The sequence below is a fragment of the Arachis stenosperma genome, chromosome 6, assembly GCF_014773155.1.
Source record: "Arachis stenosperma cultivar V10309 chromosome 6, arast.V10309.gnm1.PFL2, whole genome shotgun sequence".
NCBI lineage: Eukaryota > Viridiplantae > Streptophyta > Magnoliopsida > Fabales > Fabaceae > Arachis > Arachis stenosperma.
This window is the reverse complement of record NC_080382.1, coordinates 9,362,798-9,433,577: the sequence shown is the minus strand read 5'-3', so window position 1 is coordinate 9,433,577 and position 70,780 is coordinate 9,362,798. Positions and strand designations below refer to the sequence as shown.

At 33.9% G+C, this 70,780-nt stretch overlaps 10 protein-coding genes across 13 annotated transcripts in view; 2 read left to right on the top strand and 8 right to left on the bottom strand.

Moving 5' to 3' along the window:
• Nucleotides 1–1,794, bottom strand: part of LOC130935865 (DELLA protein RGL1-like) — a 1,943-nt gene extending 149 nt beyond the window's left edge. Inside the window, exon 1 of the mRNA XM_057865771.1 lies at nucleotides 1–1,794. This exon is cut by the window's left edge and continues 149 nt beyond it. Coding sequence (XP_057721754.1) covers nucleotides 1–1,684 — 1,684 coding nt within the window. The 5' untranslated portion in view covers nucleotides 1,685–1,794.
• Nucleotides 1,795–9,481: 7,687 nt separating this feature from the next.
• LOC130933617 (oxygen-dependent coproporphyrinogen-III oxidase, chloroplastic-like) lies at nucleotides 9,482–10,024 on the bottom strand. The gene is made up of 2 exons (XM_057863240.1): nucleotides 9,704–10,024; nucleotides 9,482–9,634 (listed from the first exon to the last, which is right to left on the bottom strand). Exons 1-2 carry the CDS (start codon nucleotides 10,022–10,024, stop codon nucleotides 9,482–9,484), a joined length of 474 nt encoding a protein of 157 aa, XP_057719223.1.
• Nucleotides 10,025–11,055: 1,031 nt separating this feature from the next.
• LOC130933616 (serine/threonine-protein phosphatase 7 long form homolog) lies at nucleotides 11,056–12,222 on the top strand. The gene is made up of 3 exons (XM_057863238.1): nucleotides 11,056–11,549; nucleotides 11,756–11,918; nucleotides 12,157–12,222. The coding sequence occupies exons 1-3, from the start codon at nucleotides 11,056–11,058 to the stop codon at nucleotides 12,220–12,222; spliced, it is 723 nt and encodes a 240-aa protein (XP_057719221.1).
• Nucleotides 12,223–15,104: 2,882 nt separating this feature from the next.
• On the bottom strand, nucleotides 15,105–16,214 carry LOC130936451 (uncharacterized). Its single transcript, XM_057866518.1, has one exon. It carries the CDS (start codon nucleotides 16,177–16,179, stop codon nucleotides 15,319–15,321), a length of 861 nt encoding a protein of 286 aa, XP_057722501.1. The 5' UTR covers nucleotides 16,180–16,214; the 3' UTR covers nucleotides 15,105–15,318.
• Nucleotides 16,215–20,038: 3,824 nt separating this feature from the next.
• LOC130934980 (probable WRKY transcription factor 27) lies at nucleotides 20,039–22,317 on the top strand. Of its 2 annotated transcripts, XM_057864507.1 has the most exons (4): nucleotides 20,039–20,322; nucleotides 20,432–20,575; nucleotides 21,027–21,668; nucleotides 21,953–22,317. In XM_057864507.1, the coding sequence occupies exons 1-3, from the start codon at nucleotides 20,237–20,239 to the stop codon at nucleotides 21,661–21,663; spliced, it is 867 nt and encodes a 288-aa protein (XP_057720490.1). In that variant the 5' UTR covers nucleotides 20,039–20,236; the 3' UTR covers nucleotides 21,664–21,668; nucleotides 21,953–22,317. The 2 variants fall into 2 exon arrangements, with proteins under 2 accessions (XP_057720490.1, XP_057720489.1); XM_057864506.1 differs by lacking the exon at nucleotides 21,953–22,317 and having other exon boundaries at nucleotides 21,027–21,788.
• A 6,690-nt stretch (nucleotides 22,318–29,007) lies between these two features.
• Nucleotides 29,008–32,900, bottom strand: LOC130934979 (uncharacterized). Of its 3 annotated transcripts, none has more exons than XM_057864503.1 (7): nucleotides 32,585–32,900; nucleotides 31,429–32,193; nucleotides 30,249–30,879; nucleotides 30,046–30,146; nucleotides 29,869–29,958; nucleotides 29,657–29,784; nucleotides 29,008–29,467 (listed from the first exon to the last, which is right to left on the bottom strand). In XM_057864503.1, the coding sequence occupies exons 2-7, from the start codon at nucleotides 32,092–32,094 to the stop codon at nucleotides 29,323–29,325; spliced, it is 1,761 nt and encodes a 586-aa protein (XP_057720486.1). In that variant the 5' UTR covers nucleotides 32,095–32,193; nucleotides 32,585–32,900; the 3' UTR covers nucleotides 29,008–29,322. The 3 variants fall into 3 exon arrangements, with proteins under 3 accessions (XP_057720486.1, XP_057720488.1, XP_057720487.1); XM_057864505.1 differs by having other exon boundaries at nucleotides 30,249–30,843; XM_057864504.1 differs by lacking the exon at nucleotides 32,585–32,900 and adding an exon at nucleotides 32,437–32,515.
• Nucleotides 32,901–38,264: 5,364 nt separating this feature from the next.
• LOC130933615 (uncharacterized) lies at nucleotides 38,265–38,951 on the bottom strand. Its single transcript, XM_057863237.1, has one exon. The coding sequence runs from the start codon at nucleotides 38,949–38,951 to the stop codon at nucleotides 38,265–38,267; it is 687 nt and encodes a 228-aa protein (XP_057719220.1).
• Nucleotides 38,952–44,424: 5,473 nt separating this feature from the next.
• On the bottom strand, nucleotides 44,425–45,135 carry LOC130933614 (putative invertase inhibitor). Its single transcript, XM_057863236.1, has one exon. It carries the CDS (start codon nucleotides 45,133–45,135, stop codon nucleotides 44,425–44,427), a length of 711 nt encoding a protein of 236 aa, XP_057719219.1.
• Nucleotides 45,136–63,368: 18,233 nt separating this feature from the next.
• Nucleotides 63,369–64,061, bottom strand: LOC130933612 (putative pectinesterase/pectinesterase inhibitor 26). Its single transcript, XM_057863235.1, has one exon. It carries the CDS (start codon nucleotides 64,059–64,061, stop codon nucleotides 63,369–63,371), a length of 693 nt encoding a protein of 230 aa, XP_057719218.1.
• Nucleotides 64,062–65,505: 1,444 nt separating this feature from the next.
• On the bottom strand, nucleotides 65,506–70,397 carry LOC130932729 (receptor-like serine/threonine-protein kinase ALE2). The gene is made up of 8 exons (XM_057862136.1): nucleotides 69,925–70,397; nucleotides 68,965–69,357; nucleotides 68,424–68,795; nucleotides 67,978–68,187; nucleotides 67,075–67,446; nucleotides 66,681–66,924; nucleotides 66,447–66,594; nucleotides 65,506–66,277 (listed from the first exon to the last, which is right to left on the bottom strand). Exons 1-8 carry the CDS (start codon nucleotides 69,932–69,934, stop codon nucleotides 65,900–65,902), a joined length of 2,127 nt encoding a protein of 708 aa, XP_057718119.1. The 5' UTR covers nucleotides 69,935–70,397; the 3' UTR covers nucleotides 65,506–65,899.
• Between the last annotated feature and the right edge of the window lie 383 nt (nucleotides 70,398–70,780).

Genomic DNA, 70,780 nt, shown 5'->3' with positions numbered 1-70,780 from the left:
CGACGCTGCAGAACTTACCAAAAGTAAACTCCTTAGCAACCAAGTTAGCTTGGTAAAGCGACGATTCACTGAACCCTGTTTCCACCATTTTATACCTCGCGAAGAACCTTCTCCAAACATCTAACTTCACATTCCTAACTGTCCTTTCTTTGCCTTCAGCAGCAACAATGTTTCTTATCCCCGCGGCACACACTGCTTCCACCGCCATTCTGCACTCGCTATCTTCTTTCAGGCACGTTTCAAGACAATCCATGAATGCTGAAAAGTAGAACAAAGCATCGATGAATCGGTTCACAAAAGAAGGCGAGTTATGATTTGAGTCTATCTCCAGCACTATCATAATTGACGGTTTTATATTCCTTATAACCAGCATCAAATTTTCCAAGCAATTAGGCCTTGAAACCAGAGTCCTAAGAAAATACGCAGAGTACACAGCAACGCCTTCATCGTCGTCGACGTCGAAATCATCCAACTTGATTTCTGCCAAATCTGTCACGATAATCGCCTTATATGAAAACGGCAAGTTCAGTGACTCAGCAAAACTCGTTAACCTTTGTCCTGTACCTTCTATTTTCTTCTTCTCTGCGCAAGTTCCAATGGCGGTTACCTTAAAAGACTCCACACAACACTCTTTCCGCTCCGCCATCGCTTGCATCAGAGCCGTACACTGCACTCCGCTTCTGATTTGAAGATCTATCAGGTGTATCTTGGTCTCGAAAGCAAGATTCTCCACCATAGCTTGTACACCAGGGAATTGCATTACTTGATTGAAAGGCAGTTTCTGATGGCACTTAAGAGACTCATTCACACTCATCTTTCGAATCATTTCAGTTTCTTCATTCTTATTCTGATTCTGATTCTGATTCTGAGTATCATAGTATGATGACATTACAACTTCCATTACCCTTCCGGTTTCTTTGTTGATCCTTTCGCGAAGCGCTTCGGCGAAGTGAAAGATAACTCTCTGAGCAGCGTTTGCGATGACATCTGAATTCCATTGACAATGGAGGAGTAAGCGGCTGGCACGTTCGAATTGCCGGCACCCTACTCTCTCTGCAGCTGCAAGAAGAAACTGAGCAAGCTCCACATCTCTGTTCTCTTCTTCCGACAAGTTTCCAAGATCCAATCCATAAGGGTGCATGGGGATGCAGAAATCATCGTTCCAGTGTGCAGAGTAATGCACATACCTTGCCCCTGCAACTCTCATGATTTCTTCAGTTGACAATCTTTGATTCTCCGAACAAGCACTACTCTCGATGTTGTCGCTGCTGAAGTTGTCGCTTATGTTTTCCCCGGTTAGCTTCTTGAACTTGCTTCCATAGTTTCTCAAGAGCTCCAATGATGCTATTGTCAAAGACGACGGTATCTGATGAATATTCTTGAGTTCTATTGTTTCTTGAAACTCTTGTGAAATTGGTTGGAGACTATCATAAGCAGGGTCAAAATTGATGACACCTTGTAGGATCATGTCACCAACTTTGATATCTTCATCATCATGATCATGCTTGTGTTGATGATGCTGCTGATGTTTGAACAGATTATCTCCTCTATCTAATTCCATTACTGCTGAGAAACCTTGCTTCTTTTGTAACACAAACTTCTCTTCATGGATATTAACAGAATCATAACCGCCTTGGAATCCACTGAAATTGAATGGTGTGGAGGAAAGAGGCTCAATCCCCATGTCACGTCGCAAACGAATACGAAAAGAAGAGAGAGCTGAGCAATTTACAGTCAGGACAATGTTCTTAGGTTGATAAACATCGAGGAGAGTGTTACTATTATGTTTGCTCTATCATGATCCTAAGTAGAAAAAAACTAATATTTAATTTAAGCGAAGCTCATAAATAATGAGCAAAGTTACCATCGAAAAATCCAAGAGAGAACTGATATTTACATATTTTATGTTTTTTATCAATTACTTTTAGAATTTAATTTTGGTGGATACAATAATATGAAAATAGTCACCAAAAAAAAACAATAATATGAAAATTTTATAATTGTCTTTATGTAAAAATATTTTTTTTTTTGGGATAATGAATTGTATTGTTAGATTTTGATATTTATAAAAGTGTTGTCTTTGTTTAAAGTGCGACTAAATAAATAAATCACACTGTATATTCATAAAAAAATGTTTTTGTCATCTTCATTTAAAAAATTGCCATTAATTTTATGTATTTTTAGTATGAAAAAGTTTTGTCCAATCAATCTGTTCGTATGTATAAGTAAGAAAAGAAAATTTAATTTTATTATTTAAAAAATTATATAAACGCTTAAATATAATTTAATTATATAAAAAAATTTTATCTATCTTATCAAAATTAAATTTATATTTTTAATACTAAAAGGAAAAATTATACATAAAAACAAATATACCATTTCTCAAATATATAAATATTGCAAATCACTATGGGGAACATGCATGTAAGGCATGACGCAACTTTGAAGGTGATGTTCTCGATGTTTCTATACATTGCAGTCCGAAGCCAGCAATTTTTTAAAGAAACCAATCATTTATTAATTAAAGAGTGATCTCACCAAAAGATAAAAGATATGTTGTCTGCTCCTATACATTTTAAAAACCTACACAAATAATACAGAGAAAGAAAAATCAATGTGTCAATCCTTTTTTTTCCTACAAATCTACAATGTGTACAAGTTGAATATGGATATGAATGTTTTTCAAAAGATATAGATAATTTATTGACAAAAATAAAACATAATTTTTTATTTATAAGAATTAAAAAAGTAATAACACCTACTCATAAATAAATGATGGTAGCAAATTAATATACCAATAACAGCAGAAAAATGTAACCAAAAAAATTAGAATAGAGATAATAACTTAAATAAAATTTTTAATATAAAATTTTTTTAATGTAAAAAATATATATTATGAGCCACCAAATGATTAAAATAAGATTTCAGAGAGTCATAAATCATTGTACAAAATATGCATACATAAAACCAAACAATTCAAGTATTAAAATTTAGAAAACAACAACTAAGATAAAAATATTACAAAACACAATTGTTATTGTGTGACTAATATTCCTAACTACAGATCTCGCATTGAAGATCTGGACGGTAAAAATGAAGAATTGATGTCTAAAACACACTATCTAAATTTGAGTTCGTTCAAATGATTGATGAATATGCAGTGGCTAATTTACAATGACAACTTTGTGTATTTGCGAAAATGACTTTTTCTCTTCTCTTTTCTAGTGTTTTTCTATTCTATTTTAGATGAGACCTCTCTCAATCAACTCTAACTCAACCTCAATCACTTTACTCTCAACAAAGAGCAACCATAAATTTGGACACTAACATTTGGGTCTTTTCTCCACCTAGAAAAAGATCCCAAAATCCAATAAATCTCTTCTCCTCACGACTATGTGGAGGTAATTGCCAATCTGACAATTAAACAACAAGTTTCAAACTTCCACCTTGGTAATTGCCTTGGTCATTATATCAGAACTATACTCATCAGTGTGAACATTTTCAAGTTCCACCAATTCAATATCCAAAACATCATGCATCCAGTGATATTTCACATCAATATGTTTAGATCGAGAATGAAAAGTATAATTTTTTTCTAGATGTATAGCACTTTGACTATTACAAAACAATACATACCTCTCTTTGTCCAAAATTAAAAGTATTTACAAAATCTTCATTATCAAATCTTTTAATTGAAACCAAATTCAAACAAATATATAGAACATGTTTAACATCTTTGAGTTGCAACCACATTCCTATATTAGTCTCAAAACAAACATCTCCTATATCAATCACCGTAGCCAAACCATCATTACCCTTATTAAGCACTTCAAAATTGTTTGGAGTATAAGAAGTGAAGAACTCATTTTTTAATAAATATGTATTAAAGCACCATCATTAGTTACCCAGTTGAACTCATCCATCATCATAAATAAGATTGATCTTATACTCATAATCCGCAATATCAATAATAAGAAGATCATTTGAAATAGAAGATATATGATCATTACCACCATCATCCTTCTTTTCTTACTTACCTTTGTTCTCTTTTTTTAAAGAAAGAAATATTTTTTGACGTGACCCATTTTATGACAATAATAACACTCAATATTTCTATATCTTGACTTCGATTTACTCCTGCTTTTATCTTTATCTTTTTTACCTCTGCTCAGATTTTTCTTTATGTTTTCAGTTAGTAGCATTTCAAAGTGTGATGGAGAATTCTGTGTCTTCTTTCTCATCTCTTCATTTAAAATAACACATTTAACAAGTTGTATGATCACTTTACTATTCAGAGTAGAATTAATAAGAAATATATGAAATGTCTTTCAAAAATTCGGTAGAGTATTTAGCAATCACAATTTATAAACATCATCTTTAAACTTGATTCTCATGCTTAACAACTAATCAAAAATTCTTTAAAATTCATTTAAGTAATCTAATACTAGCAATTCGTCCTTCTATCTCAAATTCATCAACTTACTCAATAAGTATAATTTATAAGCATATAAGGAGTCAATTTGATTCCACAAAATCCTAACATGAGTTTCATTAGCAATTTGATTATAAACATTATCATCCATTCATTGTCTAATAAAATCACAAACTTGTTAATGTTCAAATTTCAAACTCCCATTCTTCATATGTTTTAGACTCTGGTTTATGTGTAGTAAATATAGGTAAATGTAGATTTTTGACAAACAACAAATATTTTATTCTATCCTTTTATAGATAGTAATTAGTGTCATTCAAATTTATCATCTTATCTAGTAGAATTATTTTTTCTTTATCTTTCAGCTAAGTTATAACCAAATGTTTAAAACTGAGTTCTCATGTCAAATGATAGGAATAAAACACATAATTTTTTTGTAAGAATTAGAGGAGTAATAATATCTACTCATAAATAAATGGCAATAGCAAATCAACACACCAATAGCAGCAAAAAATGCACAGAAAAATCAGAAATAGAAAAAAAACATACCAAAATTTTTAACATGAAAAATCTCCTCAATGTGAAAAGTAAAAATCATGAGTTATCAAAAACAAAAAAAATAACTTCATTATGATCAAAATAAGGTACAAGAAAGTCACAAATTATTGCACAAAACATGCATAGAATAAGCCAAATAACCAAAGCATTAAATTTTACAGAATAAAGACCAAGAAGATAAAAATACCACAAAGTAGAGTTGCTGTTGCTGACTAATATCTCCAACTACAAACCTGGTATTAAATATTGAAACAGTGAAAATGAAAAACTAGGTGTCTGGAACACATTATCTGGATTTAAACTCGATCTAACAGTTAATGAATCTGCAGTGATCAATTTACAAAAACAATTTTGTATATGTGTAAAAATAGCTTTCTCTTTTTTCTTTTTTAATGCTTTTTATATTCTCTTTTAAAAAAAACTTCTCTCAATCAATCTTAACTCAACTTCTCATTTCACTTTTAAGAAAAAGCAACCATAAACTTGAATATTAATATTAGAAGCGGAGCTAGAATAATTCTTAGAAAAGAGTGAACATAAAAATATAATTTAAAAAAAAATTAAAATTGAGAGGATTAATATAAAAATTAATAACTTTCATACATTAAATTTTTTAATTTAAAAGGATCATTGCCTCCCAACTCCAACACTTACCTCCGTCCCTAATTAATATTTAAACATTTTTCCTATACATAAAAGGAGTCTAAAACTTAACAATTATTTTCTATATACTAGTTTTATAATTTATATTCTTATCATCATAAAATGAAATAAAGTGACACTTTTACTTAAGTGAATTACTATACTTTATCCTATAATAATGTGATGATCAATTTTAACGATTACACACGACAAAGCATTTTTAATTGATCGTGGTATGCTATAAATTTGTCTTTATTGTAAAAATGGTCAAGATCCAAACAATGCATAATACCTACACCGGGAGGATCTGTATACATGAAAAAAAAAAAGTTAGTATTTTAAATTCAATACAAGAGAACGATGGAGGGATAAATTAAGGGGTGCATGCTATGGTGTCTATATATATTTGCCTAACTTATTAAAATAAGATAAAATTTAATATTTAAATTAAAAATTATAAAAGTAAACAATTTTTTAATATTTAAAACTTACCATAAAAAGTAACTTCGACAATTTCGACACCAAAATTACATGCACCATAGAATTGACCAAATTAAGGATGACCGTTTGACTGACGACTGCATCCAATGAAACAGGGAAGCAACCAAAATGTCAAAATCAATTAGATCTTATCTACATTTTTTTCTTTTTTTTTTAAACATATTGTTATCAGTATATCAGCAAATAAATTAGGGGAATATTCTATGATTGATGGTTTATTATGAAAATTTAGGTATTTATGAGAATTTTCGGTTTATTTTATTTATGTTTAGGATATTTGTATTGTGGCTCATTTTTATTATTTAAAATTAAATTTAAAAGTTTATATTTTTTAAACAAACTCTTTTTTTCTCTAGTATTATTGATGTATCACAATACGAATAAAACGGAACAAAAACTCTTATTTATTCTTAAAACACCTAAAACATTCTCGCATTATTAATATTGAAACAAGATTGGACACCAAAAAAATATTGAAACAAGATTTTGCCCTGCTGTGCTGGCTTAGGAAACTATACACCGCTTTTTATTTTTGTTATGGGGTGGGATTGGGGTAGGACGGCGTTATAGAGAGCGTGTGAGTTTTACTAGGTTGTGGTGTCAGTTTAGAACAAATTGGACAATCCAAAATTCTTTTACCAAATTGAATGGTCCGTATTGTTAGAACAGATCGGAGGGTCCGAGTCTCCCCGTTATGTGTTGCGTCAACCTTGTTCTCTATAACGGTGGTCCCTAACCCCAGAATAACCCCCTGCATGTATACTCACCCTCCGAACTTCATCCCTTTTCCAGCAATAACCATTCCTTCATCCTCTTCTTCATCTAAGTCTTCTTCTTCTTCTCAAATTAGTTAAAAAAAATTATAATGTCAAAGAAACAAAAATTTAAAAATGTTGATAATCCTGAACTTTATATTATAAGATATCTCAGCCATTTTGATTATGTAAATTTTTTTATTTATTTTTTAGATTTTTAAAAAATGTAATTAATATTGTCAAAAATTTAATTATAATTGTTATTGTTAGTAGCTGAAGTTAAGACATATCAGTGATATTATTATTTTTATTGTTATTATTTTTATTTTTATTATTATCATTATTTGAGAGTTATAATAGTTGTTGTTGCTGTTAGTACTAGCTCAACGTGGAAACTGAGAATATTATTAATGTTATTATTATGAAGATTATTAATACTATTGTTATTATTAATTTAGAATTATTTGATGTTGTTAGAAATTTAGTTATAGAGAAAATGATAAATTAGTCCCTGACCTTTTAACTCATGGATATTTTCGTCCCTGACCATTGAAAAATACTTTTAAATCCCTGACGTCTAGGGCTGCACATGGATCGGATAATATCCGCATATCCGTGGTAATTATCCGCATCCGATCCGAATTTTGCGGATATTATCCGATCCGCACTATGGTAGGATCGGATTGCGGATTTGGCAGTGATATCCGCGGATCCGATCCGCAAATCCATATATCCACACATCACATATAAATAGCATAGTTTAAGAAAATAAACCCTAATGTGATATGGATTTTAGTGTGTTGTTTTATGAATTTTATGATATCTTGTTTTTTATTTTTTATGTTGTACTTCGACTTAGAATAATTAAACTTAAATCTTGTGTTATTATTTTTTTTTGTTATTCAAGAGAACTTTTATTGATAATATTTTAGAATTAAATATGCTTAAACAGGTAAAAAATGATTTTTTTTTGTAAAAACAGCCAAATGAGATTTGAAAACATTTTTTTAATTATGCGGATATACCCTATATCCGATCCTATCCGATCCGCATACTTGCGGATCGGATCTGACCTGAAAAATTGCGGATATTGTATCCAATCCGATCCGACGAGTACAGTGCGGATCGAATAGAATTTTAGGCTATATCCGATCCAATCCGATCCGTGTGCAGCCCTACTGACGTCTCTAAAAATTAGACGAATCAGTCCCTCCGTCCATAAGCCACCGTCAGACCCGACGGAAAAGGATGATCTGGCTCCCCTTCTGCTTACTTGGCTTAATGGCATTCCACGTGGCACGTTAGTGGGATGGAGCTTTTGAAAAAGGGACACATAAGTCCCTGTCACTCAAAATGACATCGTTTTGTGTGCTGCCCTTTATATACACTCTCATCCCTTTTCTTGTGTACAATGCCTATTACACCCACAGAGCTTTTACAAAATTATATTAAACCCTAAGGAAGACCAAAGATCAAATGCAGGAATACTCTGTTTCTCCCTCCAAAAAAACCACCATCCAGACTGAGAAGGTTCCGGTGTGCATTCGCTGTCGAAGAGGGAGAACCATGTACTCTGTTTCTCGTCTTCTTTATAGAGATTTCCATTGTCATCAGTGATTCTTTCAATTTTATTCCTTCTTTGTTGAGATGCCTGCTGATGAAAAAATTGAGTGTTCTTGTTCCCCACTTTCAACAAGTTCGCACGAGATCTTTGAGTCCATTTAATCTCTTCTTGATAGAAGAGTTCGTCTAAGTCTGCCTGTGCCCTTTTCAAATTCAGAATTGTTTCTTCAATTTGTGAGTGAGATGTAAGTTGTCATATGAGTTCTTGTTTTCCTTTATTTGTTTCAGAAGCTCCCCAAATTTCTCTTTTCTCCATTCTTGCAATGCTTTGCTGCACTTTCCTAGTTTCTCTTCAATCTGATCATAGTTCACAGCCCAGCTTCTTTTGATAATCTATTTGCATTTAGAGTCTCTAAGCCACATTTTTCGAATCTGAAAATATATGGCCTCTTCCTTTTTAAGCTCTCCCCATGAACATCGATTAGAATTGGACAATGATTTGATCTGTATCTTTGAAAATGCTTTACCACTCCTTCTAGAAATGCTTCCTTCCAATTTATTATTGCCACTGCTCTATCTAGTCTTTCTTAAATATTTGCTTTCCCAACCTGATTGTTAGACCAAGTGTAAGTATATCCTATAAAGCCTAAATCTAGTAATTGATTCACATGAAGAGATTCCCATTTACCTGAGTATAAGTCATTGGCAGCCCTCTAAGTTGCTCTTGTTTCAACAACAATAAGCTCACTCTTTTTTCTTTTAACCTACTAAAGAAGGTTGTTTTAGATGTCTTATTTACGAAAAGAAACTAGCTATAAGAATCAGATTCAGGTAAACCCATCCAAAAGAAACTAGCTATAAGAATCAGATTCAGGTAAACCCATCCAACACTTCAAATCTATCTATAAAAAAAACATAAGAAGCAATACATGAATGTGAAGTGCCATTTTAAAACAGCAGAACTATGGTTCATTAGTATTTTACTTGACTTGTTTTCTCCCTAAAATTCTAAATCTAAATCACAAAAATCTCATGAACTAATATTTTTGCATTGAACATAAGTAAGATTTTGAGCTATATGACAGACAACAGTAATAATAATGGTATGAGAAACAGCTCCGAAATAAGGATGGAAAATCATAATCTGCAAGGTTGGGGCAAATGGGTTCTTCGGATGCAAAACCTGAAAAAGGTTGATGTCATTTCCCATTCCATCTGAAATCGAAAAGAATTGAATAGGGAAAACACTTACGGAGCTGATTCCAGCGGCGAAGAACGGGATAGGACCAGGCTTCTGGTCAGGAGAAGCGGCAGCTTTTGCAGCGCGGTAAGCTTCTGGCGGCATGATGCCGTAAACAACGGAGACATTAACTCCAGACTTCTTCCAAATGGCCCCGTCCTGGAGAACCCTGCTGATGCCACCACCGCCGCTGGGCCTGGACCAAACATCCTCCTTGAAGTTGGCCCCGCCGTCAGCGGCCTCAAGGGCGGTGCAGACGGGGTCTTGAGCTTCTCTAATCATCTTCTCGAAGCGGGCCCTTACAGAAGAGGAGAAGGAAGAAGAATGGGCCATTTAGGGCCAAATGGGAAACGACATAGTTTTAGGGTTGAGGGACTTATTTGTCCAATTTTTGAAATTATCTTGTTGACTTATCAGTCCACGTGTGTATCTATGACGCCAAGTCATCAGAACGGGAGCCACGTCAGACTTTTTCGTTGAGTCTGACGTAGGCATTTAGACGGAGGGGCTCATTCGTCTAATTTTTGTGAAGGTCAAGGGATTTAAAAGTATTTTCCAATGGTTAGGGACGAAAATGTCCGCGGATTAAAAGGTCAGGAACTTATTTATCATTTTCTCTTAGTTATATTATAATTGTTCTTGTTAGGTCAATTTAGGAAACATATATCTCAGTGACATTATTATTATTATTATTATTATTATTATTATTATTGATTGATTGATTGATTGAAATTTAAGAAATTATAATTAAATAATAGTTAGAAGTATATATATATATAGTTAGAGAAAATTTAATTCAATGGTCATGTTTGAGTTAGACTAGTACGATAGATTAGTGAAAGAAACATGTTTAGAATTTTTTGTAATATTTTTAATAAAAAATACATGTTTAAAAAATACATTTTTAGATTAATGTTGCTGATTAAAAACAATAATTAAGTTTTGTAAAATATAATAATATAATGTATTTAGTTTTTTTATAATAATTAATTGTTTACTGTTACGTTCTTAATTGACTTAGTATGCTGTTGTATTTAGTAGTAATTATTTGTTGATAATATTGGTTGTTCTAGTTTTTCTTATTATATTTTAGTAGTAAATTAGTAATTATTGGTAGTTTGATTAATAATTTTTTTTTGTAGAGTTCACGGATGTTGACGTGTAATCACCCTGTCCCTCTGGATTGGTATGATGATAGGGTGGAGGAACATTTATGATTTACCGGTTTTTATCATGCGTCTCAGATTGGAATAGTATAATGTCAAAAAGCACTCGTTAATGCTTTAGTCGAAAGGTGGCATCCAGACACACATACCTTTCACCTTCCAATTGGTGAATGTGCTGTGACACTCGAAGATGTGGCTATGATCCTTGGTCTTTCGACGGACGGTCTTCCAGTCACAGGGATGACTGTCAGCAGTTTTGAAGCCTTAGAGGCGGAGTGTTTGCACCAATTTGGGGTTGCACCGAGAAAATCAAAATGTAGAGGAAGCGGTATAAAGCTGACGTGGCTACAGGATCTAAAAGAACGGTTACAGTTGATTGATGAAGAAAGTATACAGAGGTACGTGAAGTGTCACATTATGTTGTTGATCGGTACGATATTGTTAGGAGACAAGTCTGGGGCATCTGTGCACTGGAAGTTTCTTCCTTTACTTCGTGATTTTGGCAGTATCGTACAGTTTAGTTGGGGATCGGCTTGCCTCGCACATCTGTACAGGGCGTTATGCAGGACATCTCGTTTTGAATGTAAAGAGATCGACGGTTCACTAACACTGCTGCTCGTTTGGGCCTGGATTCGCCTGCCATTTCTAGCGCCGGTTCTTAGGGAACCCCGTAGTTTTCTGCTTGTAAACAGGTAACATTATCTTACATTTACTTTGTATCTTCATATTTAGAATCCAGTTCTATTAATGAATTAAGCGATATTAGGTGGCGTAACTGGGAGCGTGAAGACTGACGCTTTAGGTATATGAAACTTGCTCACTTTAGGAAGGCTTTGGATGATCTTCAGGAAGACCAGGTATATTTTCATTAAAGAATTATTTGGTTTGGGGGTTGCAGTGTTATCGTTATCATTTACTCCGTATCTTCATATTTAGAATCCAGTTCTGTTAATGAATTAAGCGATATTAGGTGGCGTAACTGGGAGCGTGGAGACCGACGCTTTAGGCATATGAAACTTGCTCACTTTAGGAAGACTTTGGATGATCTTCAGGAAGGTCAGGTATATTTTCATTAAAGAATTATTTGGTTTGGGGGTTGCAGTGTTATCGTTATTTTGATTGTAATCAGCAGTGTGTTTTATTTTTCACAGTTTGTGTGGGTTGCTTATTTCGTACGACGCTTCCCAACCTCTAAATATCTTTTCTACTAACTTTTGTTTAGCCAACAATGCTTTCCGATAACTGACGGTGTAATTGAACTTCGATTGCACTTCTGCAATAACTGATTTTACCTTTAAGGAGGGGTCAGCCTCAACCAACGGCTTTATTGCTTCTGCAATTGTGTTAGAATCCAGTTTCGAATGATCCTGAGAAATGGTAGCTCTGGTACAGGTGTGACTACCATTATACCTCCTAATAACCCAACAGTACTTTTTGCTGATCATGCTAACCCTGATAAGCCAATCACACCCCTCCCCATACTGTGTACACTTGGCATAAAATGTCAACGGCTCCTACTCATACACCTGATAGTCTACACTTCTTCGAATTGCATACTCTTTCATTGCCCTAATAATAGCTTCCCTTGAACTGAATTTCATCCCCACAGCAAATTCACCATTTGCAATAAAAGGAACTTCTGCCACGACAACAGCCAAACAAAAATTTAATAACCGTTATTAAAGGCAAATCATCACTCAATACATCTATGGTGATATTATTAAACTCTAGATCAGGTTATTATCTCAATCTTAACAAAAAAAGAAAACATAAATATATAAATAAATATTGATTAATAAACAGTAATTAATATTTAACTACCTCAATAACTAACCAAAAATTTTTATTATTCTACACTTAACTACATAAATACATAAACAAATGCTAATTGACTATATATTCACATGTCACATAACTATTTGCTCCATCAATAACTAACAAAAAATATTATTTTCCTACACTTAACTATATCAACACATAAACAAATACTAATTAAATATACTTTCACATGTCACTTAACTATTTGCTCCATCAATCAATATAAATTATTACACAATTCTATTCCATCTTATAAAAATAGGCAATTACGTATCGGCGCTCATATAATCTGGAAACTCCGGAGCATGCATGGCTTTCAAATCCAACACTCGCATGAAAGATGGCTCCTCGAACGGCACTTCATTTGTCAGTGCATTTGCCACGTCTGTCACATTTGGAGCCATAGTGCCGTCACCTTGATCTTCATCTCCATTTGGATCCACAACTTCATAATTGCTTTTGAACTCTTCCTCACTGTCACTATTGTAATCTTCCCGTACAATATTTTGGTTGGCCTCAAATTGTTCGAATTCAATGTACAGCTCGATACACGACATTTGGGCACGACTTTCAATATACATTGAAAACATCTCTTGCATACTCGTTTCGTCGGTTATATATTTGGTTTGAAATTGAACGAATCCACCAAATACTGGGATAGGATATCTGTATAAAATACATGATATCTTCCTTGACATCGCAAAATCTATCTTCTCATATATCACACCTTTGAGCTCTTCAAATGAGATTGTGAAGGGAATAACAACATCCAATGGATTTTCACAAATAAATTTTACTCCTTCAGATGTTTGTAACAAAATCTTATCAAAATAATACACTTTTAAAAGAACTCTATCATCCATTTTCCTCAACAACCTAAACAAAAACAGAACCCTCATTATCATTTTTTTTTACCTTATAACAGAGAAAAGAGAAGCAGCAGAAGTAGAAGGACGCAAAAGAAGAACACAATGAGGAAGAAGACACTATCTGCCTTGTTTATGAGTTACACATTTTTATATACATATATCTCTATAAATCGGACCCTACGAGTTGTTCCATCTCAGTTCAAATTTTCTTTATAATAATCAAATCGGACCCTTTGAATTGATTTTCCTATTACTAAAAAAAATAAAAAAATAGAATACGAATGGTCCAATTTGCTGCGTCCAAAATTTAATTTTTTTCTCCTTGCAAATCGGACCATCCGATTTGCAACTTATACTTTACTTAACAAACAATTTGCATAGTCTGAATTGTAGCCAACAAAGATAAAAAAAAATTGTCCCACATTGTGGTGTAGCACCACCTTTCTCCATAACGAAGCACTGCACACTTAAAGATTTCATAACCAAAATAATCAGCCACTATACACCTGTGAATAAAAAAGATTGATTACATTTTAAAAATAAAAAATATTATTTACACACAAAAATTAATTACTAAAAACAGTTATTATATATTTGTATATAAATATCAATATAATGTAACTTGTTCTAAATATATACTTTATATTTCATGTATATTTTATACTAATTATTGATTTTAATATATATATTTAACATAATTATTAAATATTTATACTAATATAAATTGATTTTTTAAAATAACTTCTAATTATAGATACTACAACATCACAAATTTACTCACACTATACACTTACACATAAAACTTAAAAGAGTTTTCATCTATTATTTGGCCTTGGTCAAGTTTCAAATATGGATTCAGCATATTATGAGATGAGCCATCCCATCATAATTTGTCATTTCAACTAAAATCTTAGCCACATTATACTAATAAAATATTAGTTATTTTTATTTTGGACGATCATTAGACTAAGCTGCAGCTTGGCTAGCGTTAATTTCAATCACTTCTTCCAACAATGGGCCATGAACTATTCTCCATTCTCAATACAAGCCCATAGGTATCAAATTCACTAGAATAGGGAGTGGAGAAGTCCACAAAAAATTAAAAAAAGAACACAAGATGGAGTCATGGAGGAACCAAATCATCTCAATTTTTTTTATTATTTAATATTTTCTTCCACATATCTTTTAAGGTTAACTTAAAAAAGTATAGTGAAAATATGTATTTAATAACATTATTTTTTTTATACCAAAAATAGAAAACTCGAACCTACAAGTTCTTAAATGAATATGAAAAAATTATGTCATTTGAATTATAATTTATTGACTGTTTAATAAAATTACTTGAAAAAAAGAAATTAAAATCTATTATTAAGTAAATGAATGGACTTAATGTATAAAAAAAATTTTACTCAAGATTTTTGTGTGTCAGATCCTAATTAAAGAATCTATTGTAATCCTTGGGAAGAAATATCACTTCAAAATATTTACTATTAATTTCGTCCAAGACTTAGTATTTTGAAAATCTGATCATTGAGTTGCATATGTCAAAGATGCAATCATCATAATGCTTTATACTTATACAAAGTGGTGTTGTTAATATACAAATATCCAATACAAATCTATTGTAACTCAGCAAAAAGGTATAACAATAATTTTTTTGTTTTTAATTTATTTTGGGTGCCCATAAGAATATTACTTTCATGTCCCTAATACAACAAATTTGGGCATGAAAAGAAAAAAGGAAAAAATAGAGAATATTGCTTAAGTTTTACTTTTACACCTTGGCGTCATTGTCCTCACTAGTTTCCACCATGGAAATCCTTGTTCTTCTTCTTCTAGAGAAGGAAATCATGAAGATCCACATAAGAGCCTTGAGAATCTTAATGATCCCAATTATGACAGTGACATAATACAAACACCATCCAACAAAATCACCCATTCCCACATCCATAAACTGTTCCTTCTTTACCTCACCCATCACCACCAATGTCTCTACATCCTCCCTCATCTTCCACCACCACAAGCTTCCTAGGCTCGCCGCCATCACCACCCTCTCAACCAATCTCTCCTTCCTTGCTTCCACCCCGAACACCGTGTCATCCACCACCGGCCTCACCACCATCTTGGACCAAACATGTGTTGTCTCGTGCATCCCCAAGAGGAACACCACCCTCCTCAAGAGGCTCCTCTCAACGCCAGAACCCGAGTCGCCGTCATCATCGTAAAAACCAGCTTGAATGCTTCCCTCAATGCCTAACCCAACACAAACTTGGAACGCGCAAAGAAGAATCCACGCAGTGTAGAGACGAGGCTTAAAAGAAGAAGAAGAATATGGGAAAAGGGTGATGTTACCACCGGTGAAGCCATGGAACAAGGATGCAACAGTAAGAATGGAGACAAGAATGCAGAGAAGAGAAGGACCAATACGAAGTGCAAGGGAGAGAAGATAAGGTGGTGAATAATGGTGGTAATAGAAAGTGAGGGTTTGAAGGTAGTATTGAAGAGTAGCGAGCCTTGATAGAAGGAGGAAGGAGAGGGGTAAAAGGAGTGTGAGAAGTGTGAGGGTGATGAGGTAGAACACTTCCCTTGCAGCTGAAGCTAATGATGAAGAATTCATCAATGGATCTTCTTTCATCTTTGTGGCTTTTTTCTGGAAGCAACTAGTAATGAAGGTTTGAGATCACAACATAAAATTGAAGCACATACATAGAGATAATAGAGGTATAGGAACTTAACAACTTCCAAGTGGTTGCCACGTCCATCGTTCATTTGCTTCACAATTTTATATTGCTTATCCTATTAGAAAATTATTCAAAATTATTTTATTTAATTTCATATTATCTAATTATTTTAGAAAATTAATAAATAATAATTTGATCAAATATATTAAATTTATCTAATAATTTTTATGAATAGAATTTCATTTGAATAGTCAGATATTTGATAAGATAGTTAAAAAAATGTATGTAGGATATTGGTATTATTCAATTGAGTTGCATCAACTTCAATATTCTTCCTTTAATCATTTGCGCGTTGGTTTGGTACAGACTACAGAGGCTGGAAATGGAATTGGTGCTAACTTGGAATTTGGATTGAAGTGGTGCTGCCATATATGGTTGGCTGAAATGCAAATTTAATTAGGTTAAGCCATTTGGACTTTTGAGATTTCAGATTTGGAGGACGCCGATACGTGCTTCCCCACCAAGCTAAGGTTCACTCCAATTTTATAATGTATGTATATCTTTGACTAACACTCTCTACTACCACTAGGTTTTTATTATTTGTTTTTCTTAAGGAAAATTAAACGATCACTTTTGCTTGCATTCTCTCACTTTAGAATAACACTTTGTTTGCACATCATAGTAGATAAATAAGCATTTTCGAAGTTAGCACACACTCAATTTTTAGTAATTAATTGAGAATAGCTTATAGGAGTGGGAATGGAAAGAAAATTCCAGTAACGTAACGTTACATGGATGGCATACCATACAACTGATACTCATGACTGACTCAAGTGTTAAGTCTTAACTACCGATGCTGCGGATTATTTTAGAAGGGTGGGTGCTGGGTGGTAAAGGTAAACAATAACTAATAACTATAGAAAGTAAAAACAAATTTGAAAAGTTTTTTTTACTTGTTCACGGTATTTTTTAACTGACAGAATAAGGACTAATCTATCGTGGATCAAAACTCCATTTAAGAATTTATCGCTAACTAATGAGTTAGTGCAAGGCGATATTCGAACAAATTTGAAAAGTTTTTTTTTCGGTAAATTTGAAAAGTTTTTATTGGGGTGTATTATTTTCTTTCTCTTCTTGCTTTTTTTTCAAAAAAAAGAAAAAAAAATCATACGGATTGCCAATATATATCTGGGTCCAGCCTTAGTTGTTTTTGGTCGTGAGCCCAGCCTGTATTTAGATTGACCGTAGACATGGTTTTTTTGTTTTGGAGATGATAGTAGTAGGTTGGCCCAAATTAATATTTTTTCAGTTTTTCTTTTGGTATCCTCAACAATCTTCATTGTCTAACAAAAGATAAAAATAAAATAAATAAACCTACGCCACTATTTTGTTGGTAATTACCTCCGTTTAAAAAATTTTAAAAGTTATTTTTTTGAGTTTTTGACTTATAAAAAATAATAATATTAATGGTTGATATAATTTTTAAAATAAAATTTAAGTACTTATAAAAAAATTAAAAAAATAATTTATTTCATAATAAATTTTTTTATTATAACTTTTTAAAATAAATATTTTATAACTAAAAATTTAAATATAAAATAATTTATTTATAAATTACTTTTCATATAAATATTTATTATTTAAATTATTTTTAAAAAAAATTAATTAAACTGTTTATCTAAATTAGACTTAAACAATTTCATAGTTTTTAACGGCAAAGCCTATATAAGTCGTTTCATGTGAGTTCCTTCAAATAAAATAAATAAACAAACTATATTTTCCTCTAAAGATAAGTATACTGAGTTTTTTATTCGGTAGACACCTATGTATGAGTTTATTCATTGATAATGTAAAGACTAAAAAAAAAAAAAATTACCATATCCCAAAAATAAGATTTGACTTTTTGAGACTCAAGAGTCCAATAATTTAGAACCTTCTTCCAACGCCTTTATCTCCCATTTGGCTCTTTGTTGTTGAATGAAGATGGTGATAGCATTAATGAACAATGCCTATACTTTATATACATTGCCCCAAAGGGTTATAACTTCGTCCACTATTCTCCTGTTCAAAATCAGGCACACACACATTATCCAATCCAGCACTGGAATTCATGTCACGTGACTCAATAATCTTATCTAGGGTTACAAAATAAGTGACAGCCTTTTTATAAAAATGTCAGCAAGCTCCGATTCGTTTTAGTGGACAGGGAGTAACATCCATGTCTCGGCACAGTCATAACTGAAGAATAATTATTTCACATAAAACAAATACTAACAAGTAAAAATAAGGCTAGATCCTTGGGATGATTGTGATCTATTTTATTTTATGTTAAATATAATTTATATTTTTTTAAATGGTGTCCACCAAATAAAAATTGGCCAACTTGCTGTGATGACATAGTCCCCTCCACCAAATCCGGTAGTAACCCAATTGCTAAGCAATATGGAAAAGTTAAGTAATATATTTTTGAGAGCAATGCTAATGCGGCTTTTTAATTTGGAAAAATATAGATAAACAATGAAAATATTAAACAATGTGAACAATAGATATATCGGATGTTCAATTTACTAGGTGTATGAATGGTTATTCTAATATTAAGATTTAGATAAGTAATTTGGAGTGTGGTGTGTTTTACTTGAATTGGGTCAATTTTAAGGCCCATTATTCATATTATTCAAAAAAATTATTGGTTATTTAGCATAACCTTTTTAATTTTGATATTAGATTTATAGTAGTATTTTTTAATAATGTATAAAATTTGGTGTGTGTTTTTTTTCTAAGAAGATCACAAATCTGACCTATAATTTATGAATATTAACTTTTTAAAAATTTTTAAAATACAAAACCGACCATCTCAACTTACACAAATCTGACCCTCTGATTTGTGAATATTAATTTTTATTTTTTAAAACATAAATCAAATCCTCGTATTTTTGATTATCTCTCTACTAAATTAAAATACACTACTTTTTCGTAACTGAGAATAATACAATAATAATTTTCATATAAAAAATTAGCCTATTAATACTACTTGATCAATAAATATTATTATTTTTAGTTAACACGTGATTAAAAATAATTTGTACTTATATTTATAAAAATTTTACATATAAACAATATATAATTTGTATCTATTTTTATCAGAATTTGCACATATAAATAAATACAATTTGTATCTATATTTTTCAGAATTTACACACGTGAATTAATAATTTTTTGTTAAAGACAATTTAGTATTTATACTAATCACATAATAATAAAAAATATTAAAAATTACTGAATTTTAAAAAATTTCTCATTCTTTTATTATCAAATCATTTTAATTAAAAATTTTATTTTTTTAATCAATATCAATTATTTTTTATTTTAAATTTTAAATTTTAATCTTAAGCAAAATATTCTAAAATATAAAAATAAAACATATTTTTAAAAATAAAAAATAAACTAATATTAACTAAATAAAAATTAATTTTTTATACTTATTCTATGTTAAATGAATTAAATATCTGGTACATAATTTCCCACCATTATTCATGGATCGCGTTGTGCATTGGAAGTTGCCAATGTATCTTTCCTCACAAATTGGATTTTCATTGAGGCGGCTAACTTTGGTTTTCACATGGGACATGCAGCCACGTGGCATTGAGGGACTCGCAGAGCCACTACTTAAAATATCTGTTTTATTTAATGAGGTTAATATATATCATATCATATAATCATAATAATAATAATGTATTATAAGTAAGGTGGGGTTGATGAGAGCTGGTGGTAGTGATATATATGTGCGTAGTTGATCATATGGCTTTATATTAAATGAATGAAAAGATAGATAGAAAGCAACTTGGGGGGTTTTGCCATTATCTATTCATAACTATTCACTGTCCTTATTCCTACTCCAATTTCTCTCTCTAATCAGTAAGATCCACTTTGCTTAAAACTGAATCTCAAAAACTACTACATACTCTCAAGCTTATTAGCTATAGCAGCCACTGATTGTTGCAACCTTCTACTATGGACGCCAATGTATCCACTAAACTTGAATCAGAAGAAACTTCTGAGGAGCTCAAATCATCAGAAACTCAGGCATCCAAGAAAAGGTGGACATAATATATGCAGTTCTGATATTTGATTTTGGCTATGTAATTTCAACATAAAGTTTATTTTGTTGCAACTTTTGGTTTTCGTGTTGATGTGCATGTGTGGCAGGAAAATGGTTGAGAAAACTGTTGTGAGGGTGAGGATAGGAGAGGGAAACAATATCAGCAGACTGAAGAATGAAGGGCTACCTTCAGATTTTTGGTCTTGGAGGAAATATGGACAAAAGCCAATCAAAGGGTCTCCATATCCAAGGTTATTAATTCACCTTCTTTGTTTAATTTCTATACTAGATCATCATCATCATGTAATAATGTTCTTATGATCTATATGTACCCTTAATTAGTCCCATATATATGTATATTATTCAGTCCTTCTTAATTCCAAACCCCTATAGAAATTATAACCTTTTCTTTTTTGGGTTTCCAAAGCAATTCATTATGGTTAGATTTGATGATAGTAAATACAGAGAAACTAAGCCTATTTAGTACTTATTGGTAACACAAAATATGGAGACAGTTTATTTCAAGATAGACTTTATTTAAACTTGTGTCACTTAGTGTCTCAGGACAGTTTCAAAACATAATCTTAATGTGTCGTTAGTGTGTAAAAGGAATTTCAATTTCAATTTCAACCCATGATTTTCGTCACCTAGCTATGCCTTGAAGATCTCACAAAATCTAATCTTGGTATGATAACTGTGCAGGGGTTATTACAGATGCAGCACATCAAAGGGTTGTTCAGCGAAGAAGCAAGTAGAGAGATGCAGAACAGATGCTTCAATGCTCATCATCACATACACCTCTACACATAATCACCCTTCTCCTGATGCAATAATCTCCACCCAGAATTTATCACAAAAACCAAAAGAACAAGAAGGTGGAGAAACCACAGAAGAAGAACTCTCAAAGGTGGAAGAACAAGAACAAGAACATGAACATGAACATGAACATGAACATGAACATGAGCATGAGCATGAACAGGTTGAAGAAGAACACAGCACGGATCATGAGAAGCCAAGTACTACTACTGTGTCTATGGCCACGGGTGATGAGAAGAGTTTCCATTACTTGCAGTCTCCAATAAGCAGCCATGAAGATATTGTTGTTGTAGACCAAGAAGATCCATTCAAGCTAAGCAGTGAGAAAAGCCATGAAAGAATAGATCTTTTGTTAGAAGAGGAAGAGCCACTATGCTATGCACAGATCAAGAACTTGACAACGAAAAAATCAGATGAACTTGATTTCTTCGATGAGCTTGAGGAGTTGCCCATGTCTTCACCTTTCTTGCACTTCACGAGGAGCATTTTATCCGATGAAAGGATTCCCGTTTTTCCTTCTTGATTCACGTGTGTGTCTTTTTTTTTTTTTTTGGATAATTGCCACCACCTAGAAGAATGTATCTATCTATAGTAGTATTATTGTTCAGATATGTTATTTATCTCCTGATATATCATCCATTTGGGTTAGATTTTCAATTTTTTTTTCTTAACTTTTGAAGCATGGACTTAGTCATTTTTAATTTAATCTATCATCAGCTATTACAGTTTTTATAAAGTTATTTCATGTAATATAGTTTCTGATTTTAAAAATCATGATTATTGGTTAAATTTGATCATTTTTATTTTAAAAGGTGCACACATGGAATTGGGGTTGGAGTTGGAAGACATGAGGGAGAGGATCGAGGAATGGGGGGGCCAATGGCATTGGATGTTACATTTGGTTTTTATTGAAAGATAAATGATAAATGGCACGAGGTTCGCGAGGTAGTGCTCTTCTTTTTTTGTCTTTGTATAGCACTCAGCACTTAGCAAGGACCAAGTGTTCCCTTTTTCTTGGGTGCCCAAAATGATGGAGGAGTTAGTGTTGCTTTCCTTTGCCACTTTTCTTCCTATCATTATTCTCTTCACTCCCTTCTTTTTGTCAACACCGGACACTTATTTTATTTTTTGATTTTATCCGTATCAAAAATGAACACCCACTTTTTTTATTTATTAAAATTAGGAGGGAGATTCAAATTTTAGATCTTTAAATGAGAATAGAGAAATTATGTCATTTGAATTATAGTTGTTGATTATTTTTTTTTTTACTTTTAGATTTGAATAATAATATCAAATTGAATTTATTTAATTAACTTGTATTCTACACGCATTTTTAAGAGTATAATAATAAATATTTTTAATAAAATATTTTTTATGATGTCCTTATATGTATTGTTTTGCAATATAATTGCCACTCCTTGGCACTACTCAACGGTTATTTATGAATATTTTGAAGACTAAGCTAATGTTACTTATGGTTTAAGAAACCAAATTACCATTGTTTTATATTTAATAGTGTTTGATTAGAAAAGTAAAATTAGAAATATTAGAATAAAATATTATTTTTGTCCTTAACGTTTGAGGTAAATTCTAAAGTTTTTCTAACGTTTAAATACGTCATATTTAAGTCTCTAACATTTTAAAATTGGTTTAATGTTGTACTGTCGTTAGAAATCCGTTAACAGAATTAACAGCGGGACAAAATTAAGACGGTTTTGAAATGTTAGGGACTTAAATAGGACGAAAACCTTGAGGAAAAAATGATACATAGAAATAAAATTTAATTTTATCCTTCAATAATATCAATTTTTTATGGTACATATTTATTTAATTATTTTTTAATTACATATAATTAAATTACATTTAATCATATTACTTTCATTTTAAATAAATTTATTTTTTTAAAATTTATTCTTAATCAAAATATTTTTTCTAAGTGAATTTATTTTTTATTAAGAGAAAAATTAAAAGATAAATTAAGTAATTATTTATCATAAAAAAATTGAAATTATTTTTTTCCCACAAGTTTATGTACTAGTCATTCTACAAATATTTCATGATGAGTAAAATTCTTTAAGAGTAAAATTATAAAAAAATAAATTTATTTAGAATGAAAGTAATGTGATTAAATATAATTTATTTAGATGTGATTAAAAAATAATTGAATAACTATGTACCATAAAAAATTGATATTATTGATTATTGAAGGATAAAATTAAAATTTATTTCTATATATCATTTTTGTCTCCAACGTTTTCGTCCTATTTAAGTCTCTAAAGTTTTAAAATTGTCTCAATTTTGTCTCACCGTCAATTCTGTTAACAGATCCCTAACCGCAGGACAATATTTGAACCAATTTTAAAATGTTAGAGACTTAAATAAAACGATTTAAACGTTAGGAACAATTTTAAAACTTACTCTAAACATTGAAAAATAAAAATAATATTTTACTCTTTTTCATGTTATAAAAAATTATAATTAATGTATAATTATATATTAATTATTAAAAACATTTTTGTAAATTTTTTCATCTCATATTCGTTCCTTAACCAAACACACCCTAAAACAATCAATTACAAATTATAATTTGTAACAACTATCTCGATTTTGCTTGATTGTATTTTTGCCTACCCCGTAGGAACTAGTTTCAGGACTGATCACTTGTTGCACCTGAATGTAATAAGATAATATATACTCTCTTGTTTAAAGGTGATGAGGTTAGGTAGCTCAGGTGACAATTAGGATTTTTTATTTAAATTAAATAATAATAAAATTTATAAAAATACATAAAATATAAAATAATTATTTAAATACATAATTTACTATATTTTGAGTATCAAGAGAAAAATTTAAATACAGATATATCTTAAATACTGAGATTCTAAATTATGACGTAACGAAAATCTAACATATCACACAAAATACATTTCACATGGAGAAATAGGTACTGAACATCTGACATATTTGAGTGTACCTAAAATATATTTTATGTAGAGAAACGAGTACTGAGCACTCGAGCTGCATTTAAAAATTTATTCGAGTCTCAGTACCCAAGATACTGTCAAATCCAAAAAATTTAAAAAGAGAATCATAGCATCCGAGATATAGTTAGAAACAAATTAATGCCATAGTATTCGAGATACGTGTATTATAGTCTAGTTCTTTCTATATCTTAGATATCTTTGAAAAAAATTCTATATATATATTCTTCCACACTCAACCATTAGTCACAATTCATTCTTTTTTCTATTTTCTCTTTATCCTTCAACTTTGTTTGTATAGATAATAATCAATTTTTTTTGTTGTAATTTATTCCAATGAGATAATAAAAAACAATGATAAAGAAGTGATTTTTTAGTCCAATTCAACTGTGATGATGTTACATACTTACGTGTTGATACCCTGCATGCCTTAAAGACTATCATACTGAACAATATGGGAGAATAAGTTTCAAAGAGATTGGACGAATTGCATATACATTTTTATCGGTGCTTCCAAACAGTAGATTTACTAACAAGTTATTCTGGCTTGAAAGTAATTAGCATGTGAGGGTAATGTTTGACATGCATACAAGACTAATGCCACAACATGTCATAGAGTAGTATGCTATGGTTCGTGACGTGGTTGGTAGTGGTAGATTGTTCTCTTCAAGTCTTCAAATAGTCAAACTGGATGCAAGACCGATCCATATTGTCAAAGGGCATCCTCGGAAACTCAACCGGAAAGTGTTACAAAATTACTAGATTTTTTCTGCAACCAATATATATAGGCCTATGACTATATCTCGAATGCTGTGACCCTTTTTTTATCTTTGACCGTATCTCATGTGACCCTTTTTTTATCTTTGACCGTATCTCAAGTACTGAGACCTGAATCAACTTTTGAATGTATCCTAAATACACCAAGATACGTCAAAGTTTTATTCGTCATAACCCAGAATCTCAGTACTCGAGATGTAGTATGCTGTTTATTTAAATAATTATTCTATATTTTATATATTTTGGTAATTTTTATAATTATTTAATTTAAATAAAAAAATCCTGACAATTATTCTCACGTTTTATTATTATATTCTGTAACGTTTATTAGCTATAACGTTAATATACGAACATGCACAAAATATGGCATCACCAAGTAAAATTCTGTTTTTTACTTTTATTAAATGAATGAATCCGAATCCATTAGAAACATAAAAATAGAAATCAAGATTTTCTTTTTCCCCCGGTAAGAACTACAACGCCGTTACTATGTCCACAGTGAAGATATAAGAAAGATTGCCCTGTTATCACCACAGTGAAGATAAGAGCTTCAAGTGTAAAGGCACATCCTATGATCAATTTTTAGCTGAACTTTTTGGCACGTAATTACATGAATACCAACATGGATAGCATAATTAAATTGGACTCAGCAGCCAAGAAGATTGTTTGGCCTCTTTTGCGCTCATGAAAAAATCGCCGTCTGTGTCCTGGTTAATCTTTTCCAAACTTTGTCCAGTGTGGTAAGAAAGATACCCATTCAGGTTAGCCTTGTGATGCAGCATTTCATTTGCCTGAGGATCATGATATTTGAAAATACACCATTTTTAGTTGCAGACTGAATTAAACTTTTAATTTCCAAAAAGGAGTTTCCCTGTATGTCAAAAACCAATTCTATCCATTTGCTATTTAAACAAAATGTACTATATAATCTTTGAAATTTCAAGACCAACAATGACAAATTTGAGTTGTACCAAATGGCAAAACACTATGCAGTTAGCTTTACAATAATAAAAGTATACAAACTTTAGACCTAAGCAAGAGATGTATACAGTAGAAATAAAAAGGAAGAAAATGGGGTTTATACCTGAATATCTATGTCAGATTGCCCTGCCTGAGCTCCACCAAGAGGTTGGTGAATCATTATTCTTGAATTAGGCAAGCTATATCTCTTTCCTTTAGTAATGAGGAATAGATGAAATGTTAGAAAGCCAAATTTTTCTCATATAGAGAAAACAAAAAATAAAATCATGGAACAATTGTAAGTTTAGAGAATCATTATAGATAAATAAATATAGATGGATGATAGTATTTAGTCCAACAGCAAAAGCATTAGACATTATCTAGCAGAATTTAAGATAAAAGTATTGACTGGAAGTAAACTATGCTGATCTAACCCGAAGAAGAATCAGACATTACCATGCCTAACAGTTAAAATAAAAACAAACCCATCATTTTTCCAAATAATAATTTATACAACTTTTTGAAGTCTACAAATAGATTGTAATATATATAACACAAGGCATGTTTGCATAAAACAGTGATAAGTTATTGCATTACCTGCTGGAGAGTTTACATACATGACAATATCCTGTTCAACATATAACATAATATTAGTTGATACAGTGCTTGCACTAGAAAGAGAAAGTTGATTTTAACGAGACTAACATCTAGTTGAAGGAACTAACAACTCGTGACTTGGAAAAAATGTCGTTGTGACCAAGATGAGGTGGATGCCGATGATGAAATGCAAATGGTTTGGCATGAATGTTTCTTATGCTAACAAAAATCAGCCTTTTAATTTTTAATAATATTTTAAGATGGAGAAGAAGTGAAGAATCAACGGTGATCGAGTTTTAGTTTGTGATATGATTAATTTAATGACCTCTGTTTTACTGTTTTGGTTTGTATTGTTTAGTTTTGTTATAAGAACACCAAGGAAGGCACTAAAATCTCAACTATGAAGGCAGAGGTGTGTTGTCTCAAACAGTATTTATGGTAGTTTCTCATTAGCATCACATGACATCATAAAAATCAATAGCTCGAAGAGATAGGAGTTTCTCAAAGATGAAGAGATATGGAATGGTGTGAAGAAGAAGAAAGGTCTAGTCGAACTGAAAAAGCAAAAATGATTTGTGGGTTAAATAAAACAGTATCATAAATATCACAGTTAGATTAAACACTGGAGGGTGTCAATTTTTATTGGCACTGGAGAGGATCCGTTCCCTGCTATTAGTTATTGTAATTCGGGTTGTTTTGGATGTAGCTGTGAACTTAATTTCATTACTTAGTGTTACAACCAAAAGATTTTAAAATTGTAATGGTGCTATTTATCATGACCATTGCTGAATCTGTATTTGTTGTTTCATATAAATGAAAGATTAGTTTATTGTTGTCTACTAAGGTCAGTTTTAACTTTTTAAATAAATTTTTTTAAAAAATGAGGTTAAAAGATAAAGACTTTTATTAATAACAATTTTTAAATAAATTATTTTGTGTTTGAAAAGTTATTATAGAAGTTTTTGTTTTAAAGTTGTGCATTAATAGGAGTGATAAAATAACTTTTAAAAATAGGAGAAATCACATTTTTTAATTTTTTCAAAAACTCTTAAATAACTTTTTAAAAAGTTAAAAATTTATCTAAAAAATTGTACCAAACATTATTAATATAACTTTTTATAAGTTAAAAAAAAAAAAAAAGTAGCTTATTGGTGTTTTCAAATAGACCCTAATTCCATTGTTCAACCTGCTGAATGTAATATATTTTGCATTAGTAACATAGTATTCATAAGATTCGTGTAAGCATTTAACGTGCCACATAATCGTCTTCGTTAATGTCCAGAGTCAATGATTAACATTCAGTCCAACTTGTCAAACGGAGAAAAAATAGTGGGAGTCATTTTGTCAAAAACAAATGCTAAAATCCATTTTATGAAAAACAAAATTTTCGGAGTCCAAAATAATAATTTTCTCTTATTAAAATCCAGCAAATAGATAATAAAAAAATTCAGCAAATAAAATAAAATTAAAAATTTATATAATTATTATTATATACATAATATAAATTAAAATAAAATTTTATAATAATATAATATTATTAATTATTTTATTAATTATCTTACAAATATATATATGCCGGGAGTGGATAATATTTAAATTCGACATCCGTCTTGTTCTACCAAAATCCGTTCTAATCGAATAGGAATGGGATAAACATTTACGAATCTGAATAATGTTGTCATTCTTATTTTTTTTTAAGAGTATGTGCTTATCTACCGTAATTTGAATTAATAGGAGGGAAAAGAACATGTAATCATTTTTTAATTAATTAATATGAATTAATTTTGATATTTAAATTTATAATTTAAAATTTTAAGTTATGAATTTATGATTTAAAATTTTGAATTTAAGATAAATAAAATAATTTTGAAAAAAAATAATCAATATTAACTAACAAAATTGATTATCTAATATAATTTTTAAAAAATTTTAATTTGAGTAAAAAATAATATCTATCAATCCGCTAGTAAAAAAATAATGAGTTCAGGGTTCAGCTTCTCTCATAAATAATAGGGAAAACGTTAATTTGAAATTTTGAATAATTAAAAGGCTAAGAGCATAGCAATTGGGTATTACAAATAAGGATTTAGTTAAGAGGAGTGTTAGGATCAGATTTTTGTGATTTATAGTCATCAATTAACTGATTAAGTGATGACCAAATTTTTATAAAAGTATTAGCTCCTCAACTTTTTCTTTAGTTAAAATATATTTTTTAAACATATATTAAAGTTGCTAGTAAAAAAAAAAATAAATTTCTTTTCAATAAAGAATGAATGAATGAAACAGTCGGAAAACAAGTGTTCCGTTATTAACTGCAGTTAACCTTTTTATAAGATAGGTTCCATCATAAGTTTGTCTTCACACTAATTTTTTAAATTAAAAAAAAAATTGATAATTTAGTTTCTAAAATTGCAAATGAGCAATCCAAAATACGAGCTTGCAAGTCTCAAATATGAAACTGCGATAACCTAAAGGCGATAAGTGATAACGCTACACTGCATTGCCGACTATATCAAAAGATAGTAATCATGAAATCAAATGATATCTAGCAACCTCTATAATTTTCCTTTTAGCTAGTAAAGTTATTGCCAAAATGACTGGCTTATATATCTACTATTGCTACTCAAAAATCCAGAATAAAAAAACAGAATTGGACATGTATACAATGAACTGGATATGAATACCACAAATCCTCTTATGTACCAATTTAAAATTATGTGCAACAGGGAAAATTAACAATTCCCAGTTGGGCTCTCCACCAAAAGCTCAACAAATGTTTGATCTAATCTAGAGCCTATACCAAAGATGAAAACATTGATGGTGTCGCGCGACTGGCACAAGGCAGTGACAGAGGATCATCAACAACTTCATGCTCTAGTTGCGGTTGCCATATTCTCCTGGACTGCCTTGTAGCATTGGAGACTGCAAAGAGGAAGCTTTGATTTTGAATCCCGATACTTATATGGATTGCTACAAGATGGACCAGCACACTTCTCACGCGGTGGAGGATAACTGAAACATTTATGAAATGGGTTCATTAGAAGAGAAAGACAATTTTATGTGTTTGCCAAACAAACAATGAGATTTAACTCCTGACCAATGTTTATAGTTGTATATATTTGGCAAACATATAGAAACAAATTATCAGGAAGACAGTGAAACAGGTCCCGGATAACAAATTAGCACTTTAGGAGAGCCTACCTGATGGGTTTGGAGTTCAATACGCTAGGGAGCCCCATTTCCTCGGGAAAGGTCACAACTGTCCCAGAAGGACCCATCACATATCTCACGGTGTTTGATGCAAGCATTCTTGCATTGGCTGCTTTCTCCTGCAAAGAATAATTTAACACTGAAGGCGGAACCAAACTAGAAATTGAAATAGAGTGTAGGAAATTAATATAGTGCTGCAAAACCTCTGCCAGTTCTTGTTGACGCTTCTTTATTTTCTCTTCTCGCTTCTTCCTGCTGGAATCTTGACCAAGTATTTTTCTGATAGCTTCAGCCTACAAAATGGTTTCAAATGGGCTTGACTTTCCATGTAAATGAAGTACAATGCGCAATAAAAATACATCTGGAGAGAAAAAACAAACCTCAGATTCTCTGGCAGCCTTCTCAACCTGCATTTTACGCCTTTGAGCAGCCTCGGCTTTCTTCAGTTGCTGCTCCACTTCTGTAAGCTTCTCCTTTTGCTCTGCAGTTAGAACATCCAATTGTAAATTAAGCTACTTGGTTGATGTCTCTAGTATGAAATTGACACTTGACAGAAGGAGATAAAGTATAGATAAGTGCTCACTTCTAGGTGGGGCAGGTGGTAATCCATTGGGAAACTCGATTAAACTTGCACCAGATGCTGAGGCATCTTTGCTTGATTGAAGGGCCCGTTGACGTGTAGTGAGAGTCATTTCCTTCTTACCATCCATCAATACATCAACTGATTCTTTCCTCTGTTTTTTCTTTTTCTTGTCCTCAAGCTCGCCATCAGAACCTGACTCCTCTTCAGCCTCGTAGTCAGTGTCCTCAAATCTAGACCTTTTCTTGCCATCTCTGCCTGATCTTGATGATGCAGCATTTTCCAAATTGGATACACTGGAGAGTTTTCGATGCTTCTTACTCAATTCTTCTTCATCTCTATACACTGCAGAAACTTTCGATGTTTTCAGCTTCTCCAAGTACCGAATCTCATCATCCTCATCATCGTCATCACCAAATTCTCCATCCAGTACTCGCCTTTTTGGTACTCGCTTGCTCTTACGAACTGGTTCAGATTTGTCTCTTTTCTGACCAGATGTGTTTTTTCCAGATGTCCTTCCCATCAGTGGCTCCTCCTTCCCAAGACTAAAACAACCCCTTGAGGATCCCTTCCACCGAAGGCCTTGTAAGCCGCCCCTCTTTTCAGAAGGAGAATGATTATCGTCAGAATTATTCTGGGATAATACAATTTGATGAGATCAACCAAATAGGATTTTATAGGTTAAGAAAGAAAAGAAAAGTTATTATTTTATAGATAAGCAATCAAGAACAGGAATACTCTTCCATAAAAGTAACATCTAAATATTTGGTACAGTCCTTGCAGACAGGGTAGACAAGATATGCCTTAATAATACTATGAAATGAAATTCTATAGAAGTTTCCAACTGGATTGACTAATTCTGCAAATGTCAAATATGCAATACCATTAAAAGGTATCCAGGACCAATTAAGCTTTTCCATGAAAGAACTTAAATGGTCATAAATCTCCAACACGAGGAGCCATTTAAGCTTAAAGTAGGAATAGTGTGTGGCCCACTTTATCCTCTGTGAAATTTAATAGGAATATACACAAGGATTAATCAGCTTTAAAAGCACTAAATCTCTAGGTGGAAGCACTTGAATGAAATGATATCTCCAACAAGTTCTATATAAAACCATTGAGGGGTAAGATACTATACTATCAAAAACTGACATAAGCTACGTTACAACCAAATGAGGAATACCTGTTGCTTTTGGCGTGATCTTGAGGCATCTGAAGAGCGTGTACTTTTCATAGTTGTTCCAGTTCCTGAAGCACCATTAGACGACGAGTTAGATTGAATGGTACGTGTCACACCACCAACCCTGAGTTTAACCTTCTTAACCTTGTTCTCATTCCCCAATCCGTCTTGGGTGACACCAAGCTGCCCCACACTCATACTCTCAGGATTCCTTTCACTATACATATCTGCAATTCTTGATTCTGACTCAAAGCTCTCCTTTGATTTATTAGACCCTTTCCAATTAGCTGGAGCAAGAACACCTTCGCTACAGCGTTTATTATTCGAACCACTCCTTCCAGGTTCATTATTATATAACACATGGAATCCTTCATCCTTATTACTCTTCCTTAGGGATTTATCATCCTCAGCTCCAGTAGCAGAGGAGGCCTGAGAAACACAATGATTAAGACTGAATTCTTTTCTCTTGGAATTAGTATCATAACCAGCAATCTCGTCGCTGGAGGCCTTGCCAGCATCCTCTGAAGGTGGGGTTGCTGACAAGGGAGACAGCTCTTGCTCTTCCGACACAGGCTGTGAATCAGGTCGAGGCCTGCGCGAAGTTTGACTCCTCCTCCTCCTTACAGCATTGTTGAGGCTATCAAATCGGGTACCACCTAAATCCTCCATCAAATACTTGTTAATTTGTTATTATCCTATGGCCACAGTTTTCCAGTGCCCCTTCAACTACTGCTGAGGGGAAACCCTCATAAACAACAATGACCCCAGCTGCAACAGAATTATATCAAAATATCAATAACACATTGATCAATCATAAAAACGAACCATGCAAATTCCAATGCAACCAAACAGCTTTTCCATCAAGTAAAAAATTTACTTGAACATGAAAACAGTGCAATTCATTTAGAATTCAATTAAGATCCTATATTTTCACATGATCTCGAATTTGCTACAACACTTGAAACAGCATTTGCGGATTTTGTTTGCAGTTGCATCACAGTGAAAACCAACCTATACGAAATTTGGGGGAAAGAAGTTCCTTCTTTTGGAAACGGAAACAATAAATGAAACCTAAACGAACAGAAAGCAACATCAAACAGGCGAAAACAAAAAGGATACAGTGAAATTGAGAATAAGCACGGTGAATGTGAGAGCTCACTGAGTGATGCGGCAAGAGAATTTTGCGTCCGGGCTATTGAAGCGAACTGAGATTGGAGGGCATAGCGATAGGGTTTGATCGAAGCAGAAGGAATTGGGGAGAGTAACGGATTCTTGTTGTTCTGTTGGAAATTGGATCGGAGGGAATTATTGGGTGGAACAGCAGAAGTGGGAGTACCAAAGCTCGCGCCTTTTCTGTGTAGGGCGCGGGTTTTGGGGAAGGAAAAGAGGCGAAGAAGAAGAAAGAGACAACAAAAAATTTGGAGGTTCATCTGCAGCTGACCTGATTCTTCAGAAACGACCATATTAGGAAGACACAAAAAACCTCGTAAAAGTGCATGCGTCAATTAACATACTACATATTAAGCGTTTAAACTTTCATAAATTATTTATTATTATTTATTTACTAATGTTTCTTTTCTTTTTTAAATATCTATAATATATAAAAAACTAAAGAAAAAAAATATTTCTTCTTAAATTATTTTAGTTTTAAGAATTTAATTTTGATATATTATTGATAATATAAAATATTTTATATAATCGTTTAATGTTATTCGTTTTTTTGAATGATTTGGTCAAATATAAAATATCGTTATTTATGTTTAATTATTGGTAAAAACGTACCGTTCACTATTTGATGTGAAATTGATAGTTGATAGTCATTAAATTATTTAATGAATTTGATTAAATTGTTATTCAATAACTCTCAACTATTAAATTTTAATGCCAAAAACAAAATATATATTTTACAAAATTTAGCATTTTTAAATAACTATTTATGCGAATTAATATATTTAAATTGACGTTATATAATTAGAACGTGTAAAATTATTTTTAAATAGTGCATTAAAATTATAATTTTAAAAATATATAAAGTAAATTTTTTTTGTCTCTAGCTATTTATCTAAAAGACAAAGTTATTCACTATTTGAATATTTTATTTTTAACCATTCAAATGATCAGTTTAAATAGTTTTTAACACATTAAATAAAAAATAATAATACACATTTAAATTTTTTTGTTAATTAAATTTACTTAAATTTATCTAATATAACAAAAATTAATTATCATTAATATTATTTTAAATTTTATTATTTAACTTAGTTAAATTTAATTTATAAAAAATTTAAATATATATTATTACTCTTAAATAAATTATTTATTTAAATAATTAAAAATAGATTAAATCAATTATTTTTTGAATTGTGAAAATTTACTTTATTTTTCAAGTAAATCGTCAAGAACTAAAAGAATATTTAATCAAATATATGTTTTGTTAGGATGTTGACCATTTTCAATTAGGCGCATGTTTTGGAGTGTATAAGGCTAACACTTTTTTCACGTACAGTAGTGAGTTGTTACACTGGGGTTGGGCCGCCTGCAATTGCGGGACTCACAATCACGGAATAATTAGTTAAGATGAGCCCTCTTCCCTTAGACGGTGGGGCCTTCTGCAGTTAGTTTTATGTGCTCTTGTTGGAGTCTCAAGAGCCATGTCCTTGTCTGATTCCTAAGCTTCATCCTTCCTTGCTCCTGGTCGCCGTTGCCGTCACCGTCACAGCCTGGGCTCTTCATGTGGCTCTAGATTTATGGGCCTCCAAACATGTTTTATCTCAATCGGGCCACATATTCTTCACGCCTTGTCTGGATTCAGAGGCTCTATGCTCTAAGATAATTGTGTCAGCCAACTTGGTCCTTTACAAATTCAATCACTATGATCCTACATGATTACATTAGAGTATTTGGATCAAAATTAAAATCATCTTCAATTTTTTTTATTAAAATTATCTTTAATATTATAAAATATTATAAAATTATTCTTTTATTTATAAATAATATTTTTTAAACAATTTTATTCTTTTAAAAGACAAAATAAATCCACTCTCACCCTTCCGTATTTTTTTACTTTCTTTCAATCTTTCTCTTCTCTCTCTTTTCGTCACCCCACCACCTCGATCTCCGCTTCTTTTCCATCTTTTTCTCTCTCTCCATCACCAACTTCAACTCTTCCTCCATTAGCGTTGGTCTCACCTTCCAAATTTTAGTATAACTGCATATTAGATTAGAGTTGGAACAATTGAACCAAATTCCTTTTGATCAAACAAACAAAGGCACCTGCGAGATGAATTTTTTTGATCATTGGTTTGTTCCACAACAAAAGCCTAAAATGATAATGATAATGTATCCAAGTATAGAATCAATACAATTCTCAACCTTTCTCGCATTTATTCTCGTGTTCTTTTTGGTGTATTTTAAGCTATTGAATATGAACTAATATAGTTTGAGCTAAAGTCAACATATTATGAACAGCACAAATATGCTTTATCCAATATTCACAATTAGAAACTCAACCTTGAAATTAGTTTAGAAAAGAAATATCTTGTAAATATGGAATCCCTAAATTGCACTGTACAGCATGGTTTCTGAGTTTCGCAGATTTCAAGAATAAATCGAGGGCTCTCTGCTTTTCTTCTCTCCCTAATACATGAGTCTGGTGTCTACCATTGCAAGTGCAAACCCACGCGCCGCCGCCTTCTCGAACGACTCCAGTGCTTTTTCTACATTCTGCTTCATCCGTGGGCTTCTGTGCTTTTTCTTTAATGCTACATTTTTTTTTATTTCTTTCTTTCTTTCTTTTAGTTAAATGAATGTAAGTTCATCCTTTTCCAAGTAATTTTACAGCATTGTGTGTTTCTTCTTCTTCTTTGTTTGATCTTTTTTATTTTTATTCTTGTTAAGAGAGTAAAACAAGAAGAGAAGAAAAGATGAATAAGAAAAAAAGAAGAAAAAGATGGTGATGATGATAAAAAAAAAGAAGAAACAGTAAAAAATGAGAAAGAAGAGGAGGAAGAGTTTTGAATTATGCAAAACTTATCAGAATAAAAATACACCCAAAAATTTTTAAAATACACCCAAATATCTTCATGTTACACCAAAATATCTTCGTGCTACACCCAAACTTACTGCAGAAAATATTTTTTTCTAATGCTATATTTTTTCTTCTAAATTGAACCACAGCCACTTGATTGGATTCAAAACAATAATCAATTTCGTTCTGGTTCAATTGACAATTTGAATCTGAATTATTTATTATCTTCAACAACGAGATAACTGATGATGAAGAAGAAAGAGAAAAAAATAGAGAAAAAATTTTAATAAAAAAAAGAAAGAGAAAGAGGTGGTGTTGATAACAATAATAACGAAAGAAAAAAATTACAAAAAAAAAAAAGAAACACAGAAGAAGAAGAAGAAATATGAAAAAAAAGAAATACGTAGAGAATAACTCTTTAGATATATACTAAGAAAACACAAATAAAAAAAATTTAATTAAACTTTGATTATTAAAAAACTTAGATTCAACCTTCTAATCTTTCTGGCACTCTAAGTTTGTGCAATCTTTTATGCATGCCACAGTTGTCTTCTTGACCATAGCAGTGGCCTTTATCTACGTATTAGGGATAATAAACATCTCATGTCATAAAATTATTTATCTCAAAAGTTAAAGTTAATTTTGGAATTCACTAAGAATTGAATTCTTAACCTTTTAAATTTAGAACTTTAATACCATGTCATGATACTATTCATCCTAAAAACTTACACTGATGAAAAAGAATAACACTAATGATCATATCTCTAATACTCTTTAAACCTTCATTGTACGCATTATACGGATATTCTATTAGTTCTGTACTTTCCCTAATTGTAATTGTTCAACATCAAATTAATCATTAATGGGCCATATATCATGCGGTCCGGAAGAATGAAATAAATAATATACTAACAAGTGAATTTTGCTACTATTATGTAAGAATCTTAATTAACCATCTTTAAATTATCTAGTTGATCACACAGATGGTTAAAATTGAGAAATATTTTATGACTTTTTTTTTACATGATATTATAACTCAAGTGGGATATGTTAATTCTGAAACTTATTACTTTATGCTAATAGGAAAAAAATTAGAAACTAACATTTTTTAACCAACATTTCTTTTTTTAATTTTTTTTCTTTGTCTAATTTTTATTTAGTTATTACTTTAATTTATTGGTAAATTCTTGGTTAAAAAATATTAGTTCCTAACAAAAGAATAAAGCAAAATTCATCCACCATGAACAATAATTTTTAGAAATAAAAATAAAATTATTCAACTACAGAATTATTAACAATTAACAAATTACATTAACTAGATTCAAATCACACCTCACCACTTAATTCGATTTAAAATAATAATATAATTCATCCTAATTCAATTAAAAGTCTGAACCTAAAAATACAACAAAAAATTTTTAAAATACACCAATTTATAATAAAAATATACCAAAACGAAAATGAAACAGATTCATCACAATAATAATTTAGATTCAAAACTTTTAAATTATATTTAATTCAAACCATCAATCATAAACAACAATTTTCAAAGACAAAAACAACATTATTCACCTACAGAATTATAAACTACTAACGAACTACATTAACTAGAATCGAACCACACTTCAGCCACTTGATTCAATTCAAAACAATAATCTACTTTGCTCTGGTTCAATTGACAGTTTAAACTTGAATAATTCATTATCTTCGATAACAAAATACCTGTTCAAACTTGATTTCACAGTTTGATTTAAAATTTTTTTTATCAAAATATTCAAATAAGATATAAGAGCGTTGAACTTAAACGAAAAGAAGTACGTAAAGAATGAAGAGAAACACAGAGAACGCAGAGTTGGAATAGAATGTAGAGACACAGAAAACGCTGAAAACTTTGAAATAAGAAATGAAATCCACATGAAAAATGCAGTTATATATATATTTTTGAGTCAAAAGTTTATTAAAAATAGTAGTGTATGAAGTTAAATTAAGTCAAAACTACTTAATTGAATTTGGTTAGTTAAATGATTTAAATGTAGAAATTAATTGAAAAATGTTATGCCCTCTATACAATCATTAATTGAAGTATCAAATAAATTTTGTGTTACTTGTTCAAGATATTTATTTTGGAATGGTAATATTAAAAAAATAAAAAATACCATCAAAATTTATTTTATTTAATATTTATTAATTATTATAATAATTAATAAATATTAAATAAAATAAAATATAATTATTTTTTATTTCTTTTGTTAACAAACGTTTTCAATTTTAGAATACTTTACACCATAGAACATTACACACTCTTGTTTTTTCTAATCACAAATTAAAGTAACCCACATACGTTTAATTGGAAGAATTAACTTTTCAAAAATGTTAGGGTTAATATTTTTTATTAATATTTAGTTAAAATTTTATTTTTATATTATTAAAATTTAAAATTTAATATTTGATATTTAGAATATTGAAAATTTTATTTTTAATTTTTTTAATAATTTCGAATTCAAGTAGCTAGTTAGTATAAGAGAGAAGAACAAAATTCTCATTAGAAAAAAAAAAAAAAAAAAAGAGAACAGATTTACGAGCCAAATCAATGAATGTATAAAAGGTTACAAAAATTGTCTTTGGACAGAATATAATAAATACCTAATAAATATTATCCTGCCAATATAAAATAAAACGATACATTCTATGAGAAGAACAAAGGATCTCTTTGAGCAGAAAGAATGGCGATTACACCTCTTGCACCTCCTCCTCTTCCTCCTCCGTCTTCTCTTATACATCCATTAATAATAATGAATTACAGCATGCGTGCTTAGAACAAGAAGTTGTTGTGGTTGTTGATCCAGCCGTCCATGATGGCCAAGCAGTTTCCACCGAGTTGATAAACAAGAGCAGATTTTTCGGAAATGGGGTTGGTGACACCCTTGGATTCAACGAAAGCATCATCACAGGCAGACCTATCAGACAACACAGAGCTGAACTTGTAGTAAGCATCAACAACATCAAAGCGCTGAACGAGTTCCAAAGCTTCCTGAATGGTTTCAATCATGTTCTTGTAGCAGCTCTTGCAGACATGGAGAGCACCCTTGGCGGCATCTTGGGTGGCAGGGCTGTCAACTTCGACGACGATGCTAGCATGAACCTCCAAGGTGACGTTGAGGGTGATTTTCATCTCGGCTTCAAGGGCCTTGAATGGATCGAACATGAAGCCATGGACGAATGGTGCAATGGTCTTGGCACAGAGGACAGGGTTCTCGGTGCCAGTGCAGAAGTGTTGGATTTGGGCCCTGAATTTTGCTGCATCACCTTCAAGTTTGAGGTTGAAGAGGTTGGAGCCTAAGCCGCCGAAGAGGCCAGCGGTTTTGGTAAGCTCGCCGGTGGGGTTGACGGAGGGTACCGGTGACGGAGCTGGGGCTCCTGCTGGGAAGTTAAAAGCATGGGTTGAAAGGAGGACGGAGGAAAGTGCCACAATAAAGAAAAGGCTCTTATTGAATGCCATTGTATTTATCCTCCTTTGTCTTTGGAAGAAGAGTTTTTTCTTCTTCTCTTTATTCAACAAAGTTAAAGACAAAGGAGAATAGATGCTTTTGTTTGCCTTGATTCAATTAGCAGCAATATGCTCTCCTTTTATAGCATCTATCTATATGCCAAAAATAGCTTGCTAGCTAGGGAAACTAACTTCTCTCAAATTTAGAATTTTTCTCTTCATATCATGATGTTAGTTATGACCCTTTCCTATTTTGACTTTCACAATTATAGCTTGTGCAGTTGTGAATTATCAACAAAATAGAAAATAGAAAATTCTATTTATAGAAACTTGTTAGGTGGAGATGCGTATTATGATTTTGGATTGTGGTAAATTACATTAAGAGTAATTACCCAAATTAGTCCCTGAGGATTTTAGAATCAGACATTTTAGTCCCTAAGGAAAATTAATACACAGATTAATCCCCAAGGTTTTATTCCGGCAGACAAATCAGTCCCCAGTTCATTTTCCGGCAGTGTAATTACCCAGATCAGTCCCCAGAGATTTTAAAAACGAACATTTTAGTCCCCAAGAAAAACTAATGTACAAATCAATCCCCAACGTTTCTCTCTGTTAGACATAATAGTCCCCTGTCCAAAAATAAAATAAAATAAAATAATTATTATTATTAATTGCACAATAATATTGTACTATATTTTTTGTATTTTTTGGACAAAAATAATGATAAATTTATTCATTAAATTCATATATATATATATATATTCACTCAATAATAATAATAATAATAATAATAATAATAATAATAATAATAATAATAATAATAATAAAATTACTAGAGATTATTTTACAAGAAATTTAAAGTTAAAATCATTTGATATGTTTGTATTTAATATAATCAAAAGACGGCGTATGTAAAAAAAATATATATGTTTGTATTAAAAAATATGTATTAAAAGAAAATATTTTAATTTGGATTAATATTAAATATTTTTTTAATACAAACATTTTTTAAAATATTACATATTTTGATTATATTAAATATAAAAATATCAAATAGTTTTAACCTTGAATTTCTTATAAAATAATCTCTAATAATTTTATTGATTATTATTATTATTAATTAAAATAATTTGATATTTTTATTTAATATAATTAAAGATGTACTATTATTATTAATTACATAATAATTATATACCATGATTTTTTGTATTTTTTAGATAAAAATAATAATTTATTCATTAGATTCTTATATATATATATATATATATATATATAGTCACTCAATAATAATAATAATAATAATAATAATAAATAAAACTATTAGAGATTATTTTACAAGAAATTCAAGGTTAAAACTATTTGATATTTTTATATTTAATATAATCAAAAGATGTAATATTTTAAAAAAATGTTTGTATTAAAAAAATATGTATTTAATATTAATCCAAATTAAAATATTTTCTTTTAATACATATTTTTTAATACAAACATATATATATTTTTTTTACCAAGGACATCTTTTGATTATATTAAATACAAAAATATCAAATGGTTTTAACTTTAAATTTCTTGTAAAATAATCTCTACTAATTTTATTATTATTATTATTATTATTATTATTATTATTATTATTATTATTATTATTATTATTATTGACACTATATATATATAAGAATTTAATAAATAAATTTATCATTATTTTTGTCCAAAAAATACAAAAAATATAGTACAATATTATTGTGCAATTAATAATAATTATTTTATTTTATTTTATTTTTGGACAGGGGACTATTATGTCTAACAGAGAGAAACGTTGGGGATTGATTTGTATATTAGTTTTTCTTGGGGACTAAAATGTCCATTTTTAAAATCTCTGGGGACTGATCTGGGTAATTACACTGCCGGAAAATGAACTGGGGACTGATTTGTCTGCCGGAGTAAAACCTTGAGGATTAATCTGTGTATTAATTTTTCTTGGGGACTAAAATGTCCGATTCTGAAATCCTCAGGGACTGATTTGGGTAATTACTCTTACATTAAATTAAAGTATTTGTTTTGATTCAAAATAAAGGTGTAAAGAGAATACAGAAAAAGAATAAAAGTGAATTATCTAAATATCTAAATAAATAAAATATAATTATTAAAGACTATTTCTGTATTTTATGTACATTATTAATATATATAAGTATTGACTTAAATTAAAAATATTTATTTTAGTACGAGGATAGATTTAACACGTACTGATATGATAAAAATATAAATAAATAAAAATACGACAAATGAACTATATATATTAATATATTTCAATATATTAATATAGTTAAAAATTCAGGTGCAGTCGACTTTATGTGAATTTGATAACTGAGAGTCGTTAGATAATTTTACTGATTTGACTAAATTTTCATCTAATGACTCTCAACTATCATCAACTTCTTGTGAAGTCGACTGCACCTGAGTTTCTACTGTAAATATAAGTCCTAACAAATGATGAATTGGCTGTAGTGTGATATTGCTTTGGCATTATGAGTTTGGAGAGAGATAGAAACAGAGTAATGCAGCGAAAGAAAATGATGAGATTTGGTTCAATTGATTATTACTTATTGACTTGATTACAATTGTTCATACTGCACCTATTTGTACTAGCTAGTAACATCTATTCATAGGCTAAGATATTAAGTGATGGCTTGATGACCAAGTAAACCTTCACTAGATAATTCTGGTATTGCTGGTGTACCAGATAGACTCAACTGAAATAACTGCCTCGGATCCTTTTCTATCTGCCTTAGTCTCCTCTATACCAGATTACCAGCACTACTATCTACAGGCATGATTATTTCTGCTGTGAATCATGTTGTAGTTGTTACTTTGATGGATTTCATGCTAAGGGAACAGGCTTGTAATCCACATGTAACTAATACTTTTCCAATACGGGTATTGATCACTTGAACAATATGCCATTATTTAATGAGAAATAAAGGGACAAAGAACGTACACACAAAAAATTGTGTTTTTTTGTATTTTATTTGTTAATAAATTATATATATATAAAATAAATTATAAAAATTTAATTTACTCTAATTTTCTTTTCCATAAAAAATTTAGAAAGAAAAGTAAAATAATAAAAAATATAATAATAAAAAAGTGATAATAATAATAAAAAAATAAATTGTATCTTTTTATTAGTGTTTTTATATTACAAAAATGATACAAGATATACTAATTCAATATCTCAAGACATAATATCTATATTTATATTTCATCTACCAAACATAATTTTGTATGACTATATCTCTGTCTCTGTATACAAACATATATAGCCTTTGAGCCAACACTGTAATTTTATATTATTAAAATTTAAGAATAAGAATTTAGTATTTAGAATTTAATATTTAGGATTAAACAATGTCGTATTCTTTAGATATTTCATATAAAAATATATTTAGATATTTCATATAAAATTATATTTATTGGCTGTGTACAATGGGCTATTGAGTTACAAAATGAACATCTCCCATACTATCTAAAATAACCATCCGAGTATTAGGGATAATTTTGGGATTCACCAAAGATCGAACTCTTGACCTTTTAGATCTAACACTCTAATACCATGTCATGATACCACTCATCTCAAAAACTTCAGCTAATGAGAAAAGGTAATACTAATGATTATATCTTTAATACTCCATAAACCTCCATTGTACGCATTATACATATAAATATTTCATTGGCTCTTCATACTTTCCCATTAACATTTTACCGTTTACACGAATACTCTGATAATCGAATTGAGAATTAGTCACTGCTCAACAATAAATCAATCAAAAAATTAAGAAAATTGGTCAAACAATTAGTTAACTGATTAAACTGGTTCTCTTTTCTAATAGTTAATCGGTTTAAACTAATAAAATATAAAAAAATGTTTTTAAAATTATATATTTTATACATAAATATATTATCTTATTATATTCAATTTAATTGCAATTAAATTTTAAACTTTTGAATTTCTACTATCACCGGTTTAGTTTTTAGAACTTTGCTTTACACACTTGCATAGATAAATTTGGGGTGATCTTGTCACTTGCAAATGCCAAAATGATATATATACTGCAAATTGAATAAACACATTTTCAATTGTAAAAAATGCATGGCCTCAATCCACGATCCACGACCTACAACTAAAATTATGAAAGGAACAACTCAGCTATCTCAACTTTAGTATTTTACAGTTAAAGTTTTCCAATGTTGCTGTAAGACTGAACACTCAATCTAGACTCTAATTTAAAAAGGTAACTATTTAAATGAAGATGCTAAAAATAATTTTTTATGAAAATTTTTATGTTAAAAGTGTACTTTATTTATTTAATCACACTTTAAAAAAAATAACACTTTTGTAACACATCAAAATCAAATCATACATTTCATCATTTAAAGGTAAAAAAGAAACATCTTCATATGAAGACAATAATAAAATCTTCATGGTAGTATCTACCATTTAAAAATGACCACTCAAAATCTAGACTTTTATTTAAAAGTGACCACTCAAACCCCATCATGCTAAGGTTCAAAACTCTGTTTCCTGCACAAGTTCTTGAGTCCTATTCTTTCTCTGTTTTGTACCTTCAATGATCATCCAAATTATTTGGTTAGAAACTTATAGTTTAGAAAACTTTGGTTTAATTTGTATGTGCATAGAAATGAAAGGTTCATAGTAACCAATATGATAATAAACTTTAGTGTGTTTATATAATACATTTTTATAATATTAAGTCATAATTTCACTTTTTTCTTAAATTTAAGATTTATGTTTCAAGTTAATTTTAAACAAATCTTATATATTATAATACAATCCTATCATGTTTGTAATCTGTAAACACCGTTGTATTTTCATATTAATATCACATCATATATATCTCGTTTCTTTGTAAGTATTTGATAAGTTTTTTGTATATTTGGTATAATGATTGACAAATTGAACTAAGTATTTGCTTAATTATCATTAAGGTTTAATCCATTTACAGTTACTCCGGAACTTTATGGACAAAATGGATTTATCTCATTCTGTAAAATGTCGGTTGTGAGCATCAAACAATTTAATATTTATTAATAGGTGAAAACTCAGGTAAATCACTTCACTTCACGTGAAGTTGATATATTGTTAGATGAAAATTTATTCACGTGAAGTTGTCAAATCATTAAACGAAGGGCGACCGCATCTGAGTCCACCTTATTAATAACTTAATATTTCACATGTGATGAGTGAGGATGTTAGTGAAGTTATTTATGTTGCTTTCTTTCTTTTGCAGCTTGGAAGTTTTGCAGAGTATTATAATGAAAATTCCTCAATATATATTGCTGTATTTCGTTGGTAAAAGATTACATCTCACAAATTAATTACAACGATGATACACCATAAAGAATTAGCAGCCATATATATGGCTACCATGTGCACCTCCTCCTCCTCCACCTCCAATATTGATTAGATTAATCAAAAAAGGAAATTGTTCTGGTTATTGATCGAGGCGTCGAAGATCACCAAGGACTTTGAAATAAATTGATTAGCAGCATTAATAGCCTCTTTAGAAATAGGGTTGATGGCTCCTGGAGATTCAACGAAAGCATCATCGCAGGTGCCTCTGTAACTTGCAGCACTGCTGAACCTGTAGTAAGCATCAATCACGTTGTCCTGGTTCACCAGCTCAAGAGATTCATTGATGGCATCTACTGCATTGTCGTAGCACTCCTTGCAGATGGACAGAGCAGCCATTGCCTTCTTTGGGGTGGCGTGGTCCTTCAGTGACTTCGCGATTTCCGCCACAACCTCCAACGAATGGTTGAGGGCGGCGTTCATCTGAGTTTCAAGGGCCTTGATTGGATCGAATTTCCCCCTCACGAATGGTGCAATGGTTTCGGCACAGAAATCAGGGTTCTGGATGCCATTGCAGAAATCCGCGATCTGCTGGGCCTTGGATTTTGCATCACCTTCAAGGTTGAGGCCAAGGTCGAGGTTGAGGTTGTCGTTCAAGCCGCTGAAGAAGTCGTTAACTGGATCGGTGGGTTCAGCGGTGACCGGGCCGGGGGCCGGGGCCGGGGCTGGATTAGTGAACCAGATTGACATTCCTGTGTATCGATAGGCATGGCCTGAAAGGAGGAGAGAGGAGAGTGTCACAATGAGGAGAAGGCTATTGTTATAAGCCATTGTCTTCTTTTTCTTTTGGAAAATAATTATTATTAAATTTATTCAAAAGAAATAGGAGGCAGGGCAAAAGATTTGCCTTGATTGAGAAAGGGAACTAGGGTGGGCTTTTATAGTTTCAGTTGTTCGTTGCATCTATATACCGAAAATAGGTATGTGTGGGATAACTGTTCAATATGCCGATTTTGTTGCAGTGATTAAGGGTTCACGTTGGCTGTGGTAGCTTTCTGTTCAAATTGGAAGGTGTACGTGTGTGGTGTTATGTGTGTATGGTTTAAATTGATAAAAGGTAGGAGTTGTTAAAAGACACAAATTAATCTTGAAAATATCGTCATGAGCATACTTAACTTTTCAAACTAAAAATAAAATAAAAACATATGATCGATCTTTATTTACAGTTTATCAAATACAAAGTAAAATGGGGTTTCAACAACAATTCTCTTGTTCTAACGAGTTATGAGTAGGCCATGCCATTCCAGCTGCTTGCATTATGTAAAATGTAGGTTGTGAGCATCAAACAATATAAGGCGAGTTCTGTGCTGGCATGGACTTTCGTGGCTAACGGTGCCCACTAATTGACCAGTCACTAGTGTGCTGACATGTGACATTTTCTATTGGGTGATGGGAGCGTGTTATGAAAATGTTAATGGTAGAAACTTAAGTACAATTTAGTCAAATTATTTAACGATTTTTAACTATCAACTTCACGTGAAGTTAACTATATCTAAGTTTTCACCTTTCTTTTTTGATTAGACGTAACCCAAGTATAAGCACAAGAGTTTGTATCTCGCCTCTTCAAGAACGCCGCGCCTCTTTAAGAAGGCCGCTTCCATAATCGCAGGTGCCACTACCACACCGTTTTCGAAGAGAAGAATGAAGGTCTCGAATGATGGAGGATCTTCCGCTCCTGTCAGTTGTAGCTGCTGCTCGTGGAGATAAAAATGAGATGAAAATTGAATAAAGGAAATTTAAGACGATGATTTAATAAATTTGATTAAATTGTTCTCAATTATCAATTTTATATGAAAATATTGCAGGTGAGTCTTCACCTGTATAAATGGACTTTTGTATATGAGAAAATTAATTGATACAACTAAATAGACATGTGTTATGACAATTTGATTGGAACTTGAACAACACATCGGCGATTAAAAATAAAGGATAAAAAACTTGACAAGTGACACAAAGTCGACAGAATGACACTTCTCCGGGAGTTACAGTGAATGACGATAACGACCGCCTCTAATCGGAGTCGATCGTCGCCGCTACTCGATGAATTGCAAACCTTTGCCTATGATGATGGTCGGTCGTTGTTCCTTCCTTTAATCGGAGTCCATCACTGCCGCTACTCCTTGATGGATCACAGACCTCCGCCTACGATGATGGTCGGTCGTTGTTGTTCTCACCGACGCAAACCTCTAGGCGGAGCCCCACCGCTACTGCTCTTTTTCTCAACAGATCTGACAAGTTACTTGCTGTCGGAACTTGCAGAGCTCAGTTTTCCAATAGTTGACCCCCAAACGGCCAATGTCACCCTCCTTCATTAGTGGAGTTACTGTATTGATGAATATGTTAACTAGTTAGTTTTATTATTTTGGAATATTTTATTTTGGCAAGTCTTAACAATGAGAAGTGAGAACTATATATTGTAGTTAGAGGTGACAACATGTACCTTATCTGCCGGTAATTAATCCGACCCAATCCAGTTGAGTAAGGTTATCAATTCAATCCGTAGTTGGTAGGGTTGTCAATCCGACTCGCAATGGATAAGGTGCGGGTAAGATTTTTTGTGGGTTGGGTAGAGTGTTGTTGCCGGGGACCTGAAATTCACCTTCTGATAATGGCGGACCTCCAGTATAAAGACAGCCACACGGCGTCTAAATCTGAAGCTGAAAACCAGAGGACAACGCCATTATACGACCTTCACCACACCAAACGCATGGTCCTCATGGGGAAGGGCCATCAGCAAACCCCCAGCCAAGGTGGATCCATTCAGAAATCCATCACCCTGAAGAGGAAGAACCCCCACAAACGGCCGAGATATTGGGTCTGTTTTGTGGCTAGTGAGAACGGCTAGAACAGCTGGAGTATGAGGCCAAGTGACAACGAAAAGCGGAACGAGAGCTACGGAGAGAGGTAAGACGACGAAGGGAGCTAGAAGAAAAGCTTCTGAAGTTAGAAACCGACACCTTTGCAATCGAAATAACCGAATAGATTGGAAAGATAGCCCCTTAGGTGGGGAAGACCCGTTCATAGAAGAGATCATGCAGGCCAAAATTCTCAGAAACTTCAAAACACCCGACATGAATCTCTATGACGCCTCTGACGCTACCCGTTGCAAAGCCTTCCCAACAACACTAACCAAAGCAGCAATGAAGTGGTTTGACAACTTACCCCTCAAGTTGGTAACTAGCTTTGATGACTTGGCAAGGAAGTTTTTAACTAGATTCTCCATCTAGAAGGATAAAACAAAGCACGCTGTGAGCCTGCTAAGAGTCAAGCAAGAGGTCGGAGAAACCCTCCTAGACTACATGGAAAGGTTCAACAAGGCATGCTTGGTCAGAATCTCCCGTGATCATGGGATTGGTCAATGGCCTTAGAGAAGGGTCATTCTCCCAGTCAATATCTAAGAGGGATCCATCTTTTCTGAATGAAGTCCAAGAAATGGTAGAGAAATATATCAACATGGAATAGAATTTTTGACTAAGGGAACCTCTTCCACGACCCAGCTCGTCCTATCCATCTCGGAAAAAAGAAAAAAAAAACAAAAAAGAAGGAAGACCAAAACTCAGAAAAGCCCGAGAGGTACCACAACTACACCCCTCTAAGAGTCTCTCTAGTTGATGTTTACAGAGAAATATGCCACACAGAAAAGCTCCCACCTCCTCATCCAATTAAACATAAGAAGGTAGGAAGTCAGACTGAATACTGTCAGTACCATAAGCTCTATGGACATTCCACCAATGAATGCTACGACTTAAAGAATGTCATAGAAGGCCGATTAGACAGATATCTGGCAAACAGGTCGGACGACCCAAGGAAAAGAAGGAGGGACGAAGAGAAAAGACAATAAGACCATCCATCTCAAAACCCTAGAACGACACATACACATGATCTATGGGGGGTTTGCTGGAGGAAGAATGTCTAAATCATCACGAAAAAAGCATCTCAAAGAGGTATACCAAGTCGGGAGGAAGTCAGAATACCTGACTTACCTACCATCTCGTTCACTAAAGAAGATGCCCAAGGGATAACACCTGGGCATGATGATCCCTTGGTGATAACGATGATTCTCGCAAACGCAAATCTCCATAGAACCTTGATAGACTAGGGCAGCTCGGTGGATATCCTATTCAAACCCGCTTTTGACAAGCTCGGGTTGGAAGAAAAGGACTTAAAGGCCTACCCAGACAACCTATTTGAACTGGGGGGACACAGCAATTCGATCGCTGGGGCACATCTCCTTATACACCACTTTCGGAAAGGGTGCCAGGTCGAAGACACTAAATATTGATTACATAGTGGTTGATGTAAATTCGGCGTATAATGCCTTAATAGGTCGGACGACCTTAAACTGACTTGTGGTTGTCGTCTCAATACCTCACCTCTACATGAAGTTTCCCACAATGGAAGGGATCGCACTATTAAGGAAGATCAAAAGCTAACTCAAAAATGCTACAATGAAAGCCTTAATTTAAAAGGTAGTCCTAAGAGCAAAGAGGTCAATACGATTAAATTGGGTGGAGTCCAAACTCGAAAAGAGCTACGCCCCCAACCTGGGGCAAGGTAGAGGAAGCACAAATCAGATATCACCCCAACAAAACAAAAAATATCGGAGCTAACCTGGAGGAAAGTCTAAAGGAACAACTCGTGGCGTGGTGCACGAAATTGCAATCACACTTTTGCAATTCCGCACAACTAACCAGCAAGTGCACTGGGTCGTCCAAGTAATACCTTGCGTGAGCAAGGGTCGATCCCACGGAGATTGTCGGCTTGAAGCAAGCTATGGTTATCTTGTAAATCTTAGTCAGGATATCAGAAATTATCAGGATTGATTGTAAAAAGCAAAAGAACATGAAATGGTTACTTGTTTTGCAGTAATGGAGAATAGGTTGAGGTTTGGAGATGCTCCATCTTCTGAATCTCTGCTTTCCTACTATCTTCTTCTTCAAACACGCAAGTCTCCTTCCATGGCAAGCTGTGTGTAGGGTTTCACCGTTGTCAGTGGCTACCTCCCATCCTCTCAGTGAAAGCGATTGCATATGCTCTGTCACAGCATAGCAGAATTCATCTGTCGGTTCTCAATCAGGCCGGAATAGAATCCAGTGATTCTTTTGCGTCTGTCACTAACGCCCCGCCTTCAGGAGATTGAAGCACGTCACAGTCATTCAATCATTGAATCCTACTCAGAATACCACAGACAAGGTTTAGACCTTCCGGATTCTCTTGAATGCCGCCATCAGTTCTAGCTTATACCACGAAGATTCCGATTAAAGAACCCAAGAGATATCTACTTAATCTAAGATAGAACGGAGGTGGTTGTCAGTCACACGTTCATAGTTGAGAATATGATGAGTGTCACGGATCATCACATTCATCCGGGTTAAGAGCAAGTGATATCTTAGAATGGAAGCAAGCATGATTGAATAAGAAACAGTAGTAATTGCATTAATCCATCAAGACACAGCAGAGCTCCTCACCCCCAACCATGGGGTTTAGAGGCTCATACTGTGGAAAGAAACATGTAAGAAATGTTATGAGGTCATAAGGTACGGATACAATGTCAAAAGATCCTATTAATAGTAAACTAGTATCCTAAGGTTTACAGAAATGAGTAAATTACAGAAAAATCCACTTCCGGGCCCACTTGGTGTGTGCTTGGGCTGAGCAATGAAGCATTTTTGTGTAGAGACCTTTTCTGGAGTTAAACGTCAGCTTTCATGCCAGTTTGGGCGTTTAACTCCAAGTTTTATGCCAGTTCCGGCGTTTAACGCTGGAATTTCTATAGGTGACTTTGAGCGCCGGTTTGGGCCATCAAATCTTGGGCAAAGTATGGACTATTATATATTGCTGGAAAGCCCAGGATGTCTACTTTCCAATTCCGTTGAGAGCGCGCCAATTGGGCTTCTGTAGCTCCAGAAAATCCACTTCGAGTGCAGGGAGGTCAGAATCCAACAGCATCTGCAGTCCTTTTCAGTCTCTGGATCAGATTTTTGCTCAGAACCTTCGATTTCAGTCAGAAAATACCTGAAATCACAGAAAAACACACAAACTCATAGTAAAGTCCAGAAAAGTGAATTTTAACTAAAAACTAATAAAAATATAATAAAAACTAACTAAAAGATACCAAAAACATACTAAAAACAATGCCAAAAAGCGTACAAATTAACCGCTCATCACAACACCAAACTTAAATTGTTGCTTGTCCCCAAGCAACTGAAAATCAAAATAGGATAAAAAGAAGAGAATATACTATAGACTCCAAAATATCAAAGAAACATAGCTCCAATTAGATGAGCGGGACTAGTAGCTTTTTGCCTCCGAACAGTTTTGGCATCTCACTCTATCCCTTGAAGTTCAGAATGATTGGCATCTATAAGAACTCAGAACTCAGATATTGTTATTGATTCTCCTAGTTAAGTATATTGATTCTTGAACATAGCTAGTGTATGAGTCTTGGCTGTGGCCCAAAGCACTCTGTCTTCCAGTATTACCACCGGATACATACATGCCACAGACACATAATTGGGTGAACCTTTTTAGATTGTGACTCAGCTTTGCTAAAGTCCCCAATTAGAGGTGTCCAGGGTTCTTAAGCACACTCTTATTGCTTTGGATCACCACTTTATTTCTTTCTTTTTCTTTTCTTCTCTCTTTTTTTTTCTCGAAAATTTTCTTTTTTTTTTCACTGCTTTTTCTTGCTTCAAGAATCAATTTGATGATTTTTCAGATCCTCAATAACAGTTCTCTTTCTCCTCATTCTTTCAAGAGCCAACAATTTTAACATTCTCAAACCAACAAGTTCAAAAGGCATATGCACTGTTCAAGCATTCATTCAGAAAACAGAAAGTATTGTCACCACATCAAACTAATTCAACTAGTTTCAGAGATAAATTTCGAAATCCTGTACTTCTTGTTCTTTTGTGATTAAAGCATTTTTCTTTTAAGAGAGGTGATGGATTCATAGGACATTCATAGCTTTAAGGCATAAACTTAATTTTATTAATTATGAATTAAGAAAAAGACTCAGAAATTAAATATAAGATGGAACTAAAATTAGAAAAAAAAAACGAAATAATATATAAAAGAAAACGAAAAAGAATAAGCTCCTAATGATAGAGGTTTTCACAGAGTTAGGACTCAACAACCTTGATTTTGAGAAGTGGATGCTCCCTCAGCTTGAGATGAGAGCTTTTGGCGTTTCATCTCTTGGATTTCACGCCCCTGCTTCTCTTGCTCCTTCAGCAATTTGCAGAGCATGCAGTTTTGATTCTGCTGTTCTTCCTTCAGTTGCTCCATAGTCTCTTGCAACTTGTTAATAGATGCTTCTAGGTTGGCCCAGTAGCCAATTTCAGGGAATTCAGGGAGGAACTCATGCGCCCTCCTTTTGATAGAGTTGTCTTGCACTTGTCCTTCCATTGACTTCTTGGTGATTGGATGTTCAATGGGTATGAACTCATCTACTCCCATCTTCACCCCAGCCTCTTTACAGAGCAAGGAGATCAAGCTTGGGTAAGCCAATTTGGCTTCAGTGGAATTCTTGTTTGCAATTGTGTAGATCTCACAAGCAATCACATGATGCACCTCCACTTCTCTTCCAAGCATAATGCAATGAATCATCACTGCTCTCTTGATGGTGACCTCAGAACGGTTGCTAGTGGGCAATATGGAACGCCCAATAAAGTCTAGCCAACCTCTTGCAATTGGTTTGAGGTCTCCCCTATTGAGTTGGTTTGGGACACCCTTAGAATTGGTTATCCACTTAGTTCCAGGGAGGCATATGTCCTCTAGAACTTGATCCAACCCCTTATCTACTCTCACCATCCTCCTATTAAAGGAATAAGGATCATCTTGCAGTTGAGGCAACTTGAAGATTTCTCTTATTTTGTCCAGATGGAAGTACATAACTTTCCCTCTGACCATGGTTCTATAGGTATGGTAAGCAGTTCCAGTCATTCTCTGCTTATCTGTTAGCCACAGATTTGAGTAGAATTCCTGAACCATGTTCCTTCCAACCTTTGTCTCAGGATTGGTTAGAACTTCCCATCCTCTGTTTTGAATTTGCTCTTGGATCCCCGGATATTCATCTTCTTTCAGATCGAATTTCACTTCCGGGATCACTAACCTCAGACCCATTATTTTGTGATAATGGTCTTCATGTTCTTTGGTTAAGAACTTCTCTTGATTCCAAAGATTCTTTGGATTATTCTCTTTCTTGCCTCTTAAATTGGTTTGTTTTCCCTTAGGAGCCATGATATTGATGAATCTTGGCTTAGTGATCACGGAAAAGCACACCAAACTTAGAGGTTTGCTTGTCCTCAAGCAAAAGAAAAGAAAGAAGAGAGAGAGAAAGAGGAAATTCGAATGGTGTGGGTAAAGGGGGTTCCAAACGTGAATTTATAAGGGGAGGGAGAAGAGATTTCAAAAAAAATAAGAATTTGAAAGAAAATTTGAGAAGATATGGAGAGAAATTGAGAAAAGGGTGAGTTTTTGAAGAAGATTTGGGGTTAATTTGAAATAGATTTGAAGAATGGTTTTGATTTGTGAAGATTTGAAAGTGAATGATGAAAGGTTGAAGTGCATTTATGTAGAAGAGTATGGTTAAAAAGAGGAAAGTTTGAAAAAAATTGAGTTGAAAACAAAAATGTGGTCCCCCCACCTTTCTGGCGTTAAACGCCCAGAATGGCACCCATTCTGGCGTTTAACGCCCATTTGCTACCCTTTTTGGGCGTTTAACGCCCAGCCAGGTGCCCTGGCTGGCGTTAAACGCCAGAAATCCTTTGTCACTGGGCGTTTTTCAGAACGCCCAAGATGCTGCACACCTGGCGTTAAACGCCCAGAATGGTGCCCATTATGGCGTTTAACGCCCAAAATGGCACCATTCCTGGCGTTAAACGCCCAGAATGGTACCCATTCTGGCGTTTAACGCCCAAAATGCCCCTTATTGGCATTTTTTCGCCAGTAAGCTCATTTTCTCTGCTTTTTGAGCTGAATCCTTCTGTAACTCTGTGAATTCCTTCATTTTTGATACTTGCCTCTGTAAGAACTAATCATATACCTTCCTAATGACTGGGTTGCCTCCCAGCAAGCGCTTCTTTACTGTCTTTAGCTGGACTTCTGCTAAGAATCACTCAAGTCTCAGTCTTGAGCATTCCTGCTCAAAATTGCTTTCAAGATAATGCTTGATTCTTTGTCCATTAACAATGAACTTCTTGTCAGAATCAATATCCTGAAGCTCAACATATCCATATGGTGATACTCTTGTAATCACATACGGACCCCTCCACCGGGATTTGAGTTTTCCTGGAAACAATTTGAGCCTGGAGTTGAAGAGCAGAACTTTTTGTCCTGGCTCAAAGACTCTGGTTGACAATCTCTTGTCATGCCACTTCTTTGTCTTTTCCTTATAAATTTTTGCATTTTCAAAGGCATTGAGTCTGAACTCCTCTAGCTCATTTAGCTGGAGCAGTCTTTTCTCACCAGCTAACTGTGCGTCCATGTTTAGGAATCTGGTTGCCCAGTAGGCCTTATGTTCCAGTTCTACAGGCAAATGACAGGCCTTCCCATATACTAGTTGGTATGGGGAGGTTCCTATAGGAGTCTTGAATGCTGTTCTATATGCCCACAGAGCATCATCCAAGCTCTTTGCCCAATCCTTTCTTCGGGCCATTACAGTCCGTTCCAGGATTCTTTTTAGTTCTCTGTTAGAGACTTCAGCTTGCCCATTTGTCTGTGGATGATATGCAGTTGCCACTTTATGGCTAATTCCATATCTAACCATAGCAGAGTATAGCTGTTTGTTGCAGAAATGAGTGCCCCCATCACTGATTAGCACTCTGGGGACGCCAAATCTGCTGAAAATGTTTTTCTGGAGGAATTTCAGTACGGTTTTGGTATCATTAGTGGGTGTAGCAATTGCTTCTACCCACTTAGATACATAGTCCACTGCCACCAGAATATAAGTGTTTGAGTATGATGGTGGGAATGGTCCCATGAAATCAATTCCCCATACATCAAACAATTCTATCTCTAATATCCCTTGTTGAGGCATGGCATATCCGTGAGGCAGGTTACCAGCTCTTTGGCAACTGTCACAGTTACGCACAAACTCTCGGGAATCTTTATAGAGAGTAGGCCAGTAGAAGCCGCACTGGAGAACTTTAGTGGCTGTTCGCTCACTTCCAAAATGTCCCCCATACTGTGATCCATGGCAGTGCCATAGGATCCTTTGTGCTTCTTTTCTGGGTACACACCTGCGGATCACTCCGTCAGCACATCTCTTAAAGAGATATGGTTCATCCCAAAGGTAGTACTTGGCATCTGAAATTAGTTTCTTTCTCTGCACATAACTGTACTCTTTGGGTATGAACCTCACAGCTTTATAGTTTGCAATATCTGCAAACCATGGAGCTTCCTGAATGGCAAAGAGTTGCTCATCTGGGAAAGTCTCAGAGATCTCAGTAGAAGGGAGGGACGTCCCAGCTACTGGTTCTATCCGGGACAGATGATCAGCCACTTGGTTCTCTGTCCCTTTTCTGTCTCTTATTTCTATATCAAACTCTTGCAGAAGCAACACCCATCTTATAAGCCTGGGTTTTGAATCCTGCTTTGTGAGTAAGTATTTAAGAGCAGCATGGTCAGTGTACACAATCACCTTTGATCCCACTAAGTAGGATCTAAACTTGTCAATGGCATAGACCACTGTAAGTAATTCTTTTTCTGTGGTTGTGTAATTCTTCTGTGCATCATTTAGAACGCGGCTAGCATAATAAATGACATGCAGAAGTTTGTTATGCCTCTGTCCCAACACTGCACCAATGGCATGATCACTGGCATCACACATTAATTCAAATGGTAATGCCCAATCTGGTGCAGAGATGACTGGTGCTGTGACCAGCTTAGCTTTCAGGGTCTCAAATGCCTGCAAACACTGTGTGTCAAACACAAATGGCGTGTCAGCAGCTAGCAGGTTACTTAAAGGTTTTGCAATTTTCGAAAAATCCTTGATAAACCTTCTATAGAATCCTGCATGCCCCAGAAAGCTTCTGATTGCCTTAACATTGGCAGGTGGTGGTAATTTTTCAATTACTTCTACCTTTGCCTTATCCACCTCTATTCCCCTGCTTGAAATTTTGTGCCCAAGGACAATTCCTTCAGTCACCATAAAGTGACATTTCTCCCAGTTTAAAACTAGGTTAGTCTCTTGGCATCTTTTCAGGACAAGTGCTAGGTGATTAAGACATGAGCTAAATGAGTCTCCATATACTGAAAAGTCATCCATGAAGACTTCCAGAAATTTCTCTACCATATCTGAGAAGATAGAGAGCATGCACCTCTGAAAGGTTGCAGGTGCATTGCACAGACCAAAAGGCATCCTCCTATAGGCAAACACGGCAGAAGGGCAAGTAAATGCTGTTTTCTCTTGGTCCTGAGGATCTACTGCAATTTGGTTGTAGCCTGAATAGCCATCCAAAAAGCAGTAATAATCATGACCAGCTAGTCTTTCTAGCATTTGGTCTATGAATGGTAAAGGAAAATGATCCTTTCTGGTGGCTGTATTGAGCCTTCTGTAATCAATACACATGCGCCACCCTGTGACTGTCCTTGTAGGAACCAGTTCATTTTTTTCATTATGAACCACTGTCATGCCTCCCTTTTTGGGAACAACTTGGACAGGGCTCACCCAGGGGCTATCAGAAATAGGATAAATAATCCCAGCCTCTAGTAATTTAGTGACCTCTTTCTGCACCACCTCCTTCATGGCTGGATTTAGCCTCCTCTGTGGTTGAACCACTGGTTTGGCATTATCCTCCAACAGGATCTTGTGCATGCATCTAGCTGGGCTAATACCCTTGAGATCACTGATGGACCACCCAAGAGCTGTCTTGTGTGTCCTTAGCACTTGAATCAGTGCTTCCTCTTCCTGTGAATTTAAAGCAGAGCTTATAATCACTGGAAAAGTGTCACCCTCTCCCAGAAATGCATATTTCAGGGATGGTGGTAGTGGTTTGAGTTCAGGCTTAGGAGGCTTATCCTCCTCCTGAGGAATTTTCGAAAATTCCTTTGCCTCCTCTGGCTCTTCCTGATCAGTTTGAGCATCTTTGAAGATGTCCTCAAGCTCTGATTCTAGGCTTTCAGCCATATTGATCTCTTCTACCAGAGAGTCAATAATGTCAGCGCCCATGCAGTCATTTGGTGTGTCTGGGTGCTGCATAGCTTTTACAGCATTCAACTTGAACTCATCCTCATTGACTCTCAAGGTTACTTCCCCCTTTTGTACATCAATGAGAGTTCGTCCAGTTGCTAGGAAAGGTCTTCCTAGAATGAGAGTTGCACTCTTGTGCTCCTCCATTTCCAGCACCACAAAGTCAGTTGGAAAGGCAAATGGCCCAACTTTGACAATCATGTCCTCTATTATGCCTGATGGGTGTTTAATGGAGCCATCAGCAAGTTGGAGGCATATCCTGGTTGGTTTGACTTCTCCAATCAACCCAAGCTTTCTGATAGTGGATGCAGGTATTAGATTGATGCTTGCTCCAAGATCACATAAAGCTGTCTTGGTGCAAGTGCCTTCTAATGTGCATGGTATCAGAAAGCTTCCATGATCTTGAAGCTTTTCTGGTAAGCTTTTTAGAATGACTGCACTGCATTCTTCAGTGAGAAACACTTTTTCAGTTTCTCTCCAATCCTTCTTATGACTTAAGATTTCCTTCATGAACTTAGCATAAGAAGGTATTTGCTCAAGTGCCTCTGCAAATGGAATCTTTATTTCAAGAGTCCTTAAATAGTCTGCAAAGCGGGCAAATTGCTTATCCTGTTCCGCTTTGCGGAGTTTCTGAGGATAAGGCATCTTGGCTTGATATTCTTCAACCTTAGATGCTGCAGGTTTATTCCTTACAGAAGTGGTTGAAAAAGCCTTGTTAGAGGGATTACTGTCAGCACTCTCAGGTGTCTGATTTTCCCTTGGCGTTTGGACGCCAGGATTGGGTGGAAAATGGGCGTTTAACGCCAACTTTTCCCCCCTTTCTGGCGTTTGAACGCCAGAACTGGGCAAGGAATGGGCGTTTAACGCCAGCTTTCCTTCCCTTTCTGGCGTTTGAACGCCAATATTCCTCTCTGGGCTCTTACTGTCCTCAGAGGGATTTTGAACAGAGGTTTGGTTGTCCTCTGTCACTTGTTCCTTGTTTGGCTTTTTACTCTTTTGAACAGTGTTATTCAAGGTCTTTCCACTCCTCAATTGAACTGCTTGACACTCCTCTGTTATTTGTTTAGATATTTGCTGTTTTGCTTGATTCAACTGTAGTTCTATGCTCTTATTAGCAACTTTAGTTTCATGGAGCATCTCTCTAGATTCTGCTAACTGTTCTGTCATCAGGAGCAATTGTTGATTAAGCTCATTCATCTGTTCTTGAGGATTAGGATCAGTGACTAATGCCATGACTTCCTCCTTTGGAACGAACTCATTGCTAGAATACAAGTATTGGTTTCTAGCAACAGTGTCTATAAGCTCTTGAGCTTCTTCAATTGTCTTCCTCATGTGTATAGATCCACCAACTGAGTGGTCTAAAGACATCTGAGCTTTTTCTGTAAGCCCATAGTAGAAAATGTCTAACTGGACCCACTCTGAAAACATTTCAGAGGGACATTTCCTTAGCATACCTCTATACCTCTCCTAGGCATTATAAAGGGATTCATTATCCTCTTGTTTAAAGCCTTGGATGTCCAGCCTTAGCTGTGTCATCCTCTTTGGAGGGTAAAAATGATTCAGGAATTTGTCTGACAACTGTTTCCATGTCTTTATGCTTGCTGTAGGTTGGTTATTTAACCACCTTTTTGCTTGATCTTTTACAGCAAATGGAAACAGTAATAGTCTGTAGACATCCTGATCTACCTCTTTATCATGTACTGTGTCAGCAATTTGTAAGAACTGTGCCAGAAACTCAGTAGGTTCTTCCTGTGGAAGACCGGAATACTGGCAATTTTGCTGCACTATGATAATGAGTTGAGGATTTAGCTCAAAGCTGCTTGCTTTGATGGGGGGCATGCAGATGCTACTCCCATATGCAGCTGTAATGGGGTTAGCATATGACCCCAGAGTCCTCTTGGACTGATTAATTCCACTTAAGTCCATAATGGACAAAAGGGAAATGAGAATGATTGCAAAGAGATAAATTTTGCTTATTTTTTATTTATTTTTTTTTGAAATAACCGAAAAAAAATAAAATAAAATAAAATAAAATAAAACAAAAGGAAAATAAAATAAAAAAAAATTCGAAAATCAAAAGGAAAATGAGATCAAAGCAACTTGAGAACTGAATCAATTAAGTAATTAAAAAGATTTTGAAAAGAGCAATTAAAAAGATATGATTGAAAAATTTTTATGAAAAAGATTTGATTTTTGAAAAGAGGAAAGAGAAAAACACAAAGAGACACCAAACTTAAAATTTTTAGAAATCAAACACTAATTTTTTCGAAAATTTTTAAAGGAAAAACACAAAGAGGACACCAAACTTAGAATTTTTATGAATCAAAAAGGGACTAAGAACATGCAACTTCGAAAATTAAAAGAAGAAAAACAAAAAGCATGCAATTGACACCAAACTTAAAATATGAAACTAGACTCAACTAAAAGACTCTAAACCAACAAAAATAAAACAGTCCTAATCTAAGCAACAAAATAAACCGTCAGTTGTCCAAACTCGAACAATCCCCGGCAACGGCGCCAAAAACTTGGTGCACGAAATTGCAATCACACTTTTGCAATTCCGCACAACTAACCAGCAAGTGCACTGGGTCGTCCAAGTAATACCTTGCGTGAGCAAGGGTCGATCCCACGGAGATTGTCGGCTTGAAGCAAGCTATGGTTATCTTGTAAATCTTAGTCAGGATATCAGAAATTATCAGGATTGATTGTAAAAAGCAAAAGAACATGAAATGGTTACTTGTTTTGCAGTAATGGAGAATAGGTTGAGGTTTGGAGATGCTCCATCTTCTGAATCTCTGCTTTCCTACTGTCTTCTTCTTCAAACACGCAAGTCTCCTTCCATGGCAAGCTGTGTGTAGGGTTTCACCGTTGTCAGTGGCTACCTCCCATCCTCTCAGTGAAAGCGATTGCATATGCTCTGTCACAGCATAGCGGAATTCATCTGTCGGTTCTCAATCAGGCCGGAATAGAATCCAGTGATTCTTTTGCGTCTGTCACTAACGCCCCGCCTTCAGGAGATTGAAGCACGTCACAGTCATTCAATCATTGAATCCTACTCAGAATACCACAGACAAGGTTTAGACCTTCCGGATTCTCTTGAATGCCGCCATCAGTTCTAGCTTATACCACGAAGATTCCGATTAAAGAACCCAAGAGATATCTACTTAATCTAAGATAGAACGGAGGTGGTTATCAGTCACACGTTCATAGTTGAGAATATGATGAGTGTCACGGATCATCACATTCATCCGGGTTAAGAGCAAGTGATATCTTAGAATGGAAGCAAGCATGATTGAATAAGAAACAGTAGTAATTGCATTAATCCATCAAGACACAGCAGAGCTCCTCACCCCCAACCATGGGGTTTAGAGGCTCATACTGTGGAAAGAAACATGTAAGAAATGTTATGAGGTCATAAGGTACGGATACAATGTCAAAAGATCCTATTAATAGTAAACTAGTATCCTAAGGTTTACAGAAATGAGTAAATTACAGAAAAATCCACTTCCGGGCCCACTTGGTGTGTGCTTGGGCTGAGCAATGAAGCATTTTCGTGTAGAGACCTTTTCTGGAGTTAAACGCCAGCTTTCATGCCAGTTTGGGCGTTTAACTCCAAGTTTTATGCCAGTTCCGGCGTTTAACGCTGGAATTTCTGTAGGTGACTTTGAGCGCCGGTTTGAGCCATCAAATCTTGGGCAAAGTATGGACTATTATATATTGCTGGAAAGCCCAGGATGTCTACTTTCCAATGCCGTTGAGAGCGCGCCAATTGGGCTTCTGTAGCTCCAGAAAATCCACTTCGAGTGCAGGGAGGTCAGAATCCAACAGCATCTGCAGTCCTTTTCAGTCTTTGGATCAGATTTTTGCTCAGAACCTTCGATTTCAGTCAGAAAATACCTGAAATCACAGAAAAACACACAAACTCATAGTAAAGTCCAGAAAAGTGAATTTTAACTAAAAACTAATAAAAATATAATAAAAACTAACTAAAAGATACCAAAAACATACTAAAAACAATGCCAAAAAGCGTACAAATTAACCGCTCATCATGGCGCTATTGAGAAAAAACTCTGACCTCTTCGCCTGGAAAACCTCCGATATGCCTGGTATAGTTCTCGACCTAATGTCCCACAAACTCGCAGTGTATCCGGGCTCCCAACCTATTCAACAAAAGCGTCGAAAGATCGGACCAGAAAGGACACAGGTTGTGGAGGATGTGTGTCGATTACACCGACCTCAACAAAGTTTGTCCCAAAGATCCGTATCTCCCGAGCATTGACGGTCTAGTCGACTCAGCTTCAGAGTATCGATACTTATCTTTTATGGACGCCTACTCGGGGTACAACCAAATTTTAATGTACAAGCCAAATCAAGAGAAGACCTCATTTATAACTCCAAAGGCTAACTATTGCTACATAGTAATGCCTTTCGGGTTAAAGAACGCAGGAGCTATATACCAACGTCTAATGAACAGAGTTTTTTTCTCTCACTTGCGAAAACTTATGGAGGTGTAGATGAAATGCTCGTCAAAATCAAAGAGGACACGACCTTGTTGTCCGATCTCTTTGAGGTGTTCTCCACGATAAGGAAGCACGAAATGAGGTTGAACCCATCAAAATGCACTTTCGGAGTAGAAGTTGGAAAGTTCTTAGGGTTCATGCTAACCCAAAGAGGTATAGAAGACAACCCAGACAAGTGTCAGGCCATACTCGACATGAAGAGCCCATCTTGTGTTAAAGAAGTCCAACAATTAAATAGAAGGTTGGCAGTTCTCTCTAGATTTCTAGCCGGATCAGCTCTGAAATCACTTCCCCTATACTTAATCCTAAGAAAAAAAGAAGCAATTCAAGTGGACCCCAGAATGCAAACAAGCCTTTCAGGACTTCAAAGCATTTCTGTGATAGCTCCCAATACTTACCCGACCTATCAAAGAGGAAGAACTCGTGCTGTACTTGGCAGTAGGAAGCCGAGCTATAGCTTCAGCCCTAATCCAAGAAGATGAAAAGGGACAACAACCTATCTATTTTGTCAACAAAGTCCTACAAAGGGCAAAATTGAACTATCAAAAGATAGAAATGTTCGCTTATGCCCTTATCCTCACATCTCAAAGACTCCAACCTTACTTTCAGGCTCACGCTATCAAAGTCCATACTAATCAGCCAATGAAACACATTTTACAAAAGACGGACTTGGCAAGGCAGATGCTACAATGGGCCGTGGAATTGTCCGAGTTTGACCTAAAGTACGAAGTTCGGATGACAATCAAGTCCAATATCTCGCTGACTTCGTCGTTGAATACCCCAAAAGCCCAAGAGACCCAACTACCTGGAGCTTATATGTAGATGGGTCATCAAACAAAGCCGAAAATTGGACGGGTGTCATTTTAGAACGAAGGAACCCGGATAGAACTCTCCTTAAGGTTCGAGTTTCCTACTTCCAACAATCAAGCAGAATATGAGGCATTACTCGCTGGCTTGAAGCTATATATGTATATATTATATACTTGTATAAAAATATGTTTTAAGTGAAAGTTAAACCAAAGATTTCTCACTAAATATAAAAGATCCTTAGCCTCTAAGAGAAAATTAGTAATTAATAATTTAATACATTTTTTATGTAAAAGTCAATTTTATTTTAAATTATCATGAACTTATATAATAATGTTATATATTTTTTGTAATTTGCGGATAAAATTACTCACGAATTAAAAATGAATAAAATTAGAATATTCTCAACCTGCATGCGAATAGAGTTAGAGTTAGATTCAAATTTTTCTCTATCCTATCTATTACCACTCCTAATTATAGCAGGTATCCTATCTATTACCACTCCTAATTATAGCAGGTAGGTATATTAATAGTACAGTAATTTTTCTCTTATTCTATTCTCTATTGATAAAAAGTTCATTTTCTCATTAATTCTCTCCGTACTTCTATCACATATCCCTCTCTCAATTCTGATCTTAAGTATGGTTTCTTCATGTATTGTTACCATAGTTAAACTCTGCCTCTAAATTTAAGGGTGACAACTGTCTTGGCTATCATAGACCTTACCACAATATAATAATATTTGAGTCACAAAATATAATAATAATAATAATAATAATAATAATAATAATAATATTAATAATATTTGTTAATAACTTATGAGACGTTTTAGTGCAACATGTGATTAGTGAGGATAGTAGTTAAATTATTATTTTATATTTTTGTGGCTTGAAAGTTAGTTCTGCAAAACTTAAGATTATTATTATCATACCTAAATAATATTATTTAATTCATTAAAAGAAGTTAAAAATTAATATTTAATTTATAAATAAATAACTTTTAAATATTCAATATTTGGTGAAAATTTATGTGAAGTCAACTTCACGTGAAATTGATATCTGAAAGCTGTTAGATAAAAATTTAATCAAATCAGTCAAATTATCTAACTACTTTCAGATATTAAATCACCTAACGATTCTCAGATATCAATTTTTAGGTGAAGTCGACTGCACCTGAGTTTCCACCTTAATATTTATCTTAGATAAGTTTGATAAATTCATCAACGCCAAATTAAAAGACCTAACGAATGAATATGCCAAATTACCAGTAACCAGCGATATATTGGAGAAGTAGCACATAATACTCATCAACACATGTGTTATAATAAAAATTCCTCAATATATATTGTTGTATTTCGTTGGTGAAAGATTACATGTTACAAATTTCAACGATAATACACCATAAAGAATTAGCAGCCATATATATATATGGCTACCATGTGCACCTCCTCCTCCTCCTCCACAAGCAGCACTAGTAATTATGAATTAAACAAGGAACTTGTTTTGGTTATTAACCCAGGCATTAAGGACTACCAAGGTTTTACTGACATGTTGACGAACATCATCAACAGCCTCCTTGGGAATAGGGTTAGTGACTTCCAATTCAGCGAAAGTATCATCGCAGGTTCCGCTGTAACCATTAACATTGCTGAACCTGTGGTAAGCATCAACCACGTTGTACTGCTTCACGAGCTCAATAGATTCATTGATGGTATCTACTGCGGAGTCATAGCACTCCTTGCAGACGTCCAGAGCACCCACTGGCTTCTTTTGGCTCTTCAGTAATTTGGCGATCTCAGCCACAACCTCCAAGGTGCGGTTGAGGGTGGCGCTCATCTGAGTGTCAAGGACCTTGAGTGGATCCAATTGGCCCTTCACGAGTGGTACAATGGTTTCGGCACATAACCCAGGGTTCTCCACGCCATTGCAGAAATTATCGACCTGGGCCTTGATTTTTGCATCATCACCGTTAGCTTCGAGCTTGAGGTTCAAGTTCAAGCCGCTGAAGAAGCCGTTAACTGGATCGGTGGTTTCAAATGTGACCGTGACCGGGACGGGGGCCGGAGCGGGGGCTGGATTAGTGAACCAGATAGACTTCCCTGTGTATCGATAGGCATGGCCTGAAAGGAGGAGAGAGGAGAGTGTCACAATGAGGAGAAGGCTATTGTTATAAGCCATTGTCTTCTTTTTCTTTTGGAAAATATATTATTTAATTTATTCAAAAGAAATAGGAGGCAGGGCAAAAGATTTGCCTTAATTGAAAAAGGGAACTGGAGTGGGATTTTATAGTTTCACTTCGTTGCATCTATATGCCCAAAATAGGTATGGGATAACCGTTATCCAGTTTTGTTGCAGTGATTATTGGTCGACATTGGCTGTGGTAGCTTTCTGTTCAAATTGGAAGGTGTACGTGTGTGGTAGGTACTGTGGTGTGTTTCTTGGTTTAAATTGATAAAAGGTAGGAGTTGATGATACGTTGGTAAAATTAAGGAAAATTAATCCAAGTGTTAAGAAGATTTAGTTATTAAAAGAATTTTTTAATATTAAAATTATTAAGAAATTTTAATTTTTGAAATATTTAGAGAGAATGATGAATTTTTTTATATAAAATAATTATATTAAATTATTATTTATTTATTTTTTATATACATATTTTTTAATAGTTTATTATATTTAAATTTTTATTATTATACTTTCATCTATCAAAAAATAAAAATACTATTTATATACTAAAATTAGTCACTAAAATCAATGACCATATATTTTATGTATAAATACATATGTTGTTTAATTTATTTTTAATATATATCTTATATTTCAATATATATTTTATAATAATAGTTAATTTAATAACTATTTTTAATATACAAAATTTAAAAAGAATTACTGCAACTTATTCATCCACTATTAGTAAATCTTCTAATAAACATGTCTTAGACAATATGATAGACATAGCATAAGAAAGAGCTTTCTCAATGAAATTGTTTGATAATTTTTTTTAAGAAATTTTTATGATTTTATTTACCAAAGTCTATATTTTATAGTTATAAATTAATTTTAATAATTGTATGATCAGATTTTTTGGTGTCATAATCTTTCATAGTTAATTTTAATACTTTACTCATTAAATATAAGATCATATTAGACCTTTTATCTTTAAAAAACACAAATTAGCCATGAAAATATCTTCATGGACACACTTTCAAACTTTCAAACTAAAAACAAAAGCATATGTCTTTACCGTTTATCAAATACAAAGTAAAATGATTATACTTTTCGGAATCCCAACCACCTCAAAAAGAAAAACTTACAAATCTGGGAATAAGTGTATCAGCGCATGTACCACCCAAAAAAAGAATGATATAAAATGGATTTTAGTCACAAATTAAAGAAGCCTTTGATTTGAGTTTTCATTTTCTATTTTTATTTTCAGTGTTTTCACCTCATATTTTTACTTTTTTTTCTTCACAAAATCCAAAACACAAAAAATACTGAAAGCAAAAACAAAAAATAAAAAAGGCAAACCAAATACACCCTAATATGTTTTAGCCTTTCCTCACAAACCCTTCAGAAGAGAATGAGATATGGTGGTTTACCATAAAGGATGGCAAATGGCCAAATGTTACCACGAAGAAATCCCTGTACGAATTCAATTAGAAAAATACAATACAACAAATACAAGTAATCTTCCTTTGGTTCTTGTCAAGGATAAATAAAACTCTTGATGATCAATGTCAAGACTACAGTTAACAAATGAACCAGTTGGCTAATTTTGTTCTATTTATACAAGCTATATTAGCCAAACATCTTCAACTAACTCATTGCTAATGAAATTCTATCACTCTCAACAGCAACAAAAAGCTTCCATCATTTAGGAAAACTCCTGGGCTTATATTTTCACCTCTAGCCGTGGGACCAAAACAATTCGCTTAAATTATGAAATTAAATACTTTGGCACCTCGGTGGATTTGAGACTTGAGTCTAGCCTGCAGCCTCCATTTCTTTGGTGAAAACCTTCATCGTCCTTCATGAAGATCTTCAGAGAAAACTGCAGTCCTAGAAACATTTTCGTTCTCAAAGGCGCTTAGACCAGAGTAAGGACCTGAAGAGAACATTGAAGATGTTCCATCAAACTCAAAAGTGCTAGAGGACTGTCTCAGGTTTGCCCGTGTATTGGATGAGGGTATCATGGAATCCTGGTATTCTGTGATGCGCTGCACCATTTTAAGTGACTGCACCACTTCACCCATTGTTGGTCGTTGGTTTGCTTCAGGAGCAACACAAGCAGCAGCAATGGTGCAAACACGTACAAAATCTTCCTTTGGATACTTTCCCCCAAGTTTTGGATCAGCGATCTCTTCCAACCTGTCCTTGTCTCTAAGGATTGGCCTAGCCTGCAGGGAATAAAATACTTAAGAACTATCCAGCATTCCAGCATAAGAACTTAAAAGGGACAAATTAAAGGCTCAAATTGCAAAATATTCCCAATTGTTGAAAACAGAGAAAGGGGCTTTGAAGCCGACACGAATATTGAGGAATTGTGGGTGAAGGTATGGAACCAACCCAAGTTACAAGGTTCTCTTGTCCAGTTGGCTGCGACATGTCCACAGGTTTCCTTCCAGTAAGCAGCTCCAGCAAGACAACCCCGTAGCTATAGACATCACTTTTAACAAGAAGGTGCCCGGTCATGGCATACTCAGGAGCTACATACCTGCCTCACATAAAAGTTCCATTTCATCTTAACTCTATATTCTGTGGAGATACAACAACTCTAACAAAGAATAGATCAATACTAACCCAAAGGTTCCCATGACACGAGTAGACAAGTAATTAGCTCTGCCTTCAGGTGCTTGCTTAGCAAGACCGAAATCTGCTACTTTAGCATGAAAGTTGTTCTCAAGCAATATGTTCGATGCCTTGAAGTCTCTGTGTATCACACAGGGTTGTGAGTCTTCATGGAGGTAACAAAGTCCTCTTGCAGCATCGAGCGCAATCTTCATTCTGGTGTCCCAATCCAAAGGACAATTGATTCCCAAGGGACCTGCATAAAACTCGGCCAAAATTTCCATCAGTGCACAAAGAAAATTTTTATTTTATTTTATATATATATATTGGTGGTCGTGGGGAGGGAGGGTAAAAAGAGATTATATACTAAAAACAAAAGAAAGAAAGATTTGAAAGATTATATTACCATGAAGCCAGGCCTCCAAACTTCCATTAGGGACAAGCTCATAACAAAGTAGATTTTGAGATGAATCACGATTGCTATAATATCCCACTAGTTTTACAAGGTTACGATGATGCAACCGGCTAAGCATCTCAACCTCAACAAGAAACTCTTTGTCACCCTGTTGCCCTCCACTAGTGAGTCTCTTTATTGCTACAGCAGTACCATCATTTAAGACACCTTTAAAAACTCTACCAAACCCTCCTTCTCCAAGTACACTTGCAGGTTCAAAATTGTTTGTTGCCTCTTTAAGTTCTTCATATGCAATAAACCTTGTGCTAGATGGATGGGGAAGCGAACCCACAGCTGAAACAGTACTTTCTGTCCTCGGCTTTTCTGGAGGAATGAGACAAAAGTTAGTGGCAGGGACATGACCTTGAAATTCATGACCTTGAAATTTTTAAAAACTAAAACTAGTACTATAAGTCTTTTATCCATATAGCCAGCTTAGTTGTTATAACACTATCATTATCAGTGCTACAACAGACACGAGCACCATTAGCTTTCAAAGTTCATCAGCAGCAGCCAGCAGGCATATCATTTCTTAATAATAATAATAATACATATATAATCTCTATGTTATGATCTACCTTTTATTGTTTAGAAAACAAATCATGCCCAGGTAATAACCTAAGCAGGAATTAAGTTTCTCAACAACCTACTATTTCTTTCTTTTTCTTCTTCTTATCTCTTTGCATGGATCAATTTGCAGACTTCTTCATATCCAAAAATAAATAAATTAAAGTTTAAAGGTGGCCAAACATAATCCAAAGAGACTTCCACCATTTCCTAGTTGTCATAGAAATGAAATTACTATCAAGATTATACTAGTTTTAAACAGAAAGATATACAAATAGAGATATTTACCACTTTCAACAGGAGGTTCTTTTGACTTCGGCAACAATGTACATAAACAAAGTACAAGTATAGATATGATCGCAATGAAGAGTAGGCCTATAGCAATTCCAAGTATAAGAAACAAATTTGAATGCCTTCCACTATTTGATGAACTTGATGATTCAGCAGTAGGTGAATGATACAGAGGAGTATTCACAGGTGATGCAGCAAAAGCAGGAGCTGCATTAAGATACAAGCATGTTTAATTATGTGCCAAGTTGCCAACTCACAAACACAGATCAATAACTTGTATCGCTTAATTTGAATCATGAAATTAAAATAAATGGCATTATGAATAAAATAAATATGTAAAATCTTATCTGCTTGATTATTAATTTCAATTATCATACACACCAAATCATTGTGATTACTAAACAGTAATTAAATATTTTAGAATTACAGAGGCCTGGACTTACCTGGAGAAGGAGGCGGTGGTTGAAACCAAGTTATATTGATGACTTTGTAGTCACCCACTAATTTAGGGTCCAGTTGAATCTTATGCATTGAAAGTGACGAGTTTATCTTAGCTGCTTCGCTGGCAGAGAAACCGATCCCTTTATATGGTGTAATATCCATTGACATATTTAATGTTGATAAACCGATTACATAGAAATTTATCAGCTCAATCTGGGTGCTGCGTAGCCCAAGATGAGTAGCTAACTCATCAAGAAAATCATTCCAAGTACGACTTTGAGAAACATTCAAAAGCAGAAGGTCTAGCTTTATTGGATAGACACACTGGCAACTCTTACTGCCTCGTTTCAATACCATGTCTTGTTTACAACAATCTGGATGAATAAAATAAGCAACTGTCATTATGGGCTTCTGCCTCAAAGTTCACAAAAAAAGAAAAAAAGAAAGATAATTTAATGCCAATATTTGGAATTAAACAGCTAGGTACATCATCAGGGCATATATCATTTTTTGGAAAATGACACAACAACAACATTAGCTTACTGGAAACATAAGGGGCCAATGGAGGCTGAGCCAAAGCAGAAGGAGTTGCAGCTCCAGCAGAATGTACAGGAGCAATATCTTTAAATCCAGAAATCGGAGGTTGTAATTCAGTCTTCTTCTTGAATGGTACGGAGAAATGTGAACTTCCAGGGGGATGACTAGTACTCATTAAAGGACCATATGAAGGAGGATTGGCTGGTGAAACTGCTACAACTGGTGTACCATGAAAGGAGAAATGCTTTGACCCGTGGTCATCTACTAGTAGTGGTCTGTCTGAAGCTAATGATGGGGGTTGGCGTCCTATATCACTTGCACCAGACTCAATAACAAACAACAAGCAGAATAACACGAGCAACCATTTCAGCAACAGGCCTTGAACATTCTTCAATAAACCTACATTATCAGTAAAAACAAAATCAAGGACACTAAAGACGCACGATTTTAGAATCACATGCCCTGATAGCTTCTTATGCAGAATCAGTCCCTAGAAGCATAGGTTTTTTTTTACCTTGAAACTCTTATAAGTTAAATGAAATGAACAAACAAACAAAAATTGCATTTCAAAGTTTCAACAGGCTACTATCCTGCAGATACAAATGAACAAGCCTACTGAACATTTTTCCGCACACATATTCTTCTTCAGGTAATCTTAGATATACTACGACCGAAAAATGGGTCATCAATTAGCAAGGCATCTAAGCATGCATCAAAACCTGGACAAAGCTTTGCTTGAATTATGCACATCCATAACACCATATATGAACCAATTTCACAAGATTAACTACAGAACCAATCTCTATAAGGCGCAAATTCAAACAGCTCCTACTCCAACTGTGGCATTAGCAGTGCTTTTTTGCCTGTAGCTAAAGATTACTTTACTGGTTCCTAGGTATGCTGGTTCACACAAACAACTAAACCTAGAGGGAAAAAAATGATAGAGAAAAAAGCATGTATTATTACCGATAGACATGAGCGACGCCGTTGATTGCTTTAAAAGTGGTTCAGATCTAAGCAATTGGGAAGAAAAATCAACGGCGAGGAGCAGCAGAAGGCGACACTACGAGCAAGCTCCACTTGTCACTGAAACCGAAGGTGGATCCAAACCGAGAAAGAATTTCATCAACGATAGAGTTATCCCGGCATCAAATAGTAGCGAGTTGCTCCGAGTCAAGCTAACCATTGCTGAGTCGAATCGGACTAGGAAGAAATTGTGATGTTATGATACGAGTGTGCGTCACCACTCACCACCAGTCACTAACTGCTGCTGCTACTACTACTACTACAGTGCTTCTTCCCTCGCCACTGCCAAGTGCAGAGTTCCCCAGTTTTTTTTTTTATGTGGATCGGTTTTTTTTAAGAAAAATGTTTTTTTATTTTTATTTTTTATATTTTGTTTCCGTTGCGTGCGGGAGCAGGGAGATATGAAGGGGAAGGGAGGGTTTTAAAAGAGGGGACCCTAACCCAACCCAACCCCCACTAAGGGGATAAAGGGAACAAACTAACGGTTAGGGGCTAATGTGATGTAACTAAGGAAGGGCGCGTGTGCCTCATCTTCATTTTTCAATCACTTTTGCAGAAGTTAGGGTAGTGCTTAGCGTGGTTTCGGTGCAGTGTGTTCCTCGTTCCATTATTAACCGTTTATCAACGGTCATATGGGCATAGCCAATGTAATGTGCTATTCGCTTTGACTTTATTCTATTCCCATTTGCCCATGCCCCATAGAAATATTGCATCATTCCACGTTCTTCGGTGGGGTATGAATTAGGTTCTGGGTTGTCCCAGTATTTGAGTGATTTGGGCCTTTATTTTCAAGAAT

Excerpts from the sequence above, each read along its gene's own strand:
- LOC130933617 (XM_057863240.1), bottom strand. The coding sequence starts at position 10,024 with ATGGCCCATTCTTCTTCCTTCTCCTCTTCTGTAAGGGCCCGCTTCGAG. Across the intron at positions 9,635-9,703 it reads TCGCCGCTGGAATCAGCTCC|GTTTTGCATCCGAAGAACCC; the intron begins GTAAGTGTTTTC and ends AACCTTTTTCAG.
- LOC130934979 (XM_057864503.1), bottom strand. The coding sequence starts at position 32,094 with ATGGAGGATTTAGGTGGTACCCGATTTGATAGCCTCAACAATGCTGTA. Across the intron at positions 30,880-31,428 it reads GATCACGCCAAAAGCAACAG|AATAATTCTGACGATAATCA; the intron begins GTATTCCTCATT and ends GTATTATCCCAG. Across the intron at positions 29,959-30,045 it reads AGGCTGCCAGAGAATCTGAG|GCTGAAGCTATCAGAAAAAT; the intron begins GTTTGTTTTTTC and ends ACCATTTTGTAG.
- LOC130932729 (XM_057862136.1), bottom strand. Across the intron at positions 67,447-67,977 it reads AGAACCTCCTGTTGAAAGTG|AAAAGCCGAGGACAGAAAGT; the intron begins GTAAATATCTCT and ends TCATTCCTCCAG. Across the intron at positions 66,595-66,680 it reads CGTGTCATGGGAACCTTTGG|GTATGTAGCTCCTGAGTATG; the intron begins GTTAGTATTGAT and ends TATGTGAGGCAG.
- LOC130933615 (XM_057863237.1), bottom strand. The coding sequence starts at position 38,951 with ATGGCATTCAATAAGAGCCTTTTCTTTATTGTGGCACTTTCCTCCGTC.
- LOC130933614 (XM_057863236.1), bottom strand. The coding sequence starts at position 45,135 with ATGGCTTATAACAATAGCCTTCTCCTCATTGTGACACTCTCCTCTCTC.
- LOC130934980 (XM_057864507.1), top strand. The coding sequence starts at position 20,237 with ATGGACGCCAATGTATCCACTAAACTTGAATCAGAAGAAACTTCTGAG. Across the intron at positions 20,323-20,431 it reads ACTCAGGCATCCAAGAAAAG|GAAAATGGTTGAGAAAACTG; the intron begins GTGGACATAATA and ends CATGTGTGGCAG. Across the intron at positions 20,576-21,026 it reads AAAGGGTCTCCATATCCAAG|GGGTTATTACAGATGCAGCA; the intron begins GTTATTAATTCA and ends ATAACTGTGCAG.
- LOC130933616 (XM_057863238.1), top strand. The coding sequence starts at position 11,056 with ATGATCCTTGGTCTTTCGACGGACGGTCTTCCAGTCACAGGGATGACT. Across the intron at positions 11,550-11,755 it reads AGTTTTCTGCTTGTAAACAG|TGTTATCGTTATCATTTACT; the intron begins GTAACATTATCT and ends TGGGGGTTGCAG. Across the intron at positions 11,919-12,156 it reads ATGATCTTCAGGAAGGTCAG|GAGGGGTCAGCCTCAACCAA; the intron begins GTATATTTTCAT and ends TTTACCTTTAAG.
- LOC130936451 (XM_057866518.1), bottom strand. The coding sequence starts at position 16,179 with ATGAAAGAAGATCCATTGATGAATTCTTCATCATTAGCTTCAGCTGCA.
- LOC130933612 (XM_057863235.1), bottom strand. The coding sequence starts at position 64,061 with ATGGCTTATAACAATAGCCTTCTCCTCATTGTGACACTCTCCTCTCTC.